The sequence below is a fragment of the Planococcus citri genome, chromosome 5 (assembly GCF_950023065.1).
Source record: "Planococcus citri chromosome 5, ihPlaCitr1.1, whole genome shotgun sequence".
NCBI lineage: Eukaryota > Metazoa > Arthropoda > Insecta > Hemiptera > Pseudococcidae > Planococcus > Planococcus citri.
In genome coordinates, this window is record NC_088681.1 from 4816517 (window position 1) to 4882397 (window position 65881).

Consider the following 65881-nt stretch of genomic DNA (forward strand, 5'->3'; position numbering starts at 1 on the left):
CCTCAGTAAGGCTGAAATCGCCATTTTGGGAAAAGCTGGATTTGTCATGCTGATAGGAAATTTAGCGTAGAACAATTTTTTTCGAACATTTTTCCTCTCGGACCTTTCATTTTGGCGATACAGCCGAAAAACCTGTATCGGCAAAGGTTAATGACCTCTTGCGGGGGTAGCCAGCAAGTTGGGGGGTGCAACTTTTGATGGGTTGTTTTAGAGACCAATCTGAACAAATAATGTGAAATTCAGCTTGCCCCCAATTTTTTCGAGGTTCGACTAAAAATTTTGCTATAAAATCTAAATGAAGAAGTTTAATTAAGCTCCCTGTGTATTCGTAGTTTTGATCTCTTTTTTCAGAGCCTCGCTTTCTTTGGACAATATTGAAAAATTTTTTCGCCCGAAATTGGATCATGATGTTCGAGGTTGTTGAAAAAGGTGTCATGTGACTTACCAAAATGGGTCAAAATTTCGGCAGAAAATCAAAACCTAAATTTCAAATTCACATTTCTGCTCGGTGTTTATTTGAGTAATTAACAGATAAAGTAATTTTCACAGATGTCAGCTTATAGGTATATTAAACAAATGGAAACTTATATACAACATTGTTTCATTTTTTCCTCGAGTTCTTTTTCAGTACTTTCTTTCAGTTTGAATTTTTGTATTTTTCCAGAAGCAGTTTTCGGGTAATTTTCGCAGAAAATCACGTATTCTGGAATTTTATACGATGCGATCTGAAATTAACAGTATAAAATATGTTTTGAATTATTTTAAAAATTTTTCGAAATTTACATTTAGCAATAGGTAGATCGAGGTAGGTACCTATCTTGATCAATTACTTTGATTTGGCTCAAAAGAACTTACCGTCCCTTGGCAATATTTTTTCACATCTTGTTCACTCAATTTCGAATCTTCTGTTTTGATTAAAGCTGCTGCTACTTTTTCACCCAGTCGTGCATCACTTACTCCATATACCTCGAGAGGACATAAAGAGACATTTTAGGAAATTATTAAGCTAATCAAGTTTAAAACGAGTCACTTCTTCTTGCTAGAAATTGCTTACTTGTACATCAATGACTTCTGGATGTTTGATAATTACACCTTCTATTTCTTTAGGTTCGATATTTTCTCCCCCTCTGTTAATTATATCCTTAATACGGCCAACTATCTGAGCATATCCATTTTCTAGCAATACAAATCTGTCTCTGTGAACAAATCAACTTTCAAAGCTGTAGTAATTGACTTCACTCTTGTCAAGAATCACTTTTTCTGCCCTATCTTGAAATATAAAATCACATCATACCCGCTACGAAACCATCCATCTTCTGATAATACTGCTCTAGTTTTTTCTGGTTCTTTGTAGTATCCCTTCATCACCATGTATCCTCTGAAGCACATTTCTCCCGGTGTGCCAAATGGTACTAATTCATTGTTTTCGTCAATAACTTTGGCCTATTCAAAATAAATGAAATTTAATCTTCGATGTCAAATGAAGGAGCCTGTTGATCATCCAATCGTCACTTTTGCTCAATTTATTCTTCAGAGCATGAGGACCCATTAAGGCAGAATCTGAATAAGATAGCCTTGAAGAGAATTGAAACTTTTAACCATAAGTACCAGTAGGTATACAATTCAATATGGTCTATGTATTTTGTAAAATTGAAAAATCTTGTAGGAATTTTAATTTTCTGTTTGAACAATCAACAGCTGACATTTTTTAGGTGCATTAAGTAGCTGTAAAATGGGTGCCCATGCTCTGGTGAAAAAAGTAATCTCCATGTAATAAATTAAATATTAAATTTTCATTTATTACTTCCATATGATCAAAAACATATCCAACAGTCGAATGAAGAACTTCTTCTGGATCATCTGGTAATGACATGAATGTACCTGAAGAAGTTTCTGTCATACCATAACCACTCTGTAAAGTTAACTGAATTAATATAGGTATACGTAATAAAATAATAGGTCAACTGATTGCATGCCAATTTCATAAAAAAGTACCCAATATAAAAAAAATTTGTTTGGGAAGATTGTGTGTGCTTTATTTTATTATAAAATGAAAAAGCTTATAAAAAATTTTCAAATAAATCAACATCTGAAAAAAATGCACCAAGAAATTAATTTTTTCATACACTTCTCCTCCAGAAAATTATTAAAATGAATTGAAAATTTATTTGGCAACAACTACAAGTTGTTTTCTTTTTTTTCTTCACTCAAAATTCTGTAAGTGACTTTTTTCCACAATAAAATGACAAAAAAAACTTGGAAGATTTTTTTTTCATAAAAATGGAAAAAAATGAAAATATTTAATTTTATTTTTGAACTGACACCCAAAAAAGACACTTTCAGAGCACCTATACTAAAATTTGCCATTACCGAGAATTTAGCATTTGTAAATAACGCTTTCAATTGCACGATTGTGTCTGGCAAAATTGATGCTCCTCCGTTAATAATTCGCTGAACTGAGGACAGTTTTTCGTATATTTGAGGATCATCTTGAGCTTTATTTTTCATTATCCTAATGATATCAATGAACATTGTTGGAGTGCCACAAACCACAGTGCATCTATAGAATCAACAAATAGACGAATATTATTGAGAATAAGGTACCTAGTGTGACCAATGAACAACATGAATTTCTACTTGTCTGCGACGATCGAGTCTATTGATTTATTTGGACTAAATTTAACGCCTGCTATGACGATTGTAGAGCCTGTTACAATGGGTGCGAAAATTCCAACCACCATACCATATACGTGAAAAAATGGAATTTGACATAAGACTCGTCCTTTCTGTAAATTAAAATTGAAAAGTATAAAGATATTATGGTGATTTAACTTGGTGAGGTATTTCGTTTTGAAATTTTACAATATGAGACTAATAGGTACATACCTTTTTGAATAGCTCTAAGCGATTCCCAACACATATGGAATCATTTACCAAATTGTAATGCGTTAGTAAAACCCCTTTTGGTTTACTTGTGGTTCCCTACATGTATGAAAATTAATTTAATTTGGAGATAGATTTACCTATCGTGGATTTCTGCATAAAATTATTAAAGGTTTTGAAGGTACTCACCGAAGTGAAGAGAATATTGCAAATGTCGAAAGGGCTGATTTCGTTTTGAATGCTTTTGACATTTTGTATTTGTTTTTCAGTCGCTGTGGCAAATAAATCTTTCCATCTGAATGCACCTCTGAAACATGAATTTATCAATTTTTTTTTTTTTTTTTTTGAGTAAATATGCAACCAGCTCATAATCGTGAGGTACTTACTTGTAGGGTGTCTCGCTACACATCACTACAGTCTCGAGTAATGGTGCAAATTTGGTAGTGATGTGGGTATTGTAATCGTGTTCTAGGATATCTGGTATGACACTTTTTAGAATATCGTAGAAATTACGGTCGTTGAGCTTTTCATCCATGATCACTGCTTTCACGTCGCCCGAATTCAAACAAGCCAAAACTTCTGGACCTTCAATTAGTGGATTCAAATTTACCTGGTTGTTTAAAAGATATGTAGGTAGTTAAAATGTGTATACTCAAGTATCTACCTATGTAATATCATTGCGAAAAGCGAACTTCTCATTGGAGAAAAACGAGACATATGCTTTCATAAAAAAAGATCTACATACAAAATATGTAGTCCATTATGGCCAACTCAAATCAGTTGGCTTTGACTATAACTGTTGTGGGTCTAAATATCAGAATAGATTAGGAGCTAGAGCCTAAAAATCCTTAATTTTGAAATGACTCAGGCCCCTCTCTCCGAAGGGTCATTCCATGTCAACTCAACCAAAAAAAGGCGATTTTGAAAGTCATGTCTCTCGATTTCGCTCAAATTTTTTTTACAATATCTACCCACCCAGTAAGTAAGAAAGCCGCAATCAGTTTGGTCCCAGCCCCCTCAGGGAGTGGGTGGGGGGCTTCCAATATTTTCACATTGTCTCGAGGTACTCAACTTCAGCAGCCCATTCCTCCAAAACTATGATACTTTGATCAAAACTGATTTCACAGTTCGAAAGGGCATTGAATTTTAAACTTTTCAAGTATTTTGAAATTTTCAAAAGTTGAAAGTTGAACTTTCAATTTTAAAGTTCAAATTTCAAAATGGTGTTGTAAGTGGGAGCTACCATTTAAAATGTTGAAAACATTTCCATAGATGTACCTTTTAATGATTTTTTGAAATATTTGAGTTTCGAGATAAGATCTCTTAATGGAGGGGAAGAACCCCCACCCCCAATTTTGGGTGAAACTTTCAAAAGAAAATCTGGGGCATGTGATATATCGAATTGTATGTTTTCGGCAACGCTGAACACGAATATGACGTCAGATTTTTGATTGGACCCCATCCACGGCCCCCAGCATCTCCCCAAAGGGGGTAAAAATTCAAAAAAGTGTTTTGTTGGTGCGACACATGAAATAGTATGTTTTTGGTGACGCTGAACACGAATATGACGTCAGATTTGTGATTGGACCCCATCCACGGCCCCAAACAATTTTTTTGGACTTTTACCTATTGGGGGAGGTTCTGGGGGCCATGGGTGAAGTCGATTCGAAAAACTAAGGCAACATTCGGGTTCAGCGATATCGAAAACATACTATTGCATGTGTCACACGAATGTAACCGTTTTGGGAGGGTCACCACCTTTGGAGAGGTGCTGGGGGGCGTGGACGGGTCCAATCACAAATCTGACGTCATATTCGTGTTCAGCGTCACCAAAAACATACTGTTGCATGTGTCAGACGAACAAAACGCTTTTTTGGACTTTTACCCCCTTTGAGGAGGTGCTGGGGGCCGTGGATGGGGTCCAATCAAAAATCTGACGTCATATTCGTGTTCAGCGTTGTCGAAAACATACAATTCGATATATCACATGCCCCAGATTTTCTTTTGAAAGTGTCACCCAAAATTGGGGGGTGGGGGTGCTTCCCCTCCGTCAAGAGTTCCATCTCAAAACATAAATATTTCGAAAAAGTATCAAAATGTACATCTATGGAAATTTTTTCAAAATTTTAAATGGTAGCTCCCACTTACAGCGCCATTTTGAAATTCGAACTTTCAACTTTTGAAAATTTAAAAATAATTGAAAAGTTCAAAATTCAATGCCCTTTCGAACTGTGAAATCAGTTTTGATCAAAGTATCATAGTTTTGGAGGAATGGGCTGCTGAAGTTGAGTACCTCGAGACAATGTGAAAATAATGGAAGCCCCCCAACAAGTCCCTGAGGGGGCTGGGACCAAACTGATTGCGGCTTTTTTACTTACTGGGTGGGTAGATATTGTAAAAAAAATTTGAGCGAAATCGAAGGACATGACCCAAAAACGTTGGTCGAGTTGACATGGAATGACCCCGAAGCTATTCTGGGACAATTCCCCAAATCCACTGTTCTCAACTGTCATCACCCTGACCCTGAATGACTATTCCTCGAAAGACCATTTCCCCGACTGAATTTTTCCCATGAACTTGATAATTTTCAAGGGTAAAAATTTCTTGTAATTTTGACAAACAAAAAAAAGATTTTTAGGCAAATTACAACTAGGAAAAACAAAGAGTCTTTTTTACAGTTTTCACAAAATAGACTGCAATTTTTTAAAAAAATAGGTAAGATGTTTTGGTAATTTTGGTAAAAAGTGATTTTTTTCATGCAATTTTGACCAAAAATAATCGATTTTTTGGGACAGAAAAGATATGCCCTTTCTACTAGCTGTCTGGAAGTTTTGACAAAAATTTTTTTTTTGGAAATTTGGATACATTTTTTTAAAATTAATAATGTAAAAATTGATTTTTTGCGACAAAAAAAGCAATACATACAGCTTGGCCTAAAAAGATCTTTTCTGCAATTTTGCTTAGGAAAAATCGCAATTTTAACTAAATTTGAGTCCTTTTTTAAATTTTTTGCAAAAAAGTAAAGTTGATTGGATTTTTATTTAAAAAAACTGCATTTTTTCGTAATTTTAACAAAGAAAGATTTTTGAGACAAAAAAGTACTTAATGGAAATTTTGACCAAATAAACAAGGGTTATTCTGCAATTTTGACAAAACCTGCATCTTTTTTACAATTTTTGCAAAAAAGTAAATTTTTTTGATATTTTGAGTTCAAAGAAACTGGTTTTTTTTTACAATTTTAATTTTAAAAAAGATTTTTTGGCTAAAAATCAATACCTGGAAACGTTTTCCAAAAACAGTTTTTCTGCAATTTTGATTTTGTTTTAAACGCGGAATTTTGCCAATACAAATCTGTTTTCACCCCTCCGACCACTCCTTCTTTCCCTGGTTTGTTTTTTTTTAAAAGTCTTTCGCGAGTAACTTTTTCAAAAAAAAAAATTCCACTAATGAAAAAACCTGTCTCCAAAAATAGTTTGTTCTTGTTGTGTAACAAAATTTGTTTTTGAATTCAATTTTTAAAACTGAATAATTTTTTTAGAAGAAATTTCTCGCACTGGTGTGGTGCCAATTTAATTGTCATTATTGCCATGCATAAAAAACCAAAATAAAATTTTGCTCAAGAAATCTCCAATACCATCAGTTGAAAGTGGTCCGTTTCCCCCAAAACAGTGAATGGAGTAAAACAACCATGATTTCTCTTTGATGGTCCATTTATCTCCTCACGGAGCATCTTCAGAGCTAATAAAATATCTGAGTTATTTTCAACTCAAAATTAACGTTGAAATTATATTAAAATATGTTCTCATACCACAACAATTCCAGCTCTGTGTGCAGCCAAAAACGATAAATACCACTCGATAGTATTGAATCCCCAAATGGCCACATGTTCGCCTCGTTTCAAGCCCAAATTCATCAACGCTGCTGCCAAAGTGTCAACCATTTCCAGAACCTCTGAGTAGGTTAATTTTTGTCCTTCGTGGATTAGTATAGCTGTTTCATTGGGATGTTCTCGGGCAGCTTGTTCAATCGTTTGGCCAATTGTAACCGTTTTCAGAGGTTGGGAGGAATCTCCTTTGTAGTAACTTGGCTTTTGTTCCTTCATGAATTCGTATTTATTCCTAAAAAAAAAGGAAAAAATGTTAAACGCAAGTTCCTTTACGAAAAAATTAGAATTGAAACAGGTGAAAGTCGATTTTATACAAAACATTTTGAGCTCTTTAAAATAGTGCCAAAAAAATATTTAGGTTATTTTTCAAGGTCACCCACGTAAAATGAAATATGTTTCAAGAACTTGGAAAAAGTTCAATAACTTCTTGACATTAATGCCCGACTTTCTGTAATGTGATTTTGAATTTCGAAATACTCGTATGCAACGATATGAAAACAAAATAGGTACCTATTTAAGTATTCTGATATTTTTCATACATACCTAGTACAACTCATATCGCTGTAGATATTAAATCTGCACCGATGATGCACTCTTGTAAGATCAACGTGAAAGAAACAACTGAATGGGAAATTGAAAATGATTTTGAATACCTACCCAACTGATAGGTTTATTCGACCTTTGCAAATTACTCGAAAGAATAAACACTACACGACGTGTTTGTAACCAAACTACCAAACCAACTTATTACGTACCTACCTACTTATGAGAAATGCAAACCATAAATAGGCATGTAGATAATTAGGTACCTAGTTGTCTTGTAATCTTGAAGGGCGAAAATGACGCAGATATCATCGAAGCGTATCAAAACACCGAAAAAATCAGAATCGACTTTCAAATCAAAATGAACCAAATTCTCAACTGAATTTTGTTAAAATCCTCCGACCTTTTTTTTTTTTGGCGATTCTCCCAAATCGTATCCGTGTCAAAATTTCGTTGACCAGTTTAAACAGAGAAGGTCGTTCAGTTCACCTATGTGAATTAGTCCAGTCTTATAGAATAGAAGCACCGAAGTCGGATGATTTAATTCACTGATAACGTATCTCACCTTCAAGTTCGGTTCAAATTTATGTACAACCTCTACCTATAATATGGGCATTGTGCATATTAAGGCTATAGGTACCTACCTCTTCTCTTCAGGTCTTCAACAGTACATTTATGTTGTAATAACTCATATTTCAAGTGCAATTTAGCTCGGCAATTTATTCTTAATTTTGTTTTTATCAATTTATTTTTAACTCGATACATTATTAATGCAGAGAACTTTTTATAAAAATGAAACGCAGAATGATCGTAAGCTGCTTAGTGACGATTATTTTGTTTTGTACGATTTCGGCCCAAAGAATAAAAAGTGGAAATGAATGGATTTTAAACGATGTCAATACTGCTGATTCAGCAGTCCTTCCAAAAAAATGGATTTCACAACTATTCTCCGAGGCGCAGATGGCATTTAAAATGGATCCCAGAGAAAATCCTGAATGTGGAAAGGATTTTGATTTGTTCAAGTTGCATCTTAAAAATCATTCTACATGGGCAGTCAACAGTGAGTACTTTTTTTATTACAGCTATACAACTATAGATAGGTGTACTGAAGAGTTTGTGAGTTCATTGGTGGTCAATTGGTGATTGCCTCTCGCATTAAAATTTATCTCTTGGAGTTTTTTTTTTTTTTTTTTTTTTTTTTTGAGTGATAATCCCCTGTGAAATTATTGATGCGCTTTGCTTAATCGTCAGTTGCATTCGAGGCTTTTGATAAAGCCTAGTTTTGTTCAAATCTGAAAATGTGGGATTCAAAAGTTTCTTTGTCTATTGAATGTTCCAAAAACTGCGAAGGAAAATTTCGTACTGATACCAATACTTCATTATAGCCTACTAAAGAACATACAAGTACTAAGTACAGATAGGCAACCTGCAGGAAATTACTTTTAGGCCGGAGAGATAATTCAAATAATAACTCATCAGTCATCACAAAAAAAATAAAAATTTGTAAAGATTCAAAAAATAAACTGTACCTAATTTTAATTTTTTTGCTATGAGTATAATTTTTTCAACTTTTTCATAAAATACTTCAGAAAGAGGTCAAAATAAGGTACCTGAATAAATTATTCAAACTTTTTTTTGATGTTTGGAATTGAAAATTGAATTTTATAGAATTTTGATTTTTTGTGATGAGTTCATTTCATCGAGTGAAGAAGGTTTTTTCAACTTTTTCAATGGATATGTAAAAATAGTGGTCAAATGGGTCAACTTCACCAGTTAACTTTTTTTATCATGTTTTAAATTAAAAACCCGCATTTCCCCCCCCGCAAACTTTCAATTTTTTAAAATTGATTTTAAAATGGTCAAATACCCACTTGACAATAGATTCGCCGATAAAAAAAGCCAGTGAAAAAGCTGGCTCAAATATGACAGTAAATTTGCCGTTAAAAAACGCCAGGGAAAAATCGGCTGGTTGTTTAAATACTTAATGCATTAAATCGCCGAATAAAAACCTGAAATCTACAAAAAATTTCCAGCTCGAGCGGGGAATGAACCCAGGACTCCCACTTGACGATCCAATGCTCTAACCACACAGCTATCATTGCAAGGTGAACATTACAGTTTTCAAGCGGTCCGGTATACATGTACCACACTTCGTGCTTTTATTCAATTTTTTAAAAAGAAGTTGTGAATACCCATTGCGCATGTGCACTATAATCGGTAAATAAAAAACAGCTGATTTGTGAGAACTGGCAGTTCCGCAAATAAAAAATTCTGCCATTCGCTGGTCAAAAACGGCTGTTTAAATGGCTGTTTTTATAAAAAGTAGATTTTTCTAACCGGCGTTTTTTCTACGGCAAATTTACTGTCATTTTTGCGTGCCTATTAAACGGCAAATTTACAAAAATCAACCGGCATTTTGGCTTAACCGGCAAATCTCTTGTCAAGTGGGTACTATGCAAACCTATGGAGTGATCCCCACAATGAAGTCAAAGCGGCAAACCATGTGGGGAAGAGCTAGATGGAGCCTTGAAAAGCTCCAGAAATGGAAAAGCCCCAGGCAACAATAAGTTACCAACAGACTTATTCCAGAACGCCACAATAACCGTTAAGAAGAGACTGCTAGCTTTCTACAATAAAATACTATCAGGTGCTACCATACCTGAAGACTTCCATACTGCAATTGTAATGCCCATTTTCACAAAAGGAGACCAAAATGATCCAGGAAACTACCATGGGATTAGCCTACTAAATGCTGTTTACAAAATATTGCAAATACGAGGTACGACAATTTGAAAACGAGACTTTTGCCATTGCGCGAGTTGTAGTTACATTAGAACAACGGACGAGGTCTCATTTGAAAAAGGAGTGGATTTTCTATTACTGTACAAAATTTCAAGTTGATTGGATGATTTTTGTGTGTTTTACAGTCTCTCAAAGTTGGCAACTTTTTTACCCTCGTCGTGAAAATGAGTGTTGCAAATTTTTTCTTAAGGAATTTTTGCCTCCTCAAGACATCTCAGTGCCTCCTCAGCATTTCTACTCCCCAAATTCAATTCCTAGTAACCTTTACTTCGTTCTCAGAAAGTTTTTACCTGAAAATCAAAATTCATTTCATCATTGAGCATAACTGAAGAGCCTCCACTCAAATTTTGAGGAAGCTGCCTCTGAATAAGGCCCTACAGATTTTTGGAGGGCGTTTTGGAGAATAATTGTGGGACATTCTGTTGAAGGATGACTACGCTGAAGATATTTGAGGTCAGTCTCCTCCAAAAATTATTTTACACTCACCTCAGAGGGCGTTTCCTCACAACCATTAGGAAACGCTTTCCCCATGAACTACTTTTTGTGAGGTTTTGATTGAGTGAGCTTCCTCCAACAGTACCCTATCTCTTTTAAACATCATTTTTGACTTTTTTGGACTTCCACCACTCCCCTAATTCACAGTCGCCTCTCCCTGAATATAAGGACCCTCCTCAAGACTTCCTCAAAGTTTCACGACCGATTCTAAGGAGGATGTTCACTATCATCCAATCAACTTGAAATTTTGTACAGTAATAGAAAATCCACTCCTTTTTCAAATGAGACCTCGTCCGTTGTTCTAATGTAACTACAACTCGCGCAATGGCAAAAGTCTCGTTTTCAAATTGTCATACCTTGTATGCTAGTGGGAAGCATTGAGAGCCATGCAGAGCCAATAACCCTATTGACAAGAAATACGCATTTTAGTCTCACTTTTCAGCTAATACACCCACGTTTTTTCAAATCCGCTGTTAGTCTGTTCTACCTGAAATGAAACCAGTTTTGTTGAAGTAGACTGCGTTTTTTACTGCATCCCCACTGCGTTTATGCCATCTCACACTACAGGGGGTCTTTCTTAAAAGCAATTACGCACTGCATTTATGTGATTACACCAAGCCAGGTGTAAACACACCAAAAAAGGCGGTCTCACTTTCATGCGTTTAACCGCGTTTTTCTTGTCAGTAGGAAAGTTGGAATGCTAAAATGGATTTTGAAAGGGAAGATCATGCCTAGATGGGGTATATGCAACAAAGCTGCTGATGGAGAAAAGATGAGACTATAACCTAGAAACCCACATGTGCTTTGTTGATCTGGAAAAGGTGTATGATCAAGACAGTATGATCAGTATGAAGGAAGAAGTTGTTTAGAATCCTGAGGATAATCGAAGTGAATGAACATTAGTATGCTTAATTGAAGAAATATACACGGATAATGTAAGTGTAAGTAATAAGAGTAAGATCTGGAAACATGTCGGAAGCAAAGAAGATAGGAAGAGGAGTAAGACAAGGATGCCCAGTGTCATGTAGTCTGTTCAACTTCGATGACATGATTAAAGAATGGCTGAAATCCAAGCCAAAAGGGCTAGACATCAATGACATCCACGTCAATACCCTGCTATTTGCTGATGATCAGGTGGTCTTTGCTGACAACAAAGATGACTTGCAGAGAGTGATGCACAACCTTCAGAAAGTAGCTGATAAATATGGAATGAGAATCTCATCGTCAAAAACAAAAGTGATGGCCTTCCAGGGGAAAGAGCCAATACGCAGTAAAATCATTGTAAATGGACTGCTAGTGGAACAAGTTAAAAGCTTTGAATATCTTGGATGTGAGCTATCATATGGAGAAGAAGTCAATGCACAACTTAACATCAATAAATTTCTGAGAGTAAGTGGAGCGATAAACCTAGCCATTCCTCCAAGATAAGTTACAGTTGAAACTCGAATAAGAATCTATAATATGCTGGCAAGACCAATACTCATACATTGGCAGGGTTGGTTCTCTATGTGTAGACTATCTTTGTCTACATAGTCTACGTTTGTAGCATAATCTATGTGAACTACATGTAAAGTAGACTTCCTGTAGATAATGTGTAATGTATGTCAACTTCGAAATTGTGTATTCCCAAATCATCTCCTTTATTGCTAACAATTGTCGTTTTTTTTTTGCAAAAAATTACCCTCACTTTTTAACTGAAAAATTTAAGAAAAAAAATCTTGTATTTTCAACAAAGATGTGAAAAAGTATAATTTTCTTACTAATAATTGACGGTATCTACTTCTGCTAAAATTGTCAGTTTCGCTTTTTTCAAGTTTTTTCCTGTCCAAAAGTTGTCAAAAATGAAGTACTCGCTTTTTTTTCAAAAATTGATGAAAGTTCTTGTTTTTTCAGCCAAATTTCTGAAAATTTTCATATTTTGCAACAACTTTAAAAAGCTTTACTTTTTTCCGCAAATTGTTCAAAAGTTTCATTTTTTTACCCAGGAAATGCAAAAAAATCTTGTTTTTTGAGAAAAATTAGGAAAATGCTATGTTTTGCTGAAATTGTCAAATTCTTGCTTCTCAGCTCGACAATATTGCTAAAGATTTCACTGTTTTTCAAGAATTAGATTGCCAAAAATTGTCAAAAATGAAAAGTATTGCTTTTTTGCCGAGTAGGTATGTTTTTTTTACACAGATTCTCAAAAATGTAGTTTTTAGAATCTCATTTTTGAACACTTTTTCGATTTTAACCACAAATTTTTAAAATTTTCTGCCAAAATCCATGTAAAAAAGGCTTTATTCTAAAACAAAACAGTTTTACTTTGTAGTTTACATAGGTAGGTACTTTACATTGTCTACGTCTACCTGTAAACTATTGCTGTCTACAGTAACGTTGCTTACACGTAGACAAAGCGTGTAAAGTAGACTACGAATAGTCTACTTGCCAACCCTGTACATTGGCGAGCAATTCTTCTACAGTTTCCCAGACAGGCTGAACAGCTCACCGGGTCAAAGTTCAATGATGATGATGATGATGATGAAATAATGCCATCCCAATTTTTTAATATGTAGGTACTTATGTTGTTCAGAATGAAAAGATGTTCATAATATATTTTTTAAGAGTTTTTGAGAGTTTGAATGATGTAAAAACTACGTTTTGAAACTTTTTGAGCTAATTTTTTGTACAAAAAAAGTGGCAAAGCTGATTTTTATGATATTACCAAAAGTCCTTTCAAAATCACTAACTACATATTGGAAAAAGTTCCATTTTGGTAGGTTTAATGGGTATTGAGTAATCCACTGCTGAAATGGATGATATTTGAAATCCACTGAAAACTTCGACACCCCCTAGCAGCCCTTAAAAAAGGTCCAGAGGGCTGCGATTTGCGCCATTGGTCATCCCTTCAGGTGGTCTTTGCACGGGAGAAATTTCAAAAAAATCGCTGACATCGCTCCCTTTACCACTTCTTGGTCGAATTGACGTTGAATGACATTTGAGTAAAAGCTAGAGCAAAAAAAAACAATTTTTATCGATATTTTACGCTCTTTGAGGACCCCATATCTCCCCTCTAGGGACACCTTTTGAGCTGAAATTTTGTGTAAGCGACTTTCAACTCAAAAAGGAGAGAAAAATATAAATAATGAAAAATTACTGACCAAAAAGAACACTTTCGAGGGAACCTGAACCTTCTGAAAATCATTTCATTCGTGGATAATGCGTTAAGGAGGTCGTGATTATAAGGTCCAAATGTACGAGTAAGTACATACGTATATTAAGGCGCTTTCGTGCGCTAGATGACGTCACCGATGGAAAGATTTTCACCCAGCGCCAGCGATCACTTTCTGAGGTCAATTAATTTTCTTTTTTTGTTTCTTTCCACCATTGACGTCATAAGTTACAACAATCCCGACTACATTAGGTGTCTTTTCATGTATTCCACGGAAATAGTGATAGGTCTAGGTACTTATTTGCATTTAACTAAGTAGACCTCCCGACAGGAATTCCATTGATTTTATCGCGTTTACATTTTTTTTTGTGAATCATAATTAGACGCATTTTTTACATACTTATCTAATTAATTTACACTCGCCAAAAATTTAAACTATTTTATTATCCAGACGAAACACGTTTTACACCAGTAAATAGGCACGTTAACAGTTTCGCGTGCGTAAATTAATTCAAAGTACGTACTTGTAAGTAACGTGTTAGACCTAAGTAGAATACATGCAGCGTAAAAAGTGAATCTGGTTCCGAGTGAATCAAATTTACTTATTCGCGTATTGAGTTGTTAACATATCCTCTGCAGTTGAAAACATTGTAGTTCTAGAAAGTTACTGAAACGTATCACCGCCATCTGCGTTAAGTACGAGTACATAATATTCCAAAAATATAGGTAAATAAACCATTGGAATTTTTCCCTCCATTACCTAATCCTAGTTGAATTAAAATTCGTTCCCCTTGAATTTGAAGAAAAAAGAATCAGTTCAACTTTTATAACATTGCGTTGAAAATTTACTACTTACCTATCTAATCTTAACTAGATCTAGACATCCATCAATAATTCGCAGGTAGGTAGGTACATATTATTAAGTATCATAAAATTCATGGCTGGGTAGTTGTATAATTATTATAATTTAAATGCAAGGTAGGTAATAATTGTTTTGATAAAATGCAAATAATACCGTTTACTCGCTAAATTTTTCAGTGATGGAATCGTCAGAATGGCCATTAGCTGGAATTCTTTCTGGAACTGTCGATTTTATGGGCAATTACGACGAATGTTTGGCAATTTCATCCTACAACATTTATGGACGATACTGCTTAGCCAAAGTGGCGTACCATTATTCAGATACTGTACAAAGTGTAGTTCTACAGGAACCTGATCAGAGAATTTCAGCTTGGAATGCTTTAACTTTAGTAAGCAAAGCAAACTTACGACATAGTCTGTAGTAAGTACGTCCAACAGGCAAAAAGTTTTCAGATTACTGGCTTCATCCCCTGTTTGATGCTTCTGTCTCCCAGTTCGCTCAAATTGTAAAACGGACATAGATAGGTATATTTTTGAAACCAGCGTCCTGCACCTGTTAAAATGGATTGAAATTTCGTGAGAAATTCGAATATTTCAACTAAAATGTTTTTTGTGCACTTGTGGCTAGAATTGGGTTCACGACTTTCGGATTTTTGTGTCGTGTGACCAATCAATATGGTTCACAACTTCGACAGAAAATCAAAAATTTCCATCAAAAGTTTTTTGAGCACTTTTGAAGAATTTTGAGTTCAAAACTAGATCATGATTTTCAGGGGATTCTTGTACTTAAACGTGCCATGAGATCTATCAAAATGCGTTGAGTTGAAATATCGACAGAAGAACAAAAATTTCCTTCAAAATGTTTTTTGAGGACGATCAAAAAATGTTGAGGACAAAACTGGGTCATGATTTTGATAGAGTGAGATCCGAAATTATTGAGATAGAGGGAAATTATCATACTTCCTATTTACGTAGTTGAGTCAATAAATACCTATTCCTTAGAGAAGGAATATTTACCTTGCCATGGATAGCTCAGTTCATAGGAGAGGTTCCAATTGGGAATCGAAGTGTGACGTCACAATTACGTCACAGCGCATTTTTACAGGATTTCACGTTCTCATTTGGTCCCAAACAAAACTGTAGTCCCATAAGAAACCGTGTAAAAATGGCATACTTGTCGTTCAAATTTCTCAATGAATAAGACACTTGTTGATAAAAAACTTATTTAAAACAAAAATTTAGACTTTCTAACATATCATATTATAAAACTAGCTTTTTTTAACACAACATTTCAGAGAAAACTGAAATTGAAAAGTAGCAAATTTACATGCAATCTTATGGAACGCTTCCGCAGGTTGGGACCAAATGAGATTGTTTACTTACCCACACATACTTGCGTTTTACAACACACAAAGATCCGCTTCGATTCCCAATAAATACAGTTCACCCTTCACATTAATTACTCATATTTACCAACAAATAATACACATTTGACTCGGAGAGGTTACAATGTGATTTATTGATAAAAAGAATAATACGTAAGTACACTTTAACATAAATAATATAAAATACCTACGAGAAATATTTTATAATGGGTACACACTCTGGTGTATACCTCACGATTCGCATTAGTTGAGATAATTATTTCCATAATAATAAATGTTAGTACACTAATTATTACTAAATACCTTTATGAGTACCAAGATCAAGGGCGAGATATTCTCATATCTCTAACACTGTACGCTTTTTCTGTCTCTTTCGCGGGAGCTCACTAATGCTAGGCTCGACGACAGAAATGGATTACTAGAAGTACCCTTTCATACGAGAAGCAATTCCGATGGCCGGCAGGATCGGAGGTTTGCCCAATAAGTACCACGATAATTTGACTTACGAAAAACTATCGCGTTAAAAACACACTTCATAAGGTGGGTGCCTATGCATAAAACCAAAGGAGAGGAGACTAGTTCCCTCATCCTTAAGCTGACAGAGAACCAGCATTCGCGATTTGCCAAAACTAAGTAAGGTTGCTGGTCAGAGATCCGATCCACGGAGCCTCCAGCTACGTGTCGCGGATGGATACATGCCTATGATCTTTTCTATGAGACATGCGCATTGTTTCTAAAACATAGTTCTCACGTTGACCTACTTTCAGTATTGGCGGGAGATATTCTTATGGATAATTCTAATAAGCATCGCTTACGCGATGAAGGCATATTTCCTCATATCAATTTTTAAGAAAATTATCTAACTGGTTTAAAATTTTGCAAATAATGCAAATATTTAATTATTTTGGAATTTCTGGAAAGGGTGTCATGTGATCTATCAAACTATAGGTTAAAATAAATTTCTATTAGACCGTTTTTTGAGCACATTTGAAGAATTTTGAGCTCTAAACGGGGTCATGAATTTTCCGAATTTTTGAAAATGTGTCCATATAAACACAAAAATAAAAATTTCAGTCAAAACTTTTTTGGAAAATTCTAAAAAATTTTGCTCTCAAAATTGAGTCATAATTTTTGATGGTTTGAAAAATAGGGTCATGCGGCACATCAAAATAGGCAGGAATTGCGCGAGAAAATCAAAAATCTCCATAAGAACATTTTTTGAGCACTTTTGATGAATTTTGAGTCCAAAGTTTGGTCATAATTTTTGGAATTTCTGAAAAAGTGCGTTAAAAATCCAAATATTTTGAAAACGACTATTTTTAAGTAAGTATTTTCGAAGAATTTTGAGGTCAAAATTGAATCATGATTTTCGACAGGTAATTTTGAAAAAAGGGACATACCTACTACATGGGTTAAAATTTCAAAAAAAATCGGGAATTTCAGCGAAACTTTTTTTTGAGCACATATTAAAGAATTTCTAACACAAACCTTAAGACGCGACCTCTCATCAAAATGAGCTGCAGTTTCAAAAGATAATCAAAATAATTTATTAACACTTTTTTTGAGCATATTTGAAAAAATACAGCTCAGATTTGATTGATTTTTGCAAAATATCGAAGAAGATGTAAATATGTGGCCTATTAAAGTAGATAGGTTGAAATTACATGTAAGAAAATCAACCATTTGAAAATATTTGATATTTTTTCAAGAATTTCAAAGAAACAGTTCCTTTAAAACGGACGCAAACAAAAAATAAACTCGTTATACTTTTACTCAAACATTTCCAAAAATGAAGACATTAAAACAAAGATGATGTCATAATAAAAATTTAAGTTAAGTTACAAAAATCTTCAAAAGTGCTGAAAAAAGTTCTGATCAAAATTTCAAAATTTCTGCTGAACTTCTAAACCATTTTGGTACAATTTTCACTCCCTCCCCCAGTCCCACCAAAAATTATTACCCAATTTTGAGCTCAAAATGCTTCAAAAATGCTCAAAAAACATTTTCGTTGAGATATTCGAATTTCTCACGAAATTTTAATACATTTTGATAGGTTACAAGGCCACATTTGAATAATTTCTACAACAGTTAATTTTTACTCAAAGGGGTGGGGATGGGGGTGATTTTAAAGTTCGACCACGTCCTATTGGACGCCTCATTCTTCGAGAACTTTGATTCAATAGGCGTGGAACGAACTTGGTATGCTATGGAAATTATTTTTTTTGAGCATTCGACCTACATCTAACGTTGCCTGTGTTACCATTTTTGTGCTAAAGCAGAAAACCTCAACTTAAGGGGCTATAGTGTTCGATTTTGTGACTGTTCAGTTGAAGTAAGCACATATTCGGAGCGAAGGGAGTGTCAAGTACCAACCTTATGAAAATGGTGAAACACATTTTTTAGCATTTTAGACTCATATCTTCAGAAAACCAACTCATTTTTTTGGCTCCAAACCAAAAAGTTCCAGCCAACTGAACCCTTTTTGCTCGCAGGACTGTGGACAATAATCACTCTGTGAAGTACATACGAGTAGATACCTACAACAAATAAATTTGCTACCTACATTTTTTTTTTTTTTTTTTGTAGAATGACAAAAATCCTGCTCGAGTCGATAGAAAAAAGTTGACATTCGCTTTATGTGTACCATCTTCATGCACACCAAATGATTTAAACGCGTCTCTGAATAACCTGCTGCATACAATATTTAAAAATAATGGACTTGATGTGTCGGTGGATGTGGATCCTATGTTTTGTAGAACACAGAATGATTCAACTTATCCATTAGGATACTATATCGCAGTGTAAGTAAATAACAGATTTGTAAAAATGTCTTCTACAAACATCCTATTTCATTGTAAAATAATTTCTATCAAATTAACTACTCACCAAAAACAATGACCTTCATTTCCAGATCGTCCTTTGTAATGTTTTTCTTGGTCGTGATTTGCTTGACTGTATATGATTCTATTATTTCTGATGAATCTGATGGGGAAAATAGTGGTATGTATGACGCCGTTTTACACCAATAAAAGTCTAAAACTGATTCGACACAACCCAAGGGAAAGTGATTGAATCTGATTAGGTGTGGTCAAATTAAATTGGATCTAGGAATATTTAGATCTAATGTGATTATATCTGATCAAAGAGTCTAAAGAAATCTGATCAGATCTAGTCAGAAAGATCTGAACAGATCGCCATATCTGATCTGATCACAGTCCCTTGGTGGGTAGATACATCATCATCCATCATATTATTGTGAATAACTGTATGTATTATATCTTTTACATGCGCAGATGAACAGAAAAGCTATTTCTTGAAAGAAACATCCGAAAATTTCTCGCTGCTCAGAAACTTCAGAAAATTAAAGCAATATAATCCTAAAGAATACGCAGCGCTACATTTTATCAAAGTCATCAATATTTTATTTACAATTTACGGTCATCGTTTCTTTTACACCCTGAGTTATCCTTCATCTAATGCTGTTGTAAAAGAAGGAGTAGGTAGCCATATTTGAATAAGGAGCTCTGATGTGATGAAAATTCTCAAACAATACTTAATAATGCAATTTTTCCAGTTTTATACCAGCTTCACCCTGCTCTTGACACACATGAACGTTGTTATAGACTCTTTTTTCTTCGTTAGTGGCTACTTGACGTTTCAATGTGAATTTCAACCTATGAAGAGAGGTGGCAAGTTCTTCCTGTTTTTTAATATCCTGTTCAGATGGATGAGGTAAGTAAGTCAGAGAATAATGGAGGGGCTCACCGGTCATTCCATCTCAATTATTCGAACAACGTTTTTGAGTCATGTCCTTCGATTTGACTCAAATTTCTTTTACATCTTCAAGCTACCCAATAAGTAAGATACCCGCAATCAGTTTGGTCCCAGGCTCCTTAGCAGGTGGATGGGGGCATCAATTAGTTTTACATTGTCTCGAGGTACTCAACTTCAGCAGCGCATCACTCCAAAGCTATGATACTTTCTTTGATCAAAACTGATTCAACAGTTCGAAAGGGTATTGCAGTTTGACCTTTTCAAGTATTTTGAAATTTTCAAAAGTTGGAAGTTGCAATTTCAAATTGAAAGTTGCAATTTCAAATTGAAAGTTGCAATTTCAAAATGGCGCTGTAAGTGGGAGCTACCATTTAATATTCTGAAAAAATGTGCATGGATGCAGTTTTTGATGCTCTTTCGAAACATTCAATTTTCGAGATGGGATCTTTCAATAGAAGGGGGAGCACCTCCGCCTCGAAAATTAGGGCAAAATTTAAAAAAAAAACTGGGGCATGTGATATATTGAATTGTATGTTTTTGGTGACGCTGAACATGAATATGAAGTCTGATTTTTGATTGGACCCCATCCACAGCCCCCAGCACCTCTCCAAAGGGGGTAAAAGTTGAAAAAATAGTTCCATTCGTCCTCAGTGGGAGTCAGGGGGTGAGGGTTGGTTGGTATTGGTTTTCACATGTCTGTCTGTTCTTTCGTCTTTTCGTCTTCTTTCCTTCTTTCCATCTTTCCATCTGTCTGTCTTTCCGTCTTTTTGTCTTTGGAGCTCATCCATGGGCCGCCCCCAGCACCTCTCCAAGGGAGGTAAAAGACTAAATGTTGAAAAAGTGGTTTCATTCTTCCTCAGGTGGGGGGAGGGGTTCGTATGGGTACTACCTCCATTTCTTCTGATTAATATTGTAACAGCTGGTTATGCATTTTGTTAATACACTTTATCTATTTGTTCGTTTTGTACAGAATGGTCTTAGGATTTGTTGTTTTGATGCTATACGTCATATACATATTTCCAAGCACTGGAGATGGTCCACTTTGGAATTACGAAGCGACGAGTGAAGCCAACAGATGCAAGGAATCCTGGTGGGCTGGTTTATTTGCCATCAACAACATTGTCAAAACTGATCAACTAGTAATTTGAAATTTTCTATATATGTAGTCCGGCATATGACAATAGGAGTAATTGCACCACCACCCCCCCCCCCCCCCCCGCCGCCGATCTTCCGGGACAACTTTTTTCTTAAAGGGGACATCCTAAGGAACATTTTAAAACAAACTCGCCAAAAAAAAAGTTGGCCTTACTTACAAAATGGCGGCTATTTTGATTGACAGGTCAGCCGAAATCGCAGATTTTGCGTTTTAACATAGGACTTGCACGAACTTTTTCAAACTTTACAAAAGTAGATCGAAAGATCAGACAAAAATTTATCACCTGTCAAAATTTCAAGTGCTAAAGTGCGTTTTTCGATTTTTGGTGAATTTTTGAAAATCGAATTTAGGCCAAAAATGAGGGAAAAAATCAAAATTTTACCAAATTAACTGAGAAAGCTGAAATTTGGGAAATACCCTATTTTCGACATGCCGAATCGATTGGAAACGGTTTCAACCCGTTTTGAGCAGTTCTGGAGCCTCCAGCAGATTTTTGAAACTCGAAATTCCCACAAAATTCCATCAAATTGGAGTTGTAAAGCTAAAATTTATTCTAAAAACTAATTTCAATACGCTACGAAGTACTGCAGGTGAATTTCCAGTCGTTTTGGAGCCTCCAGCGACTTTTTGAAAATTACTGAAGCCTCCAGCAGATTTTTGAAACTTACATTTTCACAAAATGTCATCAAATGGAGATGGAAAGCTGAAATTTACTCTACACTCCCATTTTAACACCCTCTGAAAACGACTTCTGGTAAATTTAAAGTCATTTTAGAGCCTCCAACTACTTTTTTGAAAATTACTGGAGCCTCCAGTAGATTTTTCAAACTTGAAATTTCCCCCAAATTTCATCAAACTAAGATGGAAATTCGAAATTCATTCTGCAAACTAATTTCAATGCGCTACAAAGTTGACTGCTGGTGAATTTCAAGCCGTTTTGGAGCGTCCAGCAACTTTTTGAACGGTTGTATGGTGTTTTTTGGAAAATTGAAATTTGCTAAAAGTAGCTGGAAGCTTCAAAACCATTTGAAACCACCATGTAGTTTGCGAAGTAAATTTCAGCTTGCCAATTCCATTTGATAAATTAATGTTGGGGAAATTTCAAATTTCAAAAATCTACTGGAGGCTCCAGTAATTTTCAAAATAGTCGCTGGAGGCCCTAAAAGGACTTGAAATCACCTGAAGTCGTCTTCAGAGGGTGTTAAAATTGGAGTGTAGAGTAAATTTCAGCTTTACATCTCCATTTGATGAAATTTTATGAAAATTTAAAGTTACAAAAATCTGCTGGAGGCTCCAGTAATTTCCAAAAAAAGTCGCTGGGAGCCCTAAAATTACTTGAACCTACCTGAAGTCGTCTTCAGAGGGTGTTAAAATTGGAGTGTAGAGTAAATTTCAGCTTTCCATCTCCATTTATTTTGATGAAATTTTGTGAAAATTTAAAGTTTCAAAAATCTGCTGGAGGCTCCAGAACTGCTCAAAACGGGTTGAAACCGTTTCCAATCGATTCGGCATGTCGAAAATAGGGTATATACCAAATTTCAGCTTTCTCAGTTAATTTGGTAAAATTTTGATTTTTCCCTCATTTTTGGCATAAATTCGATTTTCAAAAATTCACCAAAAATCGAAAAACGCACTTTAGCACTTGAAATTTTGACAGGTGATAAATTTTTGCATGATCTTTCGATCTACCTTTGTAAAGTTTGAAAAAGTTCGTGCAAGTCCTATGTTAAAACGCAAAATCTGCGATTTCGGCTGACCTGTCAATCAAAATGGCCGCCATTTTGTAAGTAAGGCCAACTTTTTTTTGGCAAGTTTCTTTTAAAATGTTCCTTAGGATGTCCCCTTTAAGAAAAAAGTTGTCCCGGAGGATCGGCGGAGCGGTGCAATTACTACTATTGTCATATGCCGGACTAATAAGTAGGTATAGATAATGGATCACCATTGCGTGGTGATTTTCAATATTACCTATTGGTTATTTGCAGTGTGTAATTGCAAGTTGGTACATATCGGTCGATATTCAGTTGGCTATAATTGGAGGAATCTTATTGTACATTTTATCAAAAAATACAAAAATTGGAGTCATTGTAACCATAGCGTCGTTCATCCTTTCCATTGTGGTAACTTTTATTACTGCTTATAAGAATCACTTCTACGGACTATTGAGAGTTTATTTAAAGTAGGCACATTTTCTCACGTTTCACTGTATAATCATACAGTCCATATTTTAGTTGAGAAATAACGATTCGTTTGCTTCAAATTTTCAGTTCATTCACAGAAGCTAGGAATAACCCAGAATTTACTGAATTGTACATTTCACCGTTCACAAGATGTGGACCTTATTTAATCGGATTCATGACCGCCTACGCTGTCCATTTATTGAATGAAAACAAAATCAAATTTACCAACGTGAGTGAAGCTGATAACTTTAAAAATTGTTCGAATTTGGCACATTTGTGAACATTTTTACGCTGAATTTGGTTTCGTTTTTGTGTCTGTTCTTTACAGAATCGAATGATATGTTTATTTTCATTTCTGGCGATTTTGATTGGCGAAGTGTGTTCATTTTATGGACTTTTGTTCTATGCAATCGACAGAAAATATGACAAATTGGAACACTCGTTGTATGCAGCTCTAAATCACGTGATAGTCGTGTCTCCGTACGCTGTAGTTGCCTGCATTTATTTCACTTCGGGATTAGGTATGTAGATATTGAGTAAGGTGCATTGCATGCATCCGATATGAGTAAGTATGACATACGAAGGAGTATTGCACCCCCTCCCCCCAAATCCTGATGAATATTTCGTAGTGGGAATCCAAGACATTATAATGGTTATGGTCTACAGTACAGCTGGCGAAAAGTGCTGCAGAAGCTCCTTCCTTCAACTTAATATAAGTGAACTTGCGACTAATCAGAATGGCTTCAAATTTTGCAAAAAATTCGAATGTCTCTAAGAAGACGTTTTTGGGCATTTTTAAAGAATTTTGAGCTCGAAATTGGGGTCAAAATTTTCGGTATTTTTGAAAAAAGTCTCCTGTCACCGATCAAAAATGATTGAAATTCAGAGAGAAATTCAAATATTTCGGTGAAAACGTTTTTAGGAATTTTTAAAGGATTTTTAGCTCGAAATTGATCTCATGATTTTGGGAATTTTTGAAAAAAAACTGCCCTATGATCTATCAAAAAGAGTTGAAATTTAGAGAGAAATTCAAATAATTTTATGAAAATGTTTTTGGTCATTTTATTGTCATGCAAACCCATAAAAATGGGTTAAAATTTTGGTAAAAATTCAAATATTTTGACAAAAAATTTTTCGGAGAATTTAAAAAAATTTTAAGCTTCAAATTGAGGTCATCATTTTTGGTATTTTTAAATAGAAATCATGTAATCTATCAAAATGGTTTAAAATTTTGGTAAAAATTCAAATATTTTGACAAAAATTATTTTTTGATCATTTTTGAAGAATTCTGTCTACAAAATTGGGCCATGATTTTGGTAGTTTTTGAAAAATAGTATCGAGGAATCAGTCAATTTCGCCAGAGAAACGAAAATTTCCACCAAAACTTTTTTAAAGCACTTTTGGTAAATTTTGAGCTGAAAATCGAATCATGTTTTTTTTTGAAAGTGTCACGAGTTTTATTGAAATTGGTTTAGAATTTTACCAGAAATCCGAATATTACAATAAAAACTGAACTTTTGGCAGGAAATCTAAAATTTCTATGAGAACTATTTGAAAAAATTACAATAGTGCCCCATTGCCTCGAATATACCTCCCATCTGGAATATGGCGGACTAATGAAATAAAAAACTCAAAATTTATGATGATTCATCTTTTTTAGGTATTTTTAATAGAATACTCGAGTGGAAAATATGGATTCCTTTTGGTCGTCTAAGCTATTCAGTTTATCTGATAAACACTGTGATTCAACTGTACCACATTTCTTCTCAAAAACAACCGTTCACTTTACCTAGTAGAATAAATTTGGTAAGTAATCGAGGATATTAAAAATCGATTAAAATCGCTCACTTCAGATACCTATGTTTAAAAGATTTCTTTTGATGAGCATTTTTATACCTACCTATATACTTTTTTCCTTTAAAGATGTGGTGGTTCTTGGGCGATGTGATATGGTCTTACTTGATGGGACTGATTATCCATTTATTTGTCGAAGCTCCAATCTTAAATTACAGAGCATTAATTAAAAACAACCAATTATCAAAGTAAGTATAGTCTTCTTTTTGTACTTTCATGTTTGGAAATCTCTCTGCAATTTGTATCTAATGTATTGATATCTTAAACATATTCTGTTCTGCAGAATATTTGTGAAGTCGAAACCTGAAGAACAAAATCAAAATCATCAAAAATGAAAACTCCATGCACGTGAATGTGATGATGTGATTGCTTTGTTTTCAACTACCTAAATAATATGTACCTATTTATTTTCATGTGATTTATCTTTAGATTTTTGAATCTTGATTACAAGTTTTTGAATTTGTGTCACCTTATGCTTTTGAGTTTGAATACATTTTTATCCTAGATGTCTGGAGAATTTTTTCCATGTTGTTTCAGGTTATTTTCGAGAACCTTGTGGTAAATATTCTGGATCATTAGGGTCATCAACCTCTTCCTCATCGTCATTTTCTTCCTCCAATTTGCCTTTTTGCTCAATGGTTGTTTGTTTTGAATAATCTCTGATTTTTTCCACCAATTCTCATTTGTCGAATTCATTTTGATCTCTGCTTAAGGTCTTTTTTCAACTCTTCCAACTGGTTCTTGTTAAGGTATGACATCATCTGACGTTCTGACGTGTGTTTACAATATTTGTTCATCCGCATGGAGCCATTTAAAAAATGAAAAAAAAAATCAAAATTTCACCATCCTTCAGAAAAAATTGATGATATCCCCCAAAAAAAGTACTTCGCTCGGGTAAAAAAAGGGGGGTTAAGAAAAAGAACACGTTAGAGAGGCTTGTCCCCATTCAAAAAAAAAAATTTCAAAAAAATTTCTACCACTGAAAAAAATATCTAAAATGAAAAAAAAAAAACAAACAAAAAATTAATGACATCTACTTCACAGGGAGTTGGAGAATGGTTGGTTGGTACCTACCTACCTACCTGCCTGCCTATGTTCCTACTTCAGAGTAGGCTGGCTGCCATATAAGCCACTACTGAACAATTTCTATCATTTTAAAACCTGTGTAGAATTTTCATTGCAAAATGAACAAAAATTTCCCAACTTCCGCTCACTTTCTAATAAAGACTAATCAAAGTTGACCATGGATACTTCATGAATATTGGAAATTGGAATGTACCACATTTCATCGGTTGGGAGGAATCTCCTTTGTAGTAATGTGAGTAGCAGGATGCCCTTAACCGCCTTGGCAATTATTAGTATAACTCCCCTTTTTGCACAATATTACTCGATCTATTTATAGAGAGAGACTTCGTTACTTGCTCTTTCTAAAATTATATCTATACTGGAAGTATGGGGAATGTGGGGGATTCTCTGCTCGTGAATCCGGCAACTGTTGCAAGATCACGAGCAAGCTTCTTCACTTAGCACCAGAATCTCAAGCTCTCTGGAGCTAAGTCAATGTTGTAAATATATATTCTCGCTTTGGCACCGGAAAATGTGACAGTGCATTATCCTTACAACAATGTACTATTTATCGTGTTTAACCCACTTCTAACACGGTAATTAGTGTTTCCTTGAACATATTGATTAATTTTACTTAATCAATATGGTTCTTTTGGATGCATATTTGATCAACCCGAGCATCAAAGGCATTTCTCACGATATATCGAACCTCGTGTAGTACATACTTATCAAGTACCAGGATTTAGTGAGTACATCAATTGGATAGGTAATGTATACTGTGTATTTGGTAAGTATTGAGAAATACTTATTTGGGCCTGATGGTTCCCTCAATTAATTATAGTTTAGTATTAATTGATTGAGTTAGTCAAAGTAGGAATATTTATATTTATGAGACCTACCAAATATTAACTTGTAATAACTGTAACTACATCTCAATTATTTGTGACATTCTGATCAGTTATGTATGAAGTACTCACTTGATACATAATTGGTTAGAATTATTATATTTATCCAGGCCGTAAGTGGCAGGTAACACGCCTGACCATTTCATTATGTTCAATTGTGTAGTTTGTAATTGCCCTGTATATACCTTCTCAAATGTAACTAATATTTAATAAAAACATTTTAGTAGTCACCATGAATGTGTTTTATTATTATTAGAGTACATACATGATTAGTTAGGACGGATTATCTACCCCATATCATCTCTATAGCTATCCAGGTAATTGGTAATTATTCCCCACTTAGGGAATAATAAATTATTGTCCCAATCCAGCAGGAATAAAATAACACTATTCCCACCATCTAGATATTTCCCAACCGAACTTTATCAGTAACTTGGCTTTTTTTCCTTCATGAATTCGAATTTATATCTGAAAAGAAAAAGAAAAAAAATGTTAAACGCAAGTTTCCTAACAAAAAAGTTGGAATTGAAACAGGTGAAGGTCGATTTTATACGAAACATTTTGAGCTCTAAGATGGGCCAATAGCGGTTTTAAAAAGGGACAAATTGGCACGTGAATGTGTTCAGATGGTCTCTCTGAACCATCAGAAAAAAGCCGACCTCCTACCCCTGGAGCTAATTTTTTTCAGGGGGCTAAAACCGGTTCCGATTCACTTACGATTTACTCCGCCAATATCAATTTTTCAAAATTTTTCCCCCCGTTTTTTGGTGCACAGCGGGACATTGAGAGATTGGATCCAAAAAAAAGAGTTCATATTCGTACTCAACGACCTCGAAAACATACCATTCGATATATCACTCGACTTTTCACGATTTTTCAAAATTTTGACCTCCTTTTTGGGGCACAGAGAGACTTTGATGGGTTGGACCCAGAAAATAAGTTCATATTCGTATTCAGCGATCTCGAAAACATACTATTCGATATATCGCACGTCCAGATTCGTTTTTCAAAATAATTCATGATTCAGACGTATGTTACTTGAAAAATCAAGACACCCCCCCCCCCCCCATCAAACCCTAGGGAGGGTTGAAGGCAATCAACGGTGCGGTGGTTCGATTAGTAGTTAGGTGAGTAAAGTTTGTAGAAATAATTTCAGCGAAAACGAATGATATTAAGTAGACCTTTCATTAATTTATTGGATTGACCTTTTTTGAAACACCTACAATTTCCACCCATTTTTTAGAAACCCCCTTTGAGGGATGGGTATCGAGCGTAGTATCAAATTAACGAGAATTTGAAGGGGAGCATGTTCAGTCATGGTAGTTTTTCTCTTAAAGAGAATATTATTGCGGAATAAATCGCAAGTGAATCGGAATCTGTTTTAGCCCCCTAATTTTTTTTTTGATGAGTAGTTCAGAAGGTCCATCTGAACATACATTTCTGAAAAAATTTTATGTGCCAATTTTTTCCTTTTCGCCACTGCTTTTTTACGTTATTTTCCCGCTCTATACTCTTTAAATAGTGCCAAAAAATATTTAGGTTATTTTCCAAGGTCGTTGAGCTGTACAGGAACCCACGTAATAGGTAACTTATTATAGTAACATGTTTCAAGAACTTGGAAAAAGTTCGATAACTTCTTGACGTTAATGCCTGACTTCCTGTGATTTGATTTTGAATTTCGAAATAACATTCAAAGAGATAATATGAAAACAAAATAGGTACCTACTACCTACCTACTTATTTAAGTATTCGGATATTTTTCATACATACCCGCAACTCATATCGCTGTTGATATTAAATCGCTGATGATGCGCTTGATGAGATCGACGAGAAAGAAACAACTGAATGGGAAATTGAAAATGATTTCAAATACCCACCAAAAGAATAGACACTACACGACGTGTTTGTTACCAAACTACCTATCAACTTATTACGTAGGTATCTTACTTACTTATGAAAAATCCAAACCATAAATTAGGCATGTATATCGTAATTAGTTGTCTTGTAATCGCGAAGGGCGATATCCATACACCGAAAATCAATTAGAATCGCCTTTCTAATCACAATGAAGTTCTCAGCTGAATTTTGTTTAAATCATTCGACATTTTTTCTTCGCGATTCTCCCAAATCGTATCCGTGTTAAAATTTCGTTGACCAGTTTAAACAGGGAAGGTTTTTCATTTCATCTATTAAGTATACCTAAATTAGTTTAGGCTTTGTAAATGTATAAGCTAGATGATTTAATTCACTGATAAGTGATAACAAATCTCACCTTCAACTTGAGTTCAAATAATACTATGTATAAGGGCATTGTCCAGTACATTTATATACCTACCTCTTCTCTTCCGGTCATCAACAGTACATACTTTGTAATAACTCGTATTTCAAGTGCAATTTATAGCCGGACAATTTATGTATTCTTAATTTTGTTTTCACCAATTTATTTTCAACTTTACATTTATGCTTACCTATTTATGCAGTGTAATTTTTAAAAATGAAACGCAGAATGACCGGAAGCTGCTTAGTGACGATTATTTTGTTTTGTACGATTTCAGCCCAAAATAGCAGGACTAATGTAAGATTAAGAAATGGAAATGAATCGATTTCAGATGATGTCAATAGTACTGATTCGGCAGTCCTTCCAAAAAAATGGATTTCACAAATATTCTCCGAGGCGCAGATGGCATTTAAAATGGATCCAAGAGAAAATACTGAATGTGGAAAGGATTTCGAATTGTTCAAGTTGCATCTTAAAAATTATTCTACATGGGCAGTCAAGAGTGAGTACTTTTTTCATTAAGTATAACTAGGTGTATTGAAGAGTTTTCGAGCTCATTGGTGGTCAATATTGGTGATTGCCTTGCGTTAATTTATCTCTAGGAGTTTTTTTGTTTTCTTTTGTGAGTGATAATCCCCCGTGAAATTATTGGTGCCCTTTGCTTAATCGCCAGTTGCTGCGATCTCTTATTAACATACTGACTTGAAAAAAAAAAAAAAAAAAACAATAGCTAAAGAATGTGTTTCTTTAGGGTGGAACGTGGGAAGAAAAGTTGAAAATTTTGACCAAAGTCAGTGCGAACTTCCCTCTTTATGACTTGAAAGTAACTCAAAATAAATTTCACCTTTGAAGTGGCCCTGTACCACCTTTTTTTTTCATAATTGAGCTTTTTAAACATGAGGGTCATTCCATGTCAACTCCACCAAAAAAAGGCGATTTTGAAAGTCATGTCTTTCGATTTTGCTCAAATTTTTTTTACAGTATATATCCATCCAGTAAGTAAGAACCCCGCAATTAGTTTAGTCCCAGCCTACTCTGGGGGCGGGTGGAGGGCTTCCATTATTTTCACATTGTCTCGAGGTACTCAACTTCAGCAGCCCATTACTCCAAAACTATGATAGGTACTTTGATCAAAACTGATTTCACAGTTCGATAGGGTATTGCATTTAAAACTTTTTAAGCATTTTGAAATTTTCAAAAGTTGAAAGTTGAACTTTCAAATTGCAAGTTGAACTTTCAAATTGCAAGTTCAACTTTCAAATTGCAAGTTCAACTTTCAAATTGCAAGTTCAAATTTCAGAATGGCGCTGTAAGTGGGGGCTACCATTTAAAATTTTGAAAAAATTTCCATAAATGTACCTTTCGATGCTTTTTTGAAATATTTAAGTTTCGCGATGAGATCTCTTGATGGAGAGGGGAGCACCCTCACCACCAATTTTGGGCCAAACTTTCGAAAAAAAATCTGGGGCATGTGATATATTGAATTGTATGTTTTTGGTGACGCTGAACACGAATATGACGTCAGATTTTTGATGGGACCCCATCCACACCCCCCAGCACCTCTCCAAAGGGGAGGAAAGTTCAAAAAAGTGTTTTGTTCGTGCGACACATAGAGTAGTACATATGTTTTTGTTTTTGGTGACGCTGAACACGAATATGACGTCAAATTTTTGATTGGACCCCATCCACGGCCCCCAACTATTTTTTTGGACTTATATCTATTGGGAGCGGTTCTCGGGGCCATGAGTGAGGTCGATTAAAAAAACTATGGCTATATTCGTGTTCAGCGATATCAAAAACATACTATTTCATGTGTCACACGAATGTAACTATTTTTTTTGGGTTAGGCCCTTTGGGGAGGTGATGGGGGCCGTGGACAGTACCAATCAAAAATTTGACTTCATATTCGTGTTCAGCGTCTCCAAAAACATTTTATTCCATGTGTCGCACGAACAATAAACTTTTTTGAACTTTCGCCCCCTTTGAAGAGGTGCTGGGGGGCGTGGATGGGGTCCTATCAAAAATATGACGTCATATTCGTGTTCAGCGTCACCAAAAACATACAATTTGATATATCACATGCCCCAGATTTTCTTTCGAAACTTTGGCCCAAAATTGATGGTGGGGGTGAATCCCCTCCATCAAGAGATCTCATCTCGAAACTTGCAGATTTTGAAAAAGCATCAAAAGGTACATCTATGGAAATTTTTTCAAAATTTTAAATGGTAGCTCCCACTTACAGCGCCATTTTGAAATTTGAACTTGCAATTTGAAAGTTCAACTTTCAACTTTTGAAAATTTCAAAATGCTTAAAAAGTTCTAAATGCAATGCCCTATCGAATTGTGAAATCAGTTTTGATCAAAGTATCATAGTTTTGGAGGAATGGGCTGCTGAAGTTGAGTACCTCGAGACAATACGAAAATAACGGGAGCCCCCCCCCACCCGTCCCCTGAGGGGGCTGGGACCAAACTAATTGCGGGGTTCTTACTTACTGGATGGGTATATATTGTAAAAACAATTTGAGCGAAATCGAAAGACATGACTCAGAAACGTTGGTTGAGTTGACATGGAATGACCCATCATGACCTTTTCCTGATTACCACGGCTAGGATTTTCATGCTGAAACATACTTTTTGTATGCTTAGTGGAGGGGATAGGGAATTCTTCAATTATCTCCACCATTTATGAAATTTCAAGTAAAATGAGCCTAATTCGTATTCGTTAGAGCATATTTTGGCAAACCTACTCGCAATCGGTTTGGTCTCAACTGTCTCAGGAGGCAGGTGGGAGAAGGGCTTCCATTATTTTCACATAGTTTCGAGCTACTCAATTTCAGCAGCGCATTCCTCCAAAGCTATGATACTTTGATCAAAACTGATTTCACAGTTCGAAAGGGCATTGCATCCTGAACTTTTTAAGCATTTTGGAATTTCCAAAAGTTGAAAGTTGAACTTTCAAATTGAAAGTTCAAATTTAAAAATTACGCTGTGAGTAGAAGCTACCATTTAAAATACTGAAAAAATGTCTATAGATGTACTTTTTGATGCTTCTTCGAAATATTTAATTTTTGAGATGGGATCTTTCAATGTTGGGGAAGCACCCCCTCCCCCAAATTTGGGCGAAACTTTCAAAAAAAAATATGGGACATGTGATACATCGAATTGTATGTTTTTGGTGACGCTGGACACGAATATGACGTCAGATTTTTGATTGGACCCCATCCACACCTCCCCAAATTGGGTAAAAGTTCAAAAAAGTGTTTTGTTCGTGCGACCGATGGAACAGTATCCGATTGGAACGGGATCGCGATTTTCGGAAAGAGCATAGTCTAAAACCCCCCAAAACCTTATTTTTAGCTGCCAAAGTTCATTTTTAGATTTTTGGCGAATTTTTGAAAATTCAAAATTGACTGTTTTTGGCGATATACTTATGCTTTTTTTTAAAAAGTACCTACATGATCAGTAAAAATGGTCAAAATAAGTTCCAAAACTAATAATAATTACCCAAATCCAAATTTCACCATTTCCAGCCATTCTGGAGCCTCCAGCGTGATTTTTCTATTTCTCCAGAATTTTGAATTTGCTCCAGAAGACGTGAATATGAAGTTGGGTAGCTAAAAATCGAATTGCATATTACACTCGACCTGTTTAACGAGGTTATCCACACTTGAGCCGATTTTGAGAGTGACACCTCAAAAGTGGCATTTTTGACCAGCTTTTTTCAAAATTAAAAAATCCAAAAAATCAAAAGACAACCGTTTGTGAGAAAATTTTTGAAATTTGTGCGAATCGCTGTATTTCTTCAAGAACTAACCCCCGGATCGCACATTCTACCATTTCCAGCCGTTTTGGGGCGAGAGTGACACCTCAAAAAACCACTTTGGAGATGTCACTCTCAAAATCTGCTCAAGTGTGGATAAACTCGTTAAACAGGTCGAGTGTAATATACAACTCAATTTTTAGCTGCCCAACTTCATATTCACGCCTTCTGGAGCAAATTCAAAATTCTGGAGAAATTGAAAAATTGCGCTGGAGGCTCCAGAACGGCTGGAAATGGTGAAATGTGGATTTGGGTAATTATTATTAGTTTTGGGACTTATTTTGACCATTTTTACTGATCAAGTACGTACTTTAAAAAAAAACATAAATCGCCAAAACAGTCACTTTTGAATTTTCAAAAATTCGCCATAAATCGAAAAATGAACTTGGGCAGCTGAAAATTTGGTTTTGGGAGTTTTAGACTATGCTCTTTACAAAAATCGCGGTCCCGTTCAAATCGGAGTGTGACACCTCAAGAGGTTCCCTTGTTAAGTAGGTAAGTCGACCTAGATATCCATCAATCACTTAATTCATGGCTGGGTAGTTGTATAATTATTATAATTTAAATGCAAGGTAATAATTTGTTTTTATAAAATGCAAATAATGCCATTTACTCGCTAAATTTCTCAGTGATGGAATCGTCAGAATGGCCATTAGCTGGAATTCTTTCTGGAACTGTCGATTTTATGGGCAATTACGACGAATGTTTGGCAATTTCATCCTACAACATTTATGGACGATACTGCTTAGCTAAAGTGGCGTACCATTATTCAGATAATGTACAAAGTGTAGCACTACAGGAACCTGATCAACGAATTTCAGCTTGGAATGCTCTAACTTTAGTAAGCAAAGCAAACTTACGAATATAGTCAGTATAGTCCAGCAGGCAAACAGTTTTCATTCGACTCCCCTCTCCCGGTTTGATTAAATCGCAAAATGGATAACAAATTTTAAACCAGCTGAACCCTTTTTGCTCGTTCGACTGTGGTCTAATCAGTCTCTAAAGTACAGGTACCTAGATACAAAAAATCATTCGCTACCTTTTTTTTAATAGAATGACAAAAATCCTGCTCGAGTCGATAGAAAAAAGTTGACATTCGCTTTATGTGTACCATCTTCATGCACACCAAATGATTTAAATGCATCTCTGAATAGCCTGCTGCGTACAATATTCAAAAATAATGGACTCGATGTGACGGTAAATGTGGATCCTATGTTTTGTAAAACACAGCATGATTTAACTTATCCATTAGGATTTTATGTCGCAGTGTAAGTACCTACCGACTCGTAAATAGCAGACGCGTAAAAATTTCCTCTGTCGTGTTGCTTAATTCATTACCTATAGATACGTAAGATGATTTCCGTCAAATTACTCACTAGAGACGATGACCCTTCATTTTCAGATCGTCCTTCGTAACGTTTTTCTTGTTCGTGATTTGCTTGACTGTATATGATGCTATTATTTCTGATAAATCTGATGATGTGGAAAGTAATGGTACGTATGGCGCAGTTTGACACAAAAACTTCAACTGATTTGATCACAACACAAGGGAAAGTGATTGCATCTGAATATAAGTGGGTCAGATTAAACTGGATCCAGAAATATTTAAATCTGATGTGATTACATCTGGTCAAAGAGTTTAAACAAATTTGATCAGATCAGATCTAGCCAGAAAGATCTGAACGGATCAAATCTGATCTGATCGCATTCCCTTGGTAGGTAGATAAGTACAACATTGTCCATCATACCTACCTACTGTAAATAATATTGTATTATACCTAGGTACATGCGCAGATGAACAGAAAAGATATTTCTTGAAGGAAACATCCAAAAATTTCTCGCTGCTGAGAAACTTTAGAAAATTAAAGCAATATCATCCCAAAGAATACGCAGCGCTACATTTTATGAGAGCCATTAATATTTTATTTACAATTTACGGTCATCGTTTCTTCTACACCCTGAGTTTTCCTTCATCTAATGCTTTTGTAAAAGAAGGAGTAAGTATCCAATTTAATGTGAACCTTATTTTCATGTGATGAAATTCTCAAAATACCTATAATGTTTTCAGTTTTACACCAGCTTAACTATAGTCTTAACACACATGAACGTCGTTATAGACTCTTTTTTCTCCATTAGCGGTTTCTTGACGTTTCAATATGAATTTGAACCTATGAAGAGAGGTGGAATGATCTTCTTGTTTTTCAGTATCCTGTTCAGATGGATGAGGTAAGAAAGTCAGAGAATAATGGACGAAGGACTCATCACGAAAGGCTATAGGCGCTGAAGAGGGATGAAATGGGCTCAAGGAGCTTTCGGTTTAATATTTGCATGGTACATATGTACTAGAGTGGGTACCATCGGGAAACTCTCCCCTTTTCTGAAATTCATGCCCTCCCCATACTGAAATTTATAGTACGAGTATGTTTTTGGTGACGCTGAACTCAAATATGACGTCAGATTTCTGATTGGACCCTGTAAAGGTAAATCGTAATACTAACTTGTCGTCCAAGACAGGACAAGTTAGTATCTGGGTTAAACGTCCCACCCTTCCGAGCCTAAGCTTCGTCAGGTACCTTTAACTGTCTAATACTCAATTATAACTCATTCAATGCACAATGTTTATTGGATGACGTTAAACTATACAGAGTATTAGTTCTATTCTAACTAAATAACTAGAACGGCAGCTTTGTACAAGTTTACAACTTAAGCACTTCTGCATACGATGCGACCAAGACCATAGAAAATCTAATAATGAGGCCACAGACGTCCGAGATGTTCGTCCTGCACTCTGTCCGAACTAATCCGTCCAGAGTGCGCTGCTACGCAGTGCAGCCTCGGCTTTAGGGCATAAAGTTCCCTACTATAGCGAGTAACTTTGGTCCTCGAATACTCTCTACAACCCCACCACTGCCCCCAGCACCTCCCCAAAAAAAGGTAAAAGATGGAAAAATGGTTTCATTCGTCCTCAACGGGGGGGGGGGGGGCGTTGGTTGGTATTCGTATTACCCTCGTGTTAATCGGCCAAGTCACCATTGACAGGTAAATGTACCACTGTGAAGCAATATTTCTTCTAATCTTGTAACAGCTGGCTGGGAAAGATTTATATCAAGTTATGCATTTTGTTAATACATTTTAATTATTTGTTCGTTTTGTACAGAATGGTCTCAGTATTTGGTGTTCTGATGCTATACATCATATACGTATTCCCAAGCACGGGAGATGGTCCACTTTGGAATTACGAAGCGACGAGCGAAGCTAACAGATGCAAGGAATCCTGGTGGGCTGGTTTATTTGCCATCAACAACATTGTCAAAACTGATCAGCTGGTAATTTGAAATTTTCTATTAAAGTACCTACCTATCTATTTGCGGGGTCAACATATCTAGAAAGTGAAATAAGTAAGTAGATAATGGATCACCATTGCGTAATGCATTTCAATATTATTGGTTACTTGTAGTGTGTAACTGCAAGTTGGTACATATCGGTCGATATTCAGTTGGCTATTATTGGAGGAATCTTATTGTACATTTTGTCAAAAAATACAAAAATTGGAATCATTGTAACCATAGCGTCGTTCATCGTTTCTATTGTGGTGACTTTTATTACCGCTTATAAGAATCATTTCTACGGACTTGGGAGAATTTTTTTAAAGTAGGTACATTTCCTTACTTTCTACTACAATCATACTGTCAATAATCAAGAGATAACTAAAATGATGCTTTAAATTTTCAGTACGTATACAGAAGCTAGGAATAACCCAGAGTTCACTGTTTTGTACATTTCACCGTTTACAAGATGTGGACCTTATTTATTCGGATTTATGACCGCCTATGCTGTTAATTTATTGAATAAAAACGAAATCAAATTTACCAACGTAAGTGAAGCTTATAATTTTCAAAATTGTTCGAATAGGTAAGTATGCAACCCATTGCGAACATTTTTGCGCTTAATTTGGTTTCGTTTTCGTGTTTTATTCTCTCCAGAATCGAATGATATGTTTATTTTCATTTCTGTCAATTTCGATTGGCGAAGCGTGTTCATTTTATGGACTTTTGTTCTACGAAATCGACAGAAAATATGACAGATTGGAACACTCCTTGTATGCAGCTTTAAATCATGTGATAGTCATGTCTCCGTACGCTGTAGTGGGCTGTATTTACTTCACTTCAGGATTAGGTATGTATTGCACCCCTCCCTCCCTCCCTCCCTCCCTCCCAATTTAAAAGGTGGAATCCAGGACATTTCAATGACCTACAGTACAGCTGGCAAAAAATGCTGCAGAAGAATTTCAAAGTCGTATCCCTCAACCCCCCCTTACCCCATTAAGTGAAAATGAGTGAACTTGGGACTTATCAAATTGTCTCAAATTTCGCGAAAAATTCAAATGTTTCTACGAAAACGTTTTTGGGCATTTTAAAACAGTTTGAGCCCAAAATTGGGATCGTGATTTTTGGGATTTTTATAAAAAGTCTCCCGTAAGACCTTTCAAAATGGGTTAAACTTTTGCGGGAGATTCGAATATTTCGACGGAAATGTTTTTATAGGCATTTTAAAAGAATTTCGAGCTTGAAATTGAGGTCGTGATTTTTGGTATTTTTGAAAAAAGTACTCTGTGACCGATCAAGGAGGGTTGGAATTTAGAGAGAAATTCGAATATTTTGACGAAAACTTTTTTATGGATCTTAAAAGAATTTTTAGCTTGAAATTGTGGTCACGATTTTCGGGATTAAAGAAAAATGTCCTGTGACCTATCAAAACAGGTGGGAATTCAGAGAGAATTTTGACGAAAATATTTTCGGTGATTTTTAAAGAACTTTGAGCTCAAAATTGGGGGGGGGGTCATGATTTTCGGGGTTTTGACAAAAATCGTCACGCAACCCTATGAAAATGGGTTGAAATTTTGGTAAAAAATCAAATATTTTGACAAAAAAATTTTTGGGGTGTTTAAAAAAAAAATGTTTTAAATTGGGCTCATAATTTTTGGTATTTTTAAAAAAGGTAAAAAATTTGTAGCAAACTTTTTTTGTTATTTTTAAATAATTTTGAGTACAAAATCGAACCATCATTTTGGTGGTTTTTCACGCAATCGGTCAATTTCGACAGAAAAACGAAAATTTCCATCATAACTTTTCTAATGCACTTTGAATAAATTTTGAGGTATTTTGGAGGTTTTTGAAAATGGTGCCGTGAGTCTTATTGAAATGGGTTTAGAATTCGCCAGAAATCCGAATATCTCAACGAATGTTTTTTTTTTTGAAAACTTTTGAATAATTTTCTAGACCAAATTTGGGATGTGTATTTCGAGAATTTTGAAAAAAAAAGTGCCATCATGCGATCTAAAATCGGCTTAAATTTCGGCAGGAAATCCACAATTTGTATGAGAACTATTTGAAAAAAAAAAATTACAATATAGTGCTCAATTGTACAACTGGCACCTAAAGTGTGTACAAGATCCCTCCTCAAATACGTTACCTTTCTGTAATACTCATGGCGGGCTAATAAAATAAAAAACACTGAAACTATCATACTAGTTTATCTTTTGTAGGTATTTTTCTTAATAAAATACTCGAATGGAAAGTATGGATTCCTTTTGGTCGTCTAAGCTATTCAGTTTATTTGATAAACACTGTGATTCAACTGTACCAAATTTCTTCTCAAAAAGAACCGTTCACTTTACCTAGTAGAATAAATTTGGTAAGTACCTACTTAATGTACATAGGTAATTGAGGATATTTTCACATTCTTACGTTTAGATTTCCTTTGATGAGAATTTTTATTATACATTTTTTTAAAGGTGTGGTGGTTCTGGGGCGATGTGATATGGTCTTACTTTTTGGGACTGATTGTTCATTTATTTGTCGAAGCTCCAATTTTAAATTACAGAGCATTAATTAAGAAACAATTATTAAAGTAAGTATAAGCTTCTTTTTGTACTTTAATGTTTGGAAATCGTTCAGAAATTTGTATCTAATGTAGGGGAGAGGGAGGATGTTTTGGACAGTTGCTGGTTTGACAAGTTGGTTTGATTTTTTTTTGACGGGGTTTTCACTATTATGTGGCAATGTCGTACCACAACTGATATTTGATAACATTTATCGGATACCAACTCGTGTGATAAAAATATTTCAGCTTTTGTTTTGAAGTGCTGTTTTTGGAAAAAATTTTTGTCTCACATTTTGAGCTCCTGAAAAATAACCGTGAGGAATTTCGTCAAGAGCCCAAGTAAAATGAAATGTCTGATTCCTTCTTGTCAATAATCACTAATTACCTTTTCGTGAAAAGCTGATACTTTTTTCCCACAGCCAGTTTAAGTAGAAATGGCATAGTGGGGATGTTTTGGACACTGCGATTCAGCTTTATCCGACAAATCCAGGAAAGACTTTTAATGAGTCTGGAATGATAAATGCTAATCAAAAACGATTTGAAGTTGCCTCCTGAAAATATGTCGATTCGAGCAGGCCAGCACTGGCTGAAAAATATGGCATAAAAAAGAAGACTCTTCAACATTGCCTCACTAATATTAAAAACAATACGAGTCTACTGAAATTGTGTGAAATTGTGGACAGATACTGACAATTCATTTCTAATGGATTGAAACTTGGGATTTCCAAAAATCAACATTGAAAAAAACGTATTTTCTCAGCATGTCCAAAACATCCACCTATCGTGTCCTAAACATCACACTGCTGTCCAACACATCCACCCAAAATGGTGTTTTTTCAAAGTCCAATGGTTTGTTCAGTTTGCAACTTAAAATTTTTTCTAGTAAGTCAAAATGTGCGCATTCAGATCCTCTTTCAAATGAGACCAACCCCACCTTTCTAGGCGTTTCCTATTGCTTGCAATTTCAAATCAAAGAAAAGTGTCCAAAACACCCTCCCTCTCCCCTACCTATTGATATCTTAAACATATTGTGTTTTGCAGAATATTTGTGAAGTCGAAACCTGAAGAACAAAATCAAAATCATCAAATGAAAACTTCATGCACGTGAGCTTGATGCTGTGATTGTTTGTTTTCAACTACATATAAGTTACATAATATGTACATATTTATTTTCATGTGATTTATCTTTAGATTTTTGAGTCTTGAATAAGATGCACCCGGGGAAGTCAAAACGTTTTTTCACAATTTCAACTTTGATCAGCTGTTACTCTCGTACTAATGAATCAGTATGGCTGAAATTCGGTATGTAGGTTTCCATAAGGGTTCTCAACCTATGGTGAAAATTTCAGCGCGATTGTCACAGTAGCTTTCGCACAATCGAATAAAATGTAACTTGTTCTGACTTACCCCGCTTTGGGGTAAGTCAGAAAATCTACAAAATTAATTGGCGATATTAGGATTCGACCCTGATCGATGCGCAATATGTCGAATAATATGTTTTTGAGGTCGTAGAATCCGAATCTGGAGTTATTTTTTTGTAGGAGTGTGGGGTGAGGCGTGGGGAGAGGGAAAATTTCAAAATTTTCCTACATTATCATGTAATATGTCGAATAATTATGTTTTCGAGGTCGTAGAATCCGAATCTGGAGTTATTTTTTTGTAGGGGTGGGAGGTGAGCCAAGGGGAGAGAGAGTAAATTACAAATTTTTATATTAATGTGTAATATGTCGATTGATATGTTTTTGAGGTCGTAAATTCGAATCTGGGGTTATTTTTTCGCAGGGGTAGGAGGCGAGGCAAGGGGAGAGGAGAAATTTCAAATTTTGCCTATAATATTGTGTAACATGTTAATTGATATGTGTTCAAGGTCGCAGAATTCAAATCTTGAGCTAGTTTTCAGGGTTGAGTGCTATTCAAGTATCATCGTTTGGGGAGAGGGGGGTTGTGGCCTACTGTGCCCCTTAGAAGTTGGAACAGTAATGAAATGAGCTAACTAATGATTATTTGAAATACCTTCCGCTCAAAAACACGGATGTGTATGAAAATGGCGATTTGTAGAAATTTCCCCCTCCAGCCTATGGCATTTTGGCTGTCATTGTGGTAACTTCAGAAAAACAATTCATCTGACAATTTATTGTAGAGTTCAAAAATGTATTTGTAAAAAATTGAAAAACTCATGTAAGGAGAACAAATAATCATCTTCTGAGAAAACAAAACAAAAAATCCCCAAAACATAGTAACACCACTCCAAAATACACATCTGACATCATCCTGCAGAAAAGAACACATGATATTGCCTGATTGTATAGCATTTTTTTTTTCAAAACATGTTCTGAATTCTTATTTTATATAAAAAACTGTCAACTTCGAACATCGGTGGTATAAGAAAACATTGAGATAAATAAAAACCAAATTTGAAATTTTTTACTTTCCTCATTCTACCAAAAAACCAACTCCAGATTCGAACTGTACAACCTCGAAAACATCAATCGACATATTACACCATAATATAAGAAAAATTTGAAATCCCCCACCCATACGAACCTACGAGCGACTCACCTTCCACCTTCACCACAAAAAATGACTCCGGATTTGAATTCTACGACCTCGAAAACATATTATTCGACATATTACACAATAATGTAGGCAAAATTTGAAATATTCCCTCTCCCCACGCCTCACCCCCCTCACTCCTACAAAAAATAACTCCAAATTCGGATTCTACGACCTTGAAAACATATTATTCGACATATTACACAATAATGTGTGAAAAATTTGAAATTTTTTTCTCCCCACGCCTCACCCCCCACTCCTACAAAAAAAATAACTGCAGATTCGGATTCTACGACCTCAAAAACATATCAATCGACATATTACACAATAATGTAGGAAACATTTGGAATTCTCCCCTCCTCACGCCTCACCCCCCACTCCTACAAAAAAAATAACTCCAGATTCTGATTCTACGACCTCGAAAACATATCATTCTACGTATTACACATCGATGAAGTCGAATCCTGATTATCAATGTTCACTTTTCTGACTTACCCCATAGCACTAATTTAGTGGGTAAGTCAGAAAAAGCGATATAAATAATGAATAATTTAAAATTTAAAAAAATTGAATACTTGGGGTTTTACATTATTGTTTTAGGAATACTTTCACTTATAATATCACTTTTACTGATCATTTCTTCTGAGGTAAAAAGCAGTTTGAAAAACACTGGTTACAATTTGAAATCAAATTCAAAACAGCAACTAAAAAAGAACCAATCAAAAGCCTGTAAAATGAAACTGGGTCGCGAAATTTTTTATGCTGTGATGAAGTAGGGGTAGTACCCTCAAGTTACCCCTGGGTAGCGCTTCGGCAGATGTAAGCCTCTAAGAGCTAGAGCAGTTTTTCTGACTCACCCCCAATTCTGACTTCCCCCGGTGCACCTTACATCAAATTAAATTGAATTGAAATAAAATAGATCAAATCGAACCAAAATGAAATAAATTGAACCACATATTAGGGGAATCAATAGGCTATCAAGGATACCATTCTTGAAACTAGAAAACTTTTTTGGAACACAGTGGTGCAAATTTTTTTGATCATTGTTGCCAATTTCAAAAATCAAAAATTCAAAATCATTCATAAATTTTTGGATATTTTTCTCAAATTTTTGAAATTAGTTATAATGACTAAAAAATCGGCACTAACTCGTTTCAGAATGTTTCCCCAGTTTCAGGAATGATATCTTTCTGTATTTTGACTAATTTGTAAGTAAGTAGATAAATTAACGAGAAATATTTATGGGAAAAAAATTCAAAACGCAAATTTATCCAAAAATAGGTAATTTGCAATTTTTTTGAAACGCTCTGTAGAACCCTAAAAGTAGCCTTAGATCATAAGTTCATGATGGTGCTGCTAGATAAGTCGACGCTGAATCTGAAATATTTTCATTTGGGACTGGGCCATTTGTCTCAAAACAGGTTGGGTAGCGACAGGAGCGAAAAAACACGATGTTTTCGAATGTTCTTCCTCTTTGAGAACCCATTTCTCTTCTTCACGGGCACTTCCGCAGCTAAAAATTTTTCTGAGCAACTTTCAACTCAAATAAAGGTATCTGTGCTGAATTTGGTCTAAATCCGCCCTCCTTTTTTGATTTGGTGGAGGGGGGGAAGAGAGAGGATCTACCCTAATGTACCAGGAACGGGCGAAATTCATTCATCAGGTTATCGCCACGTCCTAGAACATCTATGAATTAAAAATCACTATTGGTAACAATACGGAGAAGAGTAGAGGTCTCAAATTTGTACCATCGAGTTTTTGGATCATTGTACCTATGTTGTATAGCATCATTTTTGACCAGCTAATGTGAAATTCAAATTCGCCATTTTTGATCTCCTGGCCAGCTAAACGTTTTGTACAAAAATTCACCTGGGATTACGTATACCTACGTTGATGAAAATTTCGATGATGAATAATACCTAGTTTGGTGAAATTGTCAACTCGAATGGAAAACTTGGCGTCGGTATGTTGATATGTACACTTTTGCATTGATGCGTTCATTTTTCATCTTTCATTTGCCGGAGAAAACGATGGATGGCAGTTTTTTTTGAAAAATTACTCTACCTATCTCGTACCTATTTATGTGACCAGTAACCAGTACTCTCTACCCATATCATCTCGGTATACCTATAGCTAAGCTACTCAGTACCTATCCATTATCATACCTAGCTACCTAGCTACCTATCTGGAGCTAAAGGCTATAGTATAGCGGGGAGAATTCAATCGATAAGACGAATATGATGAGACGACGAAAAGAGTAGGTAGGTACTGGCGTAGCGGCGAATCTACAGCATGCAGTACAACGCAACGCAAGCGCCTTTCTTGTTGCACTTTCGTGAAGTTTACGACGATAATGCGCTGAAGAAAGAAAAATTTATTAACCTGTGGTTTCAGGAATGAGGAGTACTAATTTCATGCTGATGTTATATCATTGTTTACAAGTTTTATATTAATGCCAACCATTAATGCCGCGTAAGTATCAAATTAACTGTCTAAAAATTTATATTATACGTACCACCGTACGAGTACGAGTATTTTTTCCAAGCTCGAATTTCCCATTAATATTGATTATATACGCGAGAACTTGTTGCGTTTTTACCAAGGTGTATAGTTACCTTTACCTAGGTATTGTAGGTATTTATCGCAGATTTAGGCGAGATTTGATTTGATCGATTGTTTTTTTGTATTTCGGGCTTTTTATTCAACCGATCGAATTCTCGACTGAATTTGATACGCGATGAATGTAAGGTACATTTCAATTCAGCTTACGTTAGGTGCGTTTTGACGAAGCAAAAAGCAGAAAAAAAAACGAATTGATATGTCAAGTATCCTTATTCTTAGATATACTTTTTTGCGAGCTTTGTTATCAGTCGGTATTCGTACTCGGTTGATATTTTTTCGGTCAACTTTTAGCCAAGAGAGTGTAGATATCGTACTTACTTATTTTGAAACCCTTATTCTTTTTTTTCAAGGTTTCGCAAGTACTTAAATCTTACTTTTTGGCTGAAAATTACGAAAGAATTTTGTTTTTTCGAGAGCTGCGCCGTTTGCTAGAATTGTCAACATCTTACTTTCTTCCAAATTCTTATCTAAAATTCACTTTTTTCCAAAAGTTGTCCCATCTCTATTTTACCCGAAATTGTTACTCTCGATTTATGTATGTACGAAATTGCCAAAAATCCTTATTTTTTGTCAAAAACAGTCCTGAAGTCTCACTTTTCAATCAAAAAGTTACGAAATAGTCCAATTAACAATAATTATTCTGCAAAAATTGTCGAAGTTTAGCAATCAATTTTTTTTGTAATTTTTTCCGGATTGAAATGTTTGGCTCACGTTTTGTAAACTTCATTGGTTATTTTTTCAAGCTTTTTTTGTTTGCGAAATTCATTTTTTTTTGTTTTGAAAACAATTGAGTTCGAGTTCTGAAACTATCAACTGAAGAGTTTCCCAAAATCATAGGGAGCGGAGCCCCCAAAACCTTGGTGCAAATGTACAAAATCAAAATCAAATGGGCTGTTGTACGATGTACATTTTCATATGTTTTCCAAAGCACTTTTTCATTTCGTAGACCCCCCCCCCCAACCAATCTTGTGATATGATTTATTCGGTTTTGGTGAGCACTGAATACAATGTTAAGTACATATTAGCTTGTATGTACCTACATATTTTTGAATCGGTGCCAGCGACGCCTTCATTGGCTGCCATAATTTCGTCAAAATGTTTTTAAGTTTTGTTTTGTTCGATGTAATAGTTTTTGAAAAACAATTCAACGAAGAACAATTTTCACGTTTCAGAAATTCATGTTCAGAGTTTTTTCATCGATAGATGTTAGCTACTGACAAGGGAACCTCTTGAGGTGTCACACTCCGATTTGACCGGGATCGTGATTTTTGCAAAGAGCATAGTCTAAAACCCCCAAAACCAAATTTTCAGCTGCCCAAGTTCAATTTTCGATTTTTGGCGAATTTTTGAAAATTCAAAATTGCCCGTTTTTGGCGATTTCTGCTTCTTTTTTCAAAGTACATACTTGATCAATAAAAATGGTCAAAATAAGTCCCAAAACTAATATTACTTACCCAAATCCAAATTTTACCATTTTCAACCATTCGTGAGCCTCTAGCAAGATTTTTCAATTTCTCCAGAATTTTAAATTTGCTCCAGAAGGCGTGAATATGAAGTTGGGCAGCTAAAAATCGAGTTGTATATTACACTCGACCTGTTTAACGAGTTTATCCACATTTGAGCCGACGAATTTGAGAGTGACACCTCAAAAGTGGCTTTTTGACCAGCTTTTTTTAAAAATTAAAAAAAAGTCGTAGCAGTCTGCCGCTACGTAAGAGCCAAATTTTTGTGCCAGAAACATTGAGGGTTCTTGAACTACTCGCACCCTCGCTCTCGCTCCGGTGCTTCGCCTGTGTTTTGCTCCCCCCTCGGGCTTCGCCCAGCTCTCTTCTTCCTCCTGCAAAAAGTATGGTAACAAACCTGTCTTGACCCTGAAATAGGTCAAATGGGGTTGAAACCTGCAATAACCACTCATGGGGCACCCTCCCATTGTACTCTGAAAATTTGGACCTTCTAGATCAATTTTAGGGGGGGGGGTCAAAAATTGGGGTCAAATGTGGTTTTTCCCACCTTAATCGGGGTGGGGATGACCTAGGAAGCTGAAATTTGGATATGTTGATCACAATGGAAGTACTGACCAATGGTATGATTTTGGACCCTTTACATCTATTTGGGGTCATATTATGCCCCTCCAAAAAAATCACCTTTCTGTAATTTTCAACTTTGACCCTTCAAACGGCGGGGATCAATTCTAGGTCCTAAAAGAACCCTATTCCCTAAGTTTGAGTTGATTTTATCGATTAGAGCCGGTTGCCGGTCATAAAATGTAAAAATCTCGATCGTGTTGAAACTTATAAATAAATATATTTCATGGTAGGGGGCTAAAATCGTCATGAGAGTCTATTTTACTCACAAGGGACCTTTTAGAGACGATGGAACTCGAAATTTTGAAATTTTAAAAATTTTTCTTTGAATTGGTTTTTTTCCAAATTTTTGAAAATTGAGGGGCTCACCGCAACCCGAATTTTTTGAAAATGGAAAAAATAAAAAATAGGGAATTATTTTCTAACCAAAGGACACCACTTTGTGGGGTTGGAAGGAGGAAAGACTAAAAACAACCAATCTTAGGACATCTCACATAATATACGAATTTCAGCTATTGTGGGGGGGTCAGCTTGGTTTTCATGAGAGGGGGCTAAAATCGCCATCAGAGGCTTTTTTACTCAAAAAGGACCTTCTAGAGATGATGGAACTCGAGATTTTGAAATTTCGAAAATTTTTCTTTGAATTAGGTTTTTTTCAAATTTTTGAAAATTGAGGGGCCCACCGCAGCCCGAATTTTTTGAAAATGGAAAAAATAAAAAGTAGGGAATTATTTTTTCACCCGAGGTCACCACTTTAGGGGGTGGGAGCGGAAAAAATCGCACATTTTTTTTTTATCATGTAGTTAAGGACCACCCTATTGCCCCCATACATTACGCAGCCCATGACATTTCGCTGACTTTTTGCGGACCAACATTGGTTTGCACTAGCAGAGGCGCGCTTGATTTTTTCCATGTGTTCTCAAAGCAGCTCACTGCTGGGCCATGAAAAGAAGGTACCTACATATCGCACCTCGGGAGTAATAAGGTCACATCTCAAAAAAAATAGATTTTGATGTTTTTGCATTTTTGGGGTTTCTATGACCCTCCTCAACCAAAAATTACACTTTGAGTTGGGTACATTATCTAGATCTTGTAAAAAACGCAAATGGCCTAACTCAAAATCTCAACAACATTGCAAGTTGTTTGGAGTTATAAGGGTACATCACAAAAAACTCCACCTTTTTTGAGCAAATTTCGTACATACAAAGTGTTAACAAATAGTTTTGATTGTTTTAAATGTTTGTCAGTTAGAAATAGTCACAAGGAGTGCATTTTTTATTGGTTTGTACCAAATGGAAATTTTTTTTTAAATTGATCACTTTTCAGAAAAATGAATGTGCACATATCATGAAATTTTAGTTTTTTGAGAAAAACTCAAAAACTTAGCACTCCAGAAAAAAACTAACGACACATACGTCGATTGGAAATTTAATTCTCTACAACTTTGTTATCATGAAATTTTTTTTGGACGCTTCCTTTCGCCTCCACATCAACTTTAATGAAAGGTTATAACTCAAAATGTTTTCCAAACATTGAAATATTTCCTCTTTAAGATTTTATTTTTCAAAGTGTTCTTATGCTAAATGAAGGTAGGATACCAGATCTTTAAAATGAGGTGCTATTCATTCCTCAGAATTAATTATAAGTTGTTAAAAATAATGAATCAAGTTTTAAAAAAAAAGAAAATCACTCTTCTGTAAAATTTCACTTTTTTGAGATGTGACCTTATTACTCCCGAGGTGCGATATATATTCCATCAGGTTGGAGAAAGACTTATATTTAGTCTTTTCAAAAAAATGTTTTCATTCACTTCCAGAGAGGTGAGGAACTCGAATAGCTCGTGAATGTAGCGCCAAGTTCATAAAATCGGATAATGCAGGTCTTTAGTGGTATTCTGCCTCATATATACCTATTAGTTACCTATAGTCGGGGAGCTGGTGGCAGTTCAATCCAACCGACAATATATAAAGCTAGGGACCATTTTAAAGGTACGAAATATTTCCGGGCGTGATAATTTTGTGAACCTGTCACTCTCTACCCTGTCCCTGTGGGGGGGGGGGGGGGTGCAGCAGGCCCACAAAATTGGGGAAAATTTTGAAAAAACGAACTGTCAGATATATGCGGCAGACGTGTTCGAAAGTTTTTGTATTGCTTAATAGGTCATAAAAATACTTACCTGCCACTCTGCAACGTGTCGCTTCATGTGGTTAAGGGGGGGGGGGGTTCAAAATTTCCAAAAAAAATTAATTTTTGAACCCGAAGAGCTTTTGGGTTGATATTCACCTGGTAGACGGGTACTATCGAGAAACTTTGGTGTGGAAAGTTTCAGACCCCCAGACCCCCTCCTTTTTGAGAAACCCCCCTTTTTTGGAATTGCAATAAAAATTATTTTCTCAGCCCCATGAAAACCGATTTCTTTGATTTTTTGGTATGTTGTGAACATTTATGAGAGGTATCCTCACAAAAATTTTCTACCCCCTCTTCTCATATTTACCCCTTAAATGGCGTTTTTTAAACTTTTTTTATGCTTTTTAACTATGAAAATTGCGAGATACAATTTTAGAAACACGTTTTTTGGATGTATTTTTAATCCCTAAACATCATAATTTTTTTTTCGAAATTTTTGTGTTGGTGCGCTGTGGTGAAAAATTCGAAAAATGTGTTCTAGAGGGGGTAAAATGAAAATTTTGGGAGAAATAACTATTAACGAGTAAGGTGTTGTTTCCGCATGATTCGATACCACTGAGCACGAATATGACGTCAGATTTTCTGCTACACTCATCTACCCCCTCCAGAGCCTTCAGTCCCCCACCTCAATTTTTACCATTTTCGAAATAAAGTTACTTTTATGATATTGGTGTCATTTTCAAATGATTCGAACCTCCAGCAACCCGAATATTAAGTCCGATTTTGTGCTACTTTCATCTAGCCCCTTCCAGGAGCTCCATTCCTCCCCCCTCAATTTCTGCTATTTCTAAAATAGCACTATTCTCATGATATTGGTATCGATTACGTATCCTGCTCAGACGGAATCTGATTCCACTGCGCCTTCTAGTAGTGATAATTACAACAATAATGATATATAATGATAGTTTATAACAATAATGCTATTGCAACTGAACAGGACTGCTTATAACATATAGAGCAAGCAAATAGCGGTTAAAAAAAAAAAAAATTGGCACATAAATTTTTTCTTCGGGAATGTGTTCAGATAAACCCCCTGAACTACCAAAAAATAACCCGAACCTCCCAACCCTGGAGCTAATTTTTTTTTAGGGGGCTAAAACCGGTTCCGATTTACGTTTTTTGCGATTTACTCCGAAAATATTAGGTTTACGAGAAAAACTACCATGAGTAAAAATGTTCCCCTTCAAATGCTCGACAATTTGATACTAGACTCGATACCCACCCCTCAAGAGGGGTGTCTGAAAAAAGGGGTGGAAAGAGTGGGTGTTTGAAAAAAAGTCAGTCCAATAAATTGATCAAAGTTACCACTTAATATCATTCGTTTTCGCTCAAATTTTTTTTACAAAGTCTACTCACCCAACTATTAATCCCACTACCATTGATTGGTCTTCATCTCTCCCGGGGGGGTTGGTGGGGGATGCTTGGTTTTTCAAGTAACACACAACTGAATCATATATTTGAAAAACGAATCTGGACATGAAATATATCGAATAGTATGTTTCTGAGGTCGCTGAGTACGAATACCAACTTATTTTCTGGGTCCAATTCCTCAAAGCCCCTATGTGCCCCAAAAAGGGGTTAAAATTTTGAAAAATCGAGAAAAGTCGAGTGATATATCGAATGGTATGTTTTCGAGGTCGCTGAGTACGAATATGAACTTATTTTTTGTGTCCCACCCCCCAATGTCCCTCTGGGCCCCAACAAGGGGGACAAAATTTCAAAAAATCATCAAAAATTCGACTGATATATCAAAATGGAATGTTTTTGAGGTCGCCAAGCGCAAATATGAACTCACTTTTGGGTCCCACCCCACAATGTCCCGCTGTGCCCCAAAAAAGGGCCAAATTTCCAAAAATTATGAAAAGTCGAGTGATAAATATATCGAATGGTGTGTTTTCGGGATTCTATTTTGAAATATTCTATCAATTTCTCAGTTTTTCCAGAAAAAAAATGACATTATAAAATGATTAATTTCATTTAAATTCCCCTTAAAAATATAATTCGAGTGGCACGTAAGTACTAAGTACCTAGACAAAATTTAAAAATAGAAATTACATGGTTGGATGATTATACATTTTATTCCAATGAAATTCGACAACACAGTAAAAGTTCTAGTTCCATTTTATTTTCTATTGAAAAATAATCAAAACATGGTAGGTGAGTGAGCGTTTTAAAGCAAAATCTTGAGATGTAAAATGTTTTCTTTGCAAAATGAGCGTTCAAACTTTTTGAACAGCGATCCCAATAATACCTTGGTAATGCGAGTAGCTCTACTTACATCTCCCCTCCTCATCCCGCCGAAAGTTAGTCCAATCAGTATTTTTGAGATGAATTTTCAGAATTTTTTCTAAAATAATGGTGTGAATCTCTAAAGAAAAAGATCACACTATATTTTTTCGTCAACTTTTTTGGGGCTGAGAACCATTGTGCTTTGGATATGTTCAGCGATCTTGAAAACATACTATTCGATATACTTACTCGTATTTACACTATGTTCAACGACTTTTCAAAATTTTATCCTATTTAGAAGGCCGTAAAGGAGTTTTGAGGAACTATAAGCAGAAATCAAGTTCATATATGAACTTATTTTTCGGGTCCAACCTCACAATGTCCCTCTTTGCTCCAAAAAACCGGCCAAATTTAGAAAAATCATGAAAAGTCGAATGATAAGTATATCGAATGGTATGCTTTCGAGGTCGCTGAATACGAATATTATTCCTACTCAGCGACCTCGAAAACATACCATTCAATATATCACTCGACTTTCCACGATTTTTGGAAATTTGGCCTTTTTTTTGGGGCACAGCGGGACATTGTGGGGTGGGACCCAAAAGTAAGTTCATATTTGCGCTTGGCGACCTCAAAAACATTCCATTTGATATATCACTCGACTTTTTGATGATTTTTTGAAATTTTGGCCCCCTTGTTGGGGCCCAGAGGGACATTGGGGGGTGGGACACAAAAAATAAGTTCATATTCGTACTCAGCGACCTCGAAAACATACCATTCGATATATCACTCGACTTTTCACGATTTTTCAAAATTTTAACCCCTTTTTGGGGCACAGAGGGGCTTTGAGGAGTTGAAATTGAAAATAAGTTCGTATTCGTACTCAGCGACCTCAAAAACATATTATTCGATATATTGCATGTCCAGATTCGTTTTTCAAATATATGATTCAGTTGTGTGTTACTTGAAAAACCAAGCATCCCCCACCAACCCCCAGGGAGAGATGAAGACCAATCAATGGTAGTGGGATTAATAGTTGGGTGAGTAGACTTTGTAAAAAAAATTTGAGCGAAAACGAATGATAATTGGACTGACTTTTTTTCAAACACCCACTCTTTCCACCCCTTTTTTCAGACACCCCTCTTGAGGGGTGGGTATCGAGTCTAGTATCAAATTTTCGAGCATTTGAAGGGGAACATTTTTACTCATGGTAGTTTTTCTCGTAAACCTAATATTTTCGGAGTAAATCGCAAAAAACGTAAATCGGAACCGGTTTTAGCCCCCTAAAAAAAAATTAGCTCCAGGGTTGGGAGGTTCGGGTTATTTTTTGGTAGTTCAGGGGGTTTATCTGAACACATTCCCGAAGAAAAAATTTATGTGCCAATTTTTTCCTTTTTGCCCTCGCTTTTTTACGTTATTTTCCTGCTCTACTTACATTATAACATCTGAATGCATTTTTTCTGTACCCAGGTCCTCAATTCTAGGTGCAAATGGAGATCGACCAACGAACGTCAGCAACTAGAAATGACCGAAGTACCTAATTTACGAGTGTATGATTTCGCTCATCCAACACCAGTATCTCTTCAAGAATTGTCAGCCATCGCCGTTAGTCTCCAAATATGGCGCCGTCGAATGGAAAAATACCGTCAGAGTGGTACGTTGACTACACTTCGTCCAAAAAAAGAACGTATCTCGTTGAAAACTGAGCTGCCCGATTTACCCTCCAAGATTTATAAGACTATCGAAGCGTATTTCACCCAATTCGGACGTTCGCTGGAGATTTGGCTCAACTACCATCTTTTCACAGTTTATGTCCGTTATTATGAGCATAAGAACCTTGTTTTGAACGACTTCGATGATTTCGTTTGCGATTATCTGGGGAAAATTCATTATGTTAGAACTGCCGAACGTATTATGCGTTGCGATCGAATTCACGTCGATGAAAAATTCATCATCGCTTGTATTTGTTTTTTCGAAGACGATATTAGAAGACTCTGGCCGTCAGTGTGTTCAAGAATGCAATCGGATGGTGATAATAGAGAATTTCAGCCGAAAATGGAGCGGTTAAACATGCACTTGAAATATATTCACTTTTACTCATGTCCACAACTGTATTACTGGGTTAAATGTTTTAATGCTCACTCGGGTAATATAACCTTAGCATCCTGGTTAGATAAGCCCAACTATTTAGAAACGGAAATGTTCAATGAGCACCGGTGTAGTATTCGACTTTCATTGGAGTATTTTTGGGATCGCCAGCCTCTCGAATTAAAAATGCATAGAGCTATTGAACTTCACGACAATGATATGGTTTGTTTTATTAGTGTCATTCTACCAAAATTGGATGATCAACAGCTGGATGAATTTGTCAAGAAGCGCGGTCGACATTTGATGTGTAAGCTGTTGGATTACGATCGGTTTGTTGAAGGCGTCGTTCTGACAATTTGGTTCTACATAAGAAACATAATGAATGAAAAATCTTTCGCTGGCATGATAGCGGAAATGTTGGAAGTGAATTACAATTGCCCCCGCAAAATGAAAGATAACCATGAGGATGACGATGAAGGTGACGTTGCGGATGACGATGAAGAAGACTCTGAAGATGACGATGAGGACATGGCTGAAACCAACGATGAGCATAACCATAACATTGAGTCAGACGATGACTTCGACGAAGACAGCAGAATGGAGGATTACGATAGCATTGACGAATATGAATATCCGATCGAAATGTCACGCGATGAAGATGACGATAGCTACGTCTCTAGCTTCGGTGCCAACCGTTGGAAAGGAGTAATTGACTTGATGGAGAGCGACCGGGTTAACGTTTACAATTGTGAACCTAGAAAGTGGGACTCGTACTTGCATTTTTGTCGCAAAATATGGAACTACACTCCGCATAATTTGAAACGATCGATTATTAAAGGTATCTCAGTTGACAGTAGATTGTTGGGAAAGTCGCATGCTACTGGTAATATTAATTCAAGACAGATCAACATCGAGCTATTAGTACTTATTCTACAATGCGCATCTTTGGAAGAGAGAATGTCATTTTGGCAGAATTGCTGGCCTCTTTTAATTGCAGCAGCTCGAGGCGACGATTTGCAACGAATTGCAGCCCTGTGCTTTGAAAACGAACATCAGATCAATGAATTCAAGCAAAACATCATAGGCTCCAGCGAACATATGCGTATATTTTGTTTTCAATTATTGCGTAATGGCGAGTATTTCGACTGTTTGGCCGAGTTGGTGAGTTTTGTTTGGCCCGAAGTGCAAAACGCGAGGAATTTCAAGCAGCAAATTCTTCGAGAGTGTTTTCTCAACACTCGTTCTAAATTCGAAGCCAACATTGTTCTTTACCATAAAAAATTCAATGATTTTATCGCCGATGCGTTCGACAGCGTTGATTTATCGACCGAGTTCAAAACTCAACTAATTTTGTCATCAGCGATACAGAATACCTTATGGCGACTTATTTACCGAGGAAGAGTTTCTGTGCAACAGGTTTTGGAATTTATGGGCACCTTCGTTGCGACGGAAGAAACTTTAGGACTGCTCAAATGGAATATGATTGGTATTGTGAAAGCGTATGTGAATACTAATTCACTAGAACGTGAATATCTATCAAACAGACCAGATATCAAATCGATTTTATTATGGTGCTTGGGAAGGGAAGAGGATTTTTTTGACAACTAACGATTTGTTTTGAATGTTGATGGATCAGGATTCAAGCTATTTCAATCGTATTCAAACGATTAGGTAGATGTATTGCTTGAATTTTTTTTCCAATTTTAGAATGAGAGTTTTGAAATAAACTTCAGTCGCAGTTCTCTAATTTTTCAACATTTGCATCGAACAAATATTTCAAAACGAGTTTTTGTCGTTTTTTTTTTCTCCATGTGTAAGGTTTATATTCAACATGTTTCACAATTTGTTGTATGTATTTATTTTGTATTTCAGTTAACCTTATTTGTGTTATTTTTGTTTTTTTTTTTTAAACAATTTTTACAATATATGTATGAAGATAATCTGTAATTCGTTCGTCATCAAGTTTCGTAAATTTGCGAGTAAATTTTAAATCCTTTCAGAGACTTTATGTTTTCATAATATTTTGCATCATTTCAATGTGTCAGCTTACGTGAATTATTTTACTTGACAATATTTAGAGTTGAAATTTTTATATTTCAGGTACCTATATGATTTTATCTCGTTTGAGTTATTTTATTTTTCCAGCACTCTCATTCGTGATTAGTTTAGTTTTAGTGTTTTAAATACTTGGGAAGTGTTGATAATTCATTTCAATTTCGTTGGTTGTAATTTTCATGAAATTGAAACACTTTGTACATGTTTTTTGTTTTTGTTTTTTTTTTTGTTAATTTAGTAGGTACTCTTACTCGATGATTCAAATGTTTCCTGATGATATTCATAGATTTTTTGAGAACATATGATTGATAGATCAATCTTTAGCTTTAAGAAAAGTTGATTTTTGAAATACACATATGTATTTTCATGAAATCGTGTACGAGTTTTCTCATTTATTAAGAGATGATCCTTTTTGAACATTTCATTTGTGTGAAAAACTGTCAACCAATCTGTATTATTGGTCAAATACATATATTATAAAGTTCTTGTGTATCTTGTCATCGGTATGATGAATCAGCTTCGCATGTGAAGATGTCTGCGATTTTCCTAACATGTCAAATGATGTGAAAATACTCGAATTAATTATTAAAAATGCTAAAAATTACCTTAAATCAACAAAACTCCAGTAAAATCAGCCGCAAATGCATGGAATGGTGTTGGAAACGTTTTAAAATTATCTGAAAATATTTTTAAAAATGAGAAGGATTGAAAATCAGCAAAATTTGGATGATAATTGTGAAAAGTGTATTTTTTAAAAGTATTGAAAATACTAGAAAACGCTTTAAAATTGATGGAAGTATCCGGAGATAACATCGTTTTGCCTCATATAGGGTCCCTATATGTTTAATTTGAGACCAAAAAGTCACCTCGATGAGGCAAGAATCGTGGTGAATTAGCCTGAAAATCGAGCGCCATCTATTAGCAAAACTGAAAATTATGCTTTTGCCTTATACAGAGCGAAGGTAAAATGCAGTGAAAGCGTCGAGTGAAAGCTGATAGCTGGAACATGTAGCCCAACTAAAGAAAAGATTCTTTTGTGACAGAAAAGACAGAACTACAATCAATGATTTAAATAGGAAGATGAATGTCTGGGGTAGGTGTCTGTCTAGGTGGTATGGTATGTTGTATTTGCACAGCAACGTCATCTCCTCCTACCCCACATAACTGGTATTGATAGGTAAGGGATGTTTGTCAACTACTTTTAAAGGAGTACACCATCACTGCAGGTTTAAAAACAGGTCCTAAATTATTATGCATAAATGGCAATCAAGCCTCCTTTAGGGAAGTAATTTTTTTCCATCAATTTTTGAGTAATTTATCCTTCCAAACATATGTATTTGGAGGGAATAATTTTTCTATTTTTTTAAGATGTGTTTGAGCAGCATGTAGCATGTGATATGTTTATTAGGGTGAAATATTCTTTTGAAAAATAAATTAGTTACCTATTTGTGAAAATTTTCCAGCAAAAATATACTGCTTTTCATAGGTACCTATTAACATTGCAAATATTATTTTTCCATCACAAAGTACCTAATAAGTAATAGGTATATTTTGTAATCTATGAAAACTGAATACCTAGTACATTTTTTTTTCTGAAAGTGCTTTGCATTCAAAAAAAGATACGTAATTGCTAGGGTGGTCCTTATTTTTGAAGTTGGGATTTTTTCCACTCCCACCCCCTAAAGTGGTGACCTCGGGTGAGAAAATGATTCCCTATTTTTTATTTTTTCCATTTTCGAAAAATTAGGGCTGCGGTGGGCCCCTCAATTTTCAAAAATTTGAAAAAAAACCCAATTCAAAGAAAAATTTTTGAAATTTCAAAATCTCGAGTTCCATTGTCTCTAAAAGGTCCCATGTGAGTAAAATAGACTCACATGACGATTTTAGCCCCCTCCCATGAAAACCAAGCTGACCTCACCAGAAAAGCCAAACTACAAATTTCAGTTATTCTGGTGGGGGTCAGCTTGGTTTTCATGGGAGGGGGCTAAAATCGTCATGAGAGTCTATTTTACTCACAAGGGACCTTTTAGAGACGATGGAACTCAAAATTTTGAAATTTTAAAAATTTTTCTTTGAATTGGTTTTTTTTCCAAATTTTTGAAAATTTAGGGGCCCACCACAACCCGAATTTTTTGAAAATGGAAAAAATAAAAAATGGGGAATTATTTTCTAACCAAAGGACACCACTTTGTGGGGTTGGAAGGAGGAAAGACCAAAAACAACCAATTTTAGGACATCTCACATAATATACGAATTTCAGCTATTGTGGGGGGTCAGCTTGGTTTTCATGGGAGGGGACTAAAATCGCCACGAGAGGCTTTTTTACTCAAAAAGGACCTTCTAGAGATGATGGAACTCGAGATTTTGAAATTTCGAAAATTTTTCTTTGAATTAGGTGTTTTTCAAATTTTTGAAAATTGAGGGGCCCACCGCAGCCCGAATTTTTCGAAAATGGAAAACATAAAAAATAGGGAATTATTTTCTCACCCGAGGTCACCACTTTAGGGGGTGGGAGCGGAAAAAATCGCACATTTTTTTTTTACCATGTAGTTAAGGACCACCCTAGTAATTGCATACCAAAGCAGGTATCCACACACATAATAAGAGAAAAAGAAAAGACAAACGACTGTTTTTTGAGTCAAAAACAAAAATTTAGTTCCAAAAAAGTGAAAAAAATGGGCAACAGTTCCACTTAAAAATTAAAATTGCACACAAATTTTCAAAAACATGATGGAGCTTTGAAATTTGTGTTGCCTATCTAATTCCTTCAAGTTTTTTTTAGTCAGAATGTCAGAACATTGTAATTTTAAATTTTCTTATTCATTAGGGGAATAAGCCTGATGAAATTTTAAAAAGCAATAAAAAAATCTGCAGTTTCCATTTCTAGGGTTATTTTTATCTCAAACTAAACACTTAATTTTTAGGGATGAAAATGAGAAAAAATTTAAATTTTTTTAATTTGACGAATGAAGCATCAAACTGTAAAGAGGGGGCGTGGAAAGATTAGTTATAGGGGAAAATATAGTAATAACTTAATGCCTGGGGGATTCCAATAAATATTCCTTAGGGAAGTAATATTTATTCGGACTTGTCTAGCTCAGAGAAGAGGCTGTTAATCTTTCTTAGCTCCAATTTAACACTAATTCTGAAACTACCTATGAAATGAAACACAGTAGACAAATCATTTTACTCCTATATTCGATGTAATTGAATAAAATGGTTTAGCATTATACCAAATAATCTTAACTAGGTTAATATTATTCTGTGTTGACATGGAAAACTGTCAGCAGCATAATCAGCCACGATTATGCGGATTGTGCAGAACTAACTCAGGAACATGCCTGGCTTGTAATCAATAAGCGAGTGAGATTAATTACAAAAGTGTGGTGAAGTTACACTACTTATAATTAATAGGGTGGTGAAGGAAACTGGGTAAGATTTAGGATACATCTCTTACCTCAACACTGTATACGTTCCCTGCTCGTTGGGGTGCTACTCATACTAAGCACGTCGCAGGGTATTGGTTGGTAGGTACACATTGCCAGGGGTAGAACCTCTAAGATCCGGATTGAATAGAGGTTCATCCAAAAAACACTAATTAATCGACATAATGTAATTAGTGCGATATAAAACAAATTCACCACGCGATGGGTAACATTATAAAATAGGGAGAGTGGAACTGGGCCACTCCAGCCTTGTGTAGTTTAACTCCGTGACATTAGAACAGGCGAGCTCGAGATACCCAGACCAAGTGTTTGTTAGAGGTTCACAATCAGAGCTTGGAACCTCGGATAGAGAATATACTAGTACATGTAACCTTCAGTCCCCACTATGGAGTAAGTTCAATAATCTTTGCTGCAAGAACTTTACAATATAAACCACCTATAGCGGTTGGGCCATATCTCACCCTTACAAAACTTGATGTTTTTTGACTCAAAATTATACTTTTTTGACCTCCTAATATCCAATGAACCCAACTCATCTAAATTCACATTTTTTCCGATCCTCAAAATCCATTTTAGAAATTATTTAATTTAGGTTCCTTTTCACACTGTAAAGACGAATTGCGTCATTCATTTTTAATAGGGCGCCATCTAACACTCACGTAAGGTACTAGAAAAAATCAAATACCTACGACCTAATTTGAATATTTTTGTCATTAGTCTCATATAGGTGAGAAAATTGTCTCAAATGGCGAATATAGGAAAAAAAGTGCCTCAGTGAGGCAAAATGTCAGCTCAGGCAGTGCTCTTTGAATCGTCACTTTCAGCAGGGCAATTGCATCTCTTGTCCCTTTTTTCACTACAAAGCCATATTGCGTTTACCTCAGATTTTCATCTATGTATCTTCTTTTCAATTCTGGCATTTATGATGGAAAGTAGTAGCTTCAGTGTGTGGTGCATCAGTGGGATGGTTTTATATGCAGAGCATTTTTGCGAGGTGTTCTTTTTTGGTATTGGTACAAGATTTACTGCTTTGAAGTCCTTAGGCAGCATACCTTCACTGTATATTTTGTTTATTATCTTCAGCATCTCCTTTTCATACTCTGGTGTTAGATGTTTAGGTCTAATCAAGTCTACTGGTATGAGATCTTCCCCTACTGCTTTGTGGTTTCTGGCTCGCTTCAACGCATTCCTCAGCTCTCACATTTCAATTTGTGGTGCTTCCTCCCTGGATGAAATCCAGACCTCTTCACTTTCCTGTTTGTTAACACAGTACTTTCTATCTTTTCCTCGCATATAAGCTATTCCACTTCTCCTTTTCTTGTGGGTGGCCATCATCTGCTTCACTTTGGTATGCATTTCTCTAAAGTTGTGCATTTTCTGCAGCTCTTCTACTTCTCATACCACTTGTTTTTGGCTTTTTTGCACCCTGTATTCGCTACTGGGTCTGTTTGCTTTTCTTTGTTCTTCACCAACTGGAGAATTCTGCTTTACCCATGTTTTGATTCTGTGCCCATCGATGATTGAACAGCAACATGTTACCACCTCGCACAATGTTAAGGTATGGAAATACGCCATCTTTGGTTATAGAAAAAAAATTGCAAGTTCTCAATTTATTAATAATACCGCCAATTTACGTTATTTATTTTACTTCATATTCATTTTAATATGCAAAATAAACATTTTCCCACCATTTTGCCGACTTTTCGCACGAAAAGTGAAGGTATTGTATTTGTCATGAAGGTTCGGGATTTGGGTGGGGGTGGGTTTTCTTGACGTTTTGGAGTGTGCTGATCACGATAAGACGTATGGCACCAAACGAGATAAGTTTATATATATAAATATTCTAGGGGGTAAACTCGTAACTTTTTTATAGATTAACCAGCAAACTCATTACGTTTTGACAAACTCGTAACCTTTTTAGGACGTGACTTTTCGATGAGGTGCCATATGAATCTACAAGGTGTGGGGAGTCTACTGGCAAAGTTTGAGCAGGGACGTGAGATTGCTGTTTATACAATTTCACTTTTGACTCAATTTTCAAATGAGTACATAGCCTAATTAACAGGTATGAGGATATGAGGAAAAGGTTTTTATTGCCAAGAATCATTTTTTACGTTTTTTACGTTCTTTTTGGTGATTTTGGTGGTTGAAGATGTCCTCTTTCACATGGCGTGGTCAAAAATCGTCTAAAATAAATTTTTGACTGCTGAATTTTAATTTTAAGTTGATTATACAGGTCCAAATTTTCGTGTTTTTCAATCTAAACATTGATTTTATGGGAAAAGTATGCATCCTAGGAAAAAAATGCCATGAAGGAAATTGTAGAGAATTAAATTTTCTTTCTGCTCAGAGCTGGTTATTTTTCTGTAGGATGCTTTGTTAAAAAAGCATTTGCGAAAAACAGAGACGTATGAGACTTTTAAAAAAAAGCTTGTCTGAAAAATTGATGTTTTGGCAATGAAATACCTTTCCACAGGTGACCTAAAAATCAAGTTAACGAATATAACGCGGCCTAACATCGAGTACTATCAGGCCTATGGGGTGACGCGTCGAGCGTATGCACAGCAACGAAGTTACAGAGGGGTCTTGAGATTGCTGTTTATACAAAACGTTATGAGTTTACCTGTATGCGGCTATACATACATATGTATATATAGCCGCATACAGGTAAACTCGTAACGTTTTGTATAAAATACAAACTCACGTCCCACCTATAACTTCGTTGCTGTGCATGCGCTCGACGCGTCACCCCATAGGCCTGATAGTACTCGATGTTAGGCCGCGTTATATTCGTTAACTTGATTTTTGGGTGACCTGTGGAGAGGTATCTCATTGCCGAAACATCAATTTTTCAGAAAAGCTTTTTTTTAAAAGTCCCTTATGTCTCTGTTTTTCGCAAATAGCTTTTTAACAAAGCATCCCACAGAAAAATAACCAGCTCTGAGCAGAAAGAAAATTTTATTCTCTACAATTTCCTTCATTGCATTTTTTTCCTAGGATGCATACTTTTCCCATAAAATCACTGTTTAGACTGAAAAACGCGAAAATTCGGACCTGTATAATCAACTCTAAATTAAAATTGAGCGGTCAAAAATTTATTTTAGACGATTTTTGACCACGCCATGTGAAAGAGGACATCTTCAACCACCAAAATCACCAAAAAGAACGTAAAAAACGTAAAAAATGATTCTTGGCAATAAACACCTTTTCCTCATGTCGTTGTTCATAATACTTAGGCTATGCACTCATTTGAAAATTGAGTCAAAAGAGAAAGTGTATAAACGGAAATCTCACGTCCCTGCTCAAACTTTGCCAGTAGACTCCCCACACCTTGTAGATTCATATGGCACCTCATCGAAAAGTCACGTCCTAAAAAGGTTACGAGTTTGTCAAAACGTTATGAGTTTGCTGGTTAATCTATAAAAAAGTTACGAGTTTACCCCCTAGAATATTTATATATTTATTTATATATCAATTTATGTACAAATTTGTGTCACGCTGAACTCAAAAGCTCCGAACTTTAAGTCGAAACTGATGATGGCAAAATATTGCTGTGATACTGAACTAGAGAAATTTTTAATTTGGTCGAAATCGATTCAGCCGTTTACGAGATATGAACGTTTAAGTGTGTTTCAACGTTATGGATAAGCTGAAATATTTGTAAACCCTTATATCTCGAAAATGGCTCCTTTTCAACAAACTGATGGGGTAGTTAGGGTGTGTAGGTTGAAGATTGGTGCGCCGGAGGTCGGGTGATCGAATCCCGCGTGAGTCAAGAGATGAACATTTTTTGTCGATTTTTTTTACTGATTTTTTTTTTTTAAATTTCATCCTTTTAATTTTTTTAATTTTACCTTAATAATTTTTTGCAATCAAAAATCAAAATTTTTCAAAATTTCTAGTATTGGAATCGCGAATTGCAAATCAATAGTTATTTTTGGCGAATAACTGGTTGTAATACTCGTTTAAAAAAAACGTAAAGTTTTTGGTGAATAGCTAGTAACTTTTGATATTTTTTTTTTTTGGTATATTAAGTACCTAAATAATTTTTTTGCAATCAAAAATCAAAATTTTTCAAAATTTCTAGTATTGATGGAATCGCGAATTGCAAGTCAATAGTTATTTTTGGCGAATAACTGGTAATTTTTGTTTTAAAAAAACGTAAAGATTTTGGTAATTGGCCAGTAAATTTTGATAATTTTTTTTGGTAAATTAATAGTAATTTTCAGTAAATAAAATAATTAGTTATTTTTGGTGAATTACTTGTAATTTTTGGTAAAAAACGCATAACTTTAGCTGATTACAGGTAACTTTTGATAATTTTTTTGAAATAAATTACTGGTGCGTTTTGGTAATTGTACCGGTAGTTTTTAGTAAATTACCAATGATTTTTGGTAAATTACCAGTATTTTTTGGTAAATTACTCGTAATTCTTGGTTGGTAAATTTCTGGTAATTCTTCGTTGGTAAATTACTAGTAATTCTTCGTTGGTAAATTACTGGTAATTCTTGGTTGGTAATTTACTGGTAATTCTTGGTAAATTAAATTTCTGGTAATTCTTGGTTGGTAAATTGCCAGTATTTTTTGGTAAATTACTCGTAAGTCTTAGTTGGTAAATTTCTGGTAATTCTTCGTTGGTAAATAACTGGTAATTCTTGGTTGGTAATTTACTGGTAATTCTTGGTAAATTACCAGTACCAGCAATTCTTAGTAAATTACCGGTAATTTTTTGTAAATTACCAATGTGTGCTAGGGAAAAGTCGGTTGATCTTGCGCGCTGCGCAAGATTTTTTTTTTGATTCCATTTCATTATATGACTAAAATGAAAAAATCACATCACTGTCAAAACCACGAAATCTATAACCGAAAGTGGGATGGCGTATTTCCATACCTACCTGGTATCTAGTTCCTTAACGATGTGGATGCGTAGAATACCCCTGGTGTTGTCTTCGCCGTTTCATCTGTTCTGGGGGACGGGCTCCTCTTGATGATCCGAGAGCTACTACCTAGAGACTACCTCTAGCGACAACAACCTGTGCCCTCACGGGGCGTTTTTGGGCACTTTAAAATAATTTTGAGCTCGAAATTGGGGTCATCGGTCATGGTTTTTGGGATTTAAAAAAAAATAGGTACCCTGTGACCTATCAAAATGAGTTAAAATTTTTCTGGGAAATTCGAATATCTCGAAGAAAATGTTTTTAGGGATTTTTAAGGAATTTTGGGCTTAAAAATGGGTTCATGATTTTTGATATTCTTAAAAAAAGTGCCCTGTGACTAGAGATGTGCAGTGTGAAAAGTGAAAAGTGAAAAGTACTTTTCTTTCAATGAAAAGTTGAAAAAAAAAGTTCCTACTTTTCATTTCACTTTTCAGTTTTTACTTTTAAAAAAAGGGAGTGACCAATCAATTTACTCATCAGAGATCACTGACCTCATTGATGAAGTCAAATACTTATCAAGTTTCACTCTCTCCACTCCTCCCCCTTCGCAATTCAGCACCCATTTTTGATATTTTTCACAACATTTTTTTCAAAACTGAAAAACCCACAAATGTTAGAGGCTCTAGAAAGGCTCAAAACTGCCACTATTCGATTAGGTAGGTGAAAAAAATGATTTTGTTTTTTTGTGTGTTTTAGATAGGCAAAAAATACATCAATTTGAAGCTCTTACAGAGAGCTTTAAAATGAGACTCACACAATTTACTTTTCACACTTTTCAATGAACTTTTCACTTTTCATTTCACCAAAATTACTTTTCTGAAAAGTGCACACCTCTACCTGTGACCGATCAAAAAAGGGTTGAAATTAAGTGAGAAATTCAAATATTTTGATGAAATTGTGTTTAGGAATTTTTAAAGAATTTTTAGCTCGAGAGTGGGGTCATGATTTTTGGGATTTTTGAAGAAAACAAATGCTCTGTGATCTATCAAAATGAATTAAAATTTTAGTTGACGAAAATTGTTTTTGCGCATTTAAAAAAAATTTAAGCTTTAAAATGGGGCCTTGATTTTGGGCATTTTTGAAAAAGGTGTCATGTGATTTAACAAAATGAATTGAAACTTCAACAAAAAATGAAACATTTTTAGTAAAACGTTTTTTAATCATTTTTGAAGAATTTTCAGTACAAATTTGGGCCATGATTTTGGTGGTTTTTAAAAAATCGAAAGCTAGAAAAAACTCATAAATCGAAAATAATATTCATATATCTAAAAATCATATCAAAAAATAATACAAGCATTACTTACCTACTTATACTCGTGAAAATATCGAAAATTCGTTGAAAAATAGCAAACGGGTACTTTTAATTGTTCAAATAATAACTCAACTAAAAATTATAATTAAAAAAATTGATAAAAAATTTTCCTCCAAACTGATCAGGACCACGCAGTCAATTAAAATTAATATTCTGGTTTAATTAGCAATTCAATGACACGGAGTGGTGGCGTACTCCTGTAATCTGAGCTAAAGATGTCTGGTCGTTGGTGGGGCATAAAGCATCCCCTCTTGTCTCTTCGCAGCTGAACGCAGGACCGAGGCAACTACGGCGCAGACACCTCACAGTTAGGACTGCGTCGAACCTATAAACTTCAGATTGAAAAGTTGAAAAACGAAGCATCGGTATATGCTTCACCTTAATGAAGTCCTCGGTATAACCTGTTGCAGTAAGCTAGTGGGAGAGATAGGGTCCCGAAACCGAAGACTTAATCGGCTAGGGTGCGATCATTTTGTTCGCATTAACTCGATATAATACATGGGTATCTACTCGTATAGGATAGTTGTAGGTTGAATTGCAAAAGAAACGTCAGGTGATTTTGAGCAAATTCAGCTAGAGCAGACCTTCACTTTGAGCTGAACGTTATTCTGAAAAAAATTCAACTTTAGAAGTGCCTTTGGAGGGGAGATATGGATTTTCAAAGCGGGGACATTTTCTAAAAAGAATTATTTTTTTTTGGCTTCAGCCCTAACCCAACATGTTTTGGGGGAAATGGCCCCCAAAAGACGGTAGGTATTTGAGATTTTGGATCGACCTAGATCCAAGACCATTTCTTATTAGGGTTCTAGCTACATAAGTAGGTACTGAGCATTTGGAAATTTTCAGATCACTTATTTAATAAATTCATGCTGATCATTTCTGAAACTGGGGAAACATTTTTGAACCCAGTGGTGCCAATTTTTGGGATATTAATGTCAATTCCAAAAAACTGTTTGTCAAGTTTTTGGCTGTTTTCTCTTCTGGGCCATTCCACGTCAATTCGACCAAAAAGTGGTAGGGGGGGTCCGACGATTTTTTTGAAATTTTTCCTGTGGAAAGACCTTCCGAAGGGATGACCAATGGCGAAAATCGCAGCCCTCCAGCCCTTTTTAAAGGCTGCCAGGGGGTATCAAAGTTTTTAGTGAACTTAAAACATCCTCCATTTCAGCAGTGGATTACTCGATAACCGTGATACTTATCAAAATGGAACTTTTTTCCATAATTAGGGGTTTGGAAAGGCTTTTTGATGATACCATAAAAATCAGTGTTGCCACTTTTTTTCGTACCAAAAATTAGCTCAAAAAGTTTCAAAGCGTAGTTTTCATATCGTTCCGGCTCTCAAAAATTTTGAAAAAAAAAATATTATGGACAATTTTTCATGCTGAACAACATATTAAAAAATTGGGATAGCACTACGTCGCAAAGTCGATTTTAAAAAATTTGAAGTTTG

The 65881-nt window shown here is 35.4% G+C and overlaps 3 protein-coding genes across 5 annotated transcripts; 2 read left to right on the forward strand and 1 right to left on the reverse strand.

Moving 5' to 3' along the window:
- Positions 1 to 492: 492 nt before the first annotated feature.
- LOC135848478 (medium-chain acyl-CoA ligase ACSF2, mitochondrial-like) lies at positions 493 to 7547 on the reverse strand. The gene is made up of 12 exons (XM_065368390.1): positions 7313 to 7547; positions 6692 to 7001; positions 3270 to 3493; positions 3073 to 3190; positions 2887 to 2982; positions 2638 to 2786; positions 2371 to 2560; positions 1805 to 1912; positions 1295 to 1443; positions 1055 to 1196; positions 856 to 966; positions 493 to 725 (listed from the first exon to the last, which is right to left on the reverse strand). Exons 1-12 carry the CDS (start codon positions 7324 to 7326, stop codon positions 585 to 587), a joined length of 1752 nt encoding a protein of 583 aa, XP_065224462.1. The 5' UTR covers positions 7327 to 7547; the 3' UTR covers positions 493 to 584.
- A 381-nt stretch (positions 7548 to 7928) lies between these two features.
- LOC135848475 (nose resistant to fluoxetine protein 6-like) lies at positions 7929 to 42391 on the forward strand. 3 transcript variants are annotated; one of them, XM_065368388.1, is made up of 13 exons: positions 7929 to 8372; positions 14799 to 15010; positions 18593 to 18807; positions 18918 to 19006; positions 19300 to 19502; positions 19581 to 19738; positions 20751 to 20919; positions 22919 to 23112; positions 23201 to 23342; positions 23442 to 23634; positions 24774 to 24919; positions 25037 to 25155; positions 39960 to 40041. In XM_065368388.1, the coding sequence occupies exons 1-13, from the start codon at positions 8105 to 8107 to the stop codon at positions 40024 to 40026; spliced, it is 2175 nt and encodes a 724-aa protein (XP_065224460.1). In that variant the 5' UTR covers positions 7929 to 8104; the 3' UTR covers positions 40027 to 40041. The 3 variants fall into 3 exon arrangements, with proteins under 3 accessions (XP_065224460.1, XP_065224461.1, XP_065224459.1); XM_065368389.1 differs by lacking the exon at positions 39960 to 40041 and adding an exon at positions 25251 to 25473 and having other exon boundaries at positions 7930 to 8372; XM_065368387.1 differs by lacking the exons at positions 7929 to 8372; positions 14799 to 15010; positions 18593 to 18807; ... (7 more) ...; positions 24774 to 24919; positions 25037 to 25155 and adding exons at positions 29067 to 29717; positions 33665 to 33876; positions 34089 to 34303; ... (7 more) ...; positions 38581 to 38729; positions 38830 to 38945 and having other exon boundaries at positions 39960 to 42391.
- Positions 42392 to 43781: 1390 nt separating this feature from the next.
- On the forward strand, positions 43782 to 55220 carry LOC135847725 (uncharacterized). The gene is made up of 2 exons (XM_065367392.1): positions 43782 to 43943; positions 52064 to 55220. The coding sequence occupies exon 2, from the start codon at positions 52118 to 52120 to the stop codon at positions 54287 to 54289; it is 2172 nt and encodes a 723-aa protein (XP_065223464.1). The 5' UTR covers positions 43782 to 43943; positions 52064 to 52117; the 3' UTR covers positions 54290 to 55220.
- Positions 55221 to 65881: the final 10661 nt, after the last annotated feature.

Bases quoted from the DNA above. Each gene is read 5' to 3' on its own strand.
- LOC135848478 (XM_065368390.1), bottom strand. The intron at 2,983-3,072 runs GTGAGTACCTTC...TCATACATGTAG, and splicing joins GCAATATTCTCTTCACTTCG to GGAACCACAAGTAAACCAAA. The intron at 1,913-2,370 runs GTAATGGCAAAT...TTAACTTTACAG, and splicing joins TTACAAATGCTAAATTCTCG to AGTGGTTATGGTATGACAGA.
- LOC135848475 (XM_065368387.1), top strand. From the start codon at position 29,432: ATGAAACGCAGAATGACCGGAAGCTGCTTAGTGACGATTATTTTGTTT. The intron at 35,262-36,192 runs GTAAGAAAGTCA...CGTTTTGTACAG, and splicing joins ATCCTGTTCAGATGGATGAG to AATGGTCTCAGTATTTGGTG. The intron at 38,730-38,829 runs GTAAGTACCTAC...ATTTTTTTAAAG, and splicing joins TACCTAGTAGAATAAATTTG to GTGTGGTGGTTCTGGGGCGA.
- LOC135847725 (XM_065367392.1), top strand. From the start codon at position 52,118: ATGACCGAAGTACCTAATTTACGAGTGTATGATTTCGCTCATCCAACA.